At 36.0% G+C, this 60948-nt stretch overlaps 1 protein-coding gene across 2 annotated transcripts; it reads right to left on the reverse strand.

Annotated features, from left to right (window-relative positions):
* Nucleotides 1–5307: 5307 nt before the first annotated feature.
* Nucleotides 5308–59478, reverse strand: LOC111511034 (uncharacterized). 2 transcript variants are annotated; one of them, XM_074182408.1, is made up of 7 exons: nt 58268–59478; nt 28211–28279; nt 24818–24907; nt 23700–24745; nt 12036–12104; nt 9987–10073; nt 5308–5861 (listed from the first exon to the last, which is right to left on the reverse strand). In XM_074182408.1, exons 1-4 carry the CDS (start codon nt 59228–59230, stop codon nt 24677–24679), a joined length of 1191 nt encoding a protein of 396 aa, XP_074038509.1. In that variant the 5' UTR covers nt 59231–59478; the 3' UTR covers nt 5308–5861; nt 9987–10073; nt 12036–12104; nt 23700–24676. The 2 variants fall into 2 exon arrangements, with proteins under 2 accessions (XP_074038509.1, XP_074038507.1); XM_074182406.1 differs by lacking the exon at nt 58268–59478 and adding an exon at nt 54590–55687.
* Nucleotides 59479–60948: the final 1470 nt, after the last annotated feature.

Consider the following 60948-nt stretch of genomic DNA (forward strand, 5'->3'; position numbering starts at 1 on the left):
TCAAACATATATATTGTATAAGTTGAAAATGTCCATATAGGAAGGAACTGCAGTAACGTTAGTTACAAATGAGAGTGGTAAAAAACATAGAAATTTTCTTTTCGCTTTTCATTAATATTTTTTGGATAGTTTATGACTTTTTACATACATATTCAATACATTTAATTGATTAAATCTTGTCCCCACGTGGACATCCGGTCCACTCCGGCCTCTAACCGGCGTGAATGGGGATGGGAGTTATATAAATCCACTGTAAGACTCCGACGTGGACATCCGGTCAACCCCGGCCTCCAACCGGCGTGAATGACAGTGCTGTTTCTCTTTACACTTGTAGACTTTTCACAAAAATGTTTATTTAATGGTGGCACGTTCTACGACGGCAGACATTCACTACACGAAACTGAGTTTCATCTCCAACATGGCGTCCGCGTACCTTCTTTGTGGACGACAGCTGTCAGCGATCTGATCTGATTATTGGTCTCTTACTGACAATCCACTTTTTTATTTTCATTTTGAATAACTCAACAGATATTTTCTTTAGTTTATTTAGTAACAAACTATATATTCTTGGAGTACGGTAATTTGCACTTCGTTGACATATACATTTTTCATTTATGTGAAAGAAAATTGCATCAGCTCTTCTGGTATTGTAAGAATGTTCATGAATTTTATTAGCTTTGACATGAAGTGAACTTTTATCAACAAATATTAGTCTCAAATATTAGATTCATTATAGAGTGCGTCAGAAAAAAATGTCAGTATTTTGCGATTCATCATTTTCAGAACCCATTTCGGCAAAACCTGTAATTGGTTCAAGAAGCAATCATTGATCCCGTCCCAGCCCAAAACCCCACAGGATAGTAAAGACTCTATCAAGAAAGAATAAACAGTTTTCAACCGCGTAATGTTCAAGAAATTCTTCAAATATTTGAATTTGGATAGAAAGTCTCTTATTTTTCCTGATACTTGCATATTCCACTTCATATGTCGATCTACAATTCCTGAATACTTTATTTTGTCACCTTCCTTTATTTGAGAGTCTAGTCATTCATTCAAATGCCCAAGAACTGGTAAACCACAAGCATACGATTTGAAAAGTAGGTAAGTGGTCTTTTCATAGTTTATTATTAAATCGTTCCCTGTTAGCCAATTTGATATGTTGGGAAAGTTCTACTTTCTCTTTGAGTTCTTGCCAGGTTGACGCTTTGTAACCACAGCAGTATCGTCAGCAAAGCTAACGATTTCACAAGTGTCTAGAAATAACATACTGTTTATGTAGATACTGAACAGAAAAGGTCCGAGGACAGTTCCCTGAGGTACTCCATATGATACTGTTTGTGTTTCACTGAGAATTCCATCAATTTCAAGTTTCTGTTCTCTACCCAATAAATAGTTCTCAAGAAGGTTATTAATATTTGAAATAAAATGAATTGATATTTCTCTCTGTCTCAGTATGTTCAGAATTTCATTTAGAACGGAAAGTTGTCTGTGCATTAGAAAAATTTCTGAAAAGGTCTCACCTGATTAGCTAGTTTTTGTGTGAGTTTACTAATGGGATTCCTGAAAACGAATGACAGAATGTCTACTCTTCGAAATAGGAAACTTCATTGGTATTCTACATATCAGTAATTGTTTGAATCGGTGATTTGAATCGATAAGACAACCCTGATGTATAAAACAATTTATATGAATATTCATGAAGAGAGATTAACGTATATCGAGGGCAATGGATCGCTGAATATGAATTATAGATAATTTTTGAGCATTAGTCACAAATGGCTATAATAACATGGTCGTCATATGTGAACTTTTGGATGTTACTAATAAACCGCAAGCCCATAACAAATTTTTTTATTTTTTTATACCTCTTGAAAATGTATTATCTTCATAGTCCTGGAGTGAAAAATTTATTTCAGTTTAATTTGTCGAAAGTTCTTGTATGGCTTCTGTCGCGTCTTCGGATATTCGAAAAAAAAAATCAAAATTAAAACAAGAGTGCATTGTAAGAATTGTGACATAAAGCGAACTCACCGAATTCCTTGCACAGATCCTTGCTTCTGAAAGGGCCCTTTCTTGGAGTGTTCTTCCTCCAGCTTCACTGGATTTTCCAACAAAACGGAAAGTTAAATTGAGTTACCAAACAGTGGGAGATGACACAGAGTCTAAAGCACACACGGCGAAATAAGTAATTAGCAAAAATAGCCATACATGTTTCTTGCACATAGCATGAAATTGTAGATAGGTCTCTGTTGATATGGTTTAGATGGATAAGCATAATTCAATCAAGTCTCGAGCATGCGCCCTTAGGAGTCGCTCCATGCCAACAATAATAATAATAATAATAGTAGAAAATTAAAAGACGCAACATTACCGGCACCCCAGAAAGCATATGATTTAATATGCATTTTCTAATTCGAAACAAAATAACAATTTCCTGAAACAAAAATTATTATTTTCTCATTAGTCAGTGGGTTATGCTTGAAATAGTTATTCACGTTTCACCTACAAGTGTTGGAAGTGGCATTTTATTTTGTGAGTAGGGATTATTGCAAATCGAGCGCCAGCAAGTGGAGCAAACTCACGAGCAAAATAAAATCACTTTTAACAAATGTATCATACAATTTTTTTTGTATAACGTTTCTGCTGATAATAAAAAAATTATAGGGTTCATGGGATTTGAACACACGATCTTTGGATTACAAGGCGTATGTTACAACTACATACGCCAACTCACGCCAATGAACGAGAGGAAGTTTGTAAGATTACCAAATAATTTCCTAAACTATGGCTCCATGTTAAAAGCGCCTTCAACATTACCAAAACCTGTTACTTCAAATGAGGACAATACTGTTGACGTTTTGGCATACTTTTATGCATATCCAGAAGCTTCCATTCGCAGTGCAGAAAAAAATTTAGGTGTATGACATGCTTCAGTACAACGAAATTTGAAAAATCACGGAATGCATCCGTATAAATTTACCAAAGTTCAAGCTCTAAAAGCAGAAGACTTCGAACGTAGAATGCATTTTTGTGAATCCCTTTTGATTCATACACAGGAAGATTGGGAAATTTCGTCAAAAATAATTTGGAGCGACGAATCAAAATTTACGAGTGATGGTATTTTCAATAGAAGGAATGAACATTTTTGAGCTGATCATAATCCTCATGTTACAAAAGAAATGGGTTTATGAAGACACACTGAATGCAGAGAGATATCTCCAAATATTAAGGACGACTGTAACCGATTTTCTTGAAAATTTGCCTTCAGAGGAATATAGGAATTCGTGGTTTCAACTGGACGGAGCGCCAGCTCATTCCACCCAGGAAGTTTCCAGGAAACTTCACGAACTCTTCGACTATTGTTGGTTTAGGCGTTTAGGGCCGTGGGATTGGCCACCGAGATCACCCGATCTCACGCCAATTGACTTTTTTTATGGGGTCTTCGGAAAGAAAGGGTATACAGTACTCCAGTGTCTACCAAAGAAGAATTGCGACGGCGAATAGTGCGGAGTATTGAAGATCTGGATCGCAGGAAATTGAAAAAGCAACCACAGGTCACGTACAAAAAACATTTTAAAGTGTTTAGAATTTAATGGACAACATTTTCAGCATTTATTGTGAAAATGTGATATTTTGTTTAAATTTTTGTTATTTTGAATCATCCTATTCTGTTATTGTCTGTACTGTCACATGTTTTAGCCCACAAAATCTTACTTTTTACCTAGAAATGACTGATTTTTGGTACAGTTGTTCCCTGGAAACTTTGAGCTAAGGTTAAGGAAATTATTTTGTAACCTTACAAACTTCATTTCGTTCATTGTTGTTAATTCTAGATACATTTGGTTGAATTTTTTACACCTTCTGACAATGATTTGATCACTTTGTTCATGTGTATAATAACTAATTTCATAAGAACTTCGTTTGAATAATCGATATTTGCATTCATTTTGGAAGATGATTCGAAACACCGTCGATAACTCTTTGTAAATTACTTATAAAAGTAACCGAACTGCTATAAGCTTGATAATTTCACTGCTTCCTAAATCCAAATTCTAAAAAAAAAAAAATAATGTTTCTAGAAGAAGCGATTTTATTGAGAAACTTTGACGAATTAGGTATAGGGATATGATATATCATCTTGAAGCATTTTTCACCATCTTTCAATTTACCGAGTAATATACAGAGGTTTTCATTTGAAAAAATGAACTTTTGATTACTTTTATGCACAATGGTAATAATAGTAATTTTAGCACGCCCTGTATGATATGGAGCCGATTTCCTGGTGTTATTTGGATGATTGGAGTTTGTCCAAACCATCATCAAAATATCAACTTTTCATAAATTGAGAGTACTGATGTACTTGATTTTAATTAAGGCTATGTTTTGGACCATATTTAGCACAATTTATTTCGAAAACAGATAGAAATAGGTATAGGAACATTATTGACAAAAAAGTATTAAAATACCAGAGCGATTCCAAAAATGTATTAATATACGTGGAGTTCCATTTAAAAAAATAAAGTTGCTAGGACTTTTTGATGGAAGTGGCAACGCCGCAATGCTGAAAATATTTTAGATCGATAGAACAGGTAAGGAAATGTGAGAGGTGAAATTTTCAGAAAAATCATGCTTTGCGTTTTCCAGAAACGTCTAACCTATCATCGACCGTGAGTCACGTTGTATATAGGTACTCAAAGCTCGTCTTAAAACTCGTCTCGACAAATTTCAATTAAGAGATGATCTTTGGTTTGCTACAGGATATACGTTAAGATCCAATTATAATTTTGTTGTTCCCCATCATAAATTAATGAAATCAGCAAACGGCTCTGTAATAATTCCCATCAAATCATTCAACAAACTACAAATCTTTCTTAAACAGGTATCAAACTTGCATTCCTTCAAAAAAATGGTAAAAAACTGTTACAATACATTTTATTTCCTCCATGCATGCTTCCAGGATGATTTGACAGTATAAATCACTCGATTGGAACAGTTTCTATTGTATTTCTTTTAATGTCTGCTATGATATGAAGTGACTTGAAATCCCTGAAAGAACCAATAGAATCGAAAATAAAAATGAATAGCTGAAAATAACAATCATATCAAACAAAAAAAACCCTGAAATGAAATCACAATAAAATACAAGCAAAACATTGAAAATTTAACAATGAAAAAGAACTAAAAATTTAAAGATTACCTTAGTTACTTCACGACGTTTCGATTGTTAGTGTCCACAATCATCTTCGAGTGGTAGTGAATATGGATGTGGATTAGGAAAGTGAAATCAGAAATTTAGAATGTGCCAAAAATTTTTATTTTTCAAAAGTTTTTCACTCAATAATAAAATGATAGTAGTTTGAAACTCGAATATGGTATGCCTCACTGATTTGCAGCTTCGTGAAGAAGTTGTTTTTTGCATGGGTGCATGGGTGCTAGTGTTCATGAGTTCAAAACCCTACTAAGGCAGTTTTTTCATTTTTTCCAACCACTCAGTAGTCAAACTATTCAAAGATGATTCAAATGACAGAAATAAAAATTATTTTTGAAAATTCTATTCATGCTTCTTGTTACAAAATTCATAGTATAATCCTTTTTCGAAAATATTCCGTAGAATGAATCACTATATGAACAAAGAAAACACATTGGTGTTTTGACTTGATTATTACTTTTTTATATGTGAGTTGAATTCTGTTGAAAAAACAGTTGAAGCTCGGTCGATTATGGAATTATTTTCGGTGTATTCGAAGCAGATCATAATTTTTCAGACGTGCAGACCTCTTGAAGATCATTGTTCAATTCTTAGACCACGCTATACTGAATTGGACAGCTACTAAAATATGCGTCACAATGTTTCCAATCAACTAAAAGAAAAACACAATCTGTTAGTATCAAATGGGGATAGAAGTGATGTAGGTAGCGATACATCAATCAATTCAATGCAGAGTGCAACAGACTATTGGTTGATACTGGAAGTCCAAGCATTCTGGAAATGACCTCTGACTTTACGCATCCAACTTTCAACTACGAACTGCCTTATAAAGTACTGTTTCCGAGTAGAGAGGGCTAGATCCTCCGGGAGAAGGAAATATTAAGATCAGCTAGTTGTTGGATCACAGATGAATTGAAAACACCTTCCGGTTCCGGTGCAGGTGTTTTCAGTCGCAGCCCCCGGCAAAGATATCAATCTGCCTAGGAACCTATGCCACTGTATTTCAAGCGGAAATGTATGCTATTGAATTGTGTACGCAAAGATTGAAAGAATCCAATCTCATACATAAGTCAGTAAAAATATTCTCGGACAATCAAGCGGCGTTGAAAGCTCTTGGCTCCTATCGAGCATTGTTAAAATTGGTATCAATTTGCCAAAAACGACTCTCCTCGATAGAAGGAGCTAACAGATTGTTTCTGGTCTAGATTCCTGGCCATGCTGGCCCGAAAGGCATTGAGGCTGCTGACTCCCTTGCAAAGAAGGGTCTGCAAGCAGCTTAATCAGACCAGAACCTATCATTTGCATCGCATTAGGCTTTGCCAAACAAAAATTGAACACCTGGATGGCAAGGAGATATATGGACTTCTGGCAGAATCTTCCAGGACTGGCTCCACTCCGAAGCGTTTATTCATCCTTGATACCAAGCTGTTGTTGGACTATAGTAGGGATGAACTACAATGTCTAACAGGCCTTCTTACAGGTCTCTGTCATTTGAATCATCATATGCAGAGATTCGGACTGTCGCAAGACAGTGTGTGTCGCCTCTGGAAAATGATGAAACAGCACAGCACATGCTTTGTGCCTGCTCCGGGGCCAAATCAGGTTCTTAGAGTCCAGCAGAGCCGTACTCTGACCATCTGACCTGAAAGACCACTCACCATACAAACTAATCGGCTTCGTTTAGAAGCTGGGTTTATTTGGTCGAGTGTGAATAGGTATGAGCCATAATGAAGACTTTGGACCTAACCTAACCTAACCTACCTTACTGAAGAGTTATATAGAATTGGCACATATGCGAGCTGGCAATATGCAATGGAACCAGGTGAGTTCCCAACTGTTCATGGCACACCAGTTTACTTGCAGATTGAAACAGTATTGTCTTGTATTTCATCAGGAATGCTTTGATTTCATCTGATTCTTTTTCAGTGGAATCTGTAGTGAAGGACAGAGAATGGATCTCATTCGCCGACGAAGTCGAATATTGGGCATTGAAAGCCTTGTTCATTGTTTACAATTTATTCATCAAACATGTTGCGTTGTCTGGAACACTATAAATTTCACCTCTATGCTGATGACACTCAACTCTATCACAGCTTTCTCCCTCAAGGTGTAGAAAACGCATGTACGCTCATTAACAATGATCTCGAGTCATTTGTTGAGTTGGCAAGAGATCACTCTCTACTACTAAATGCCACTAAATCGAATATCATCCTTTTCGGATCAAAAGGAATCGCCAGAAAACAAGTGAATCTCTTAAAATCACGATTGATAATGTTCCTTTACAACCCACAAACGAATGCAAAAATCTTGGAGTTATAATCGACTCTGACTTGAGGTTTGAGAAACATTTAAGCAAACAAATACAACTGGCATATTCTTCGTTGAAACTCTTTTGTGGACACAGACACATACTCACGAAGCAGACGAAAACAACTCTCTGTGGTGCACTGGTTTTATCGCGTTTCAACAACTCGGATTCTTTATATGGGCCACGTTTAACCAAACAGTAGGTATGCTCAGAAAATACAGAAAGTACAAAATCCGTGTCTACGGCTCATTCACGGAATTAGGAAATATCAAAGAATATCCTATAAGTTACGGGATAAGGGGTGGATCACAATGGAAAATAGACGAATATTGAATGCTGCTAATTTATATAAAAAAATTATACAAACCAAAACGACGCCTTATCTGTACAGAAAAATCATTTTTCGTACTGATGTCCACAATCTGAACATGAGATTCAAGGGTACTGTTACCCCACCTAGCTTTAAAACTGAATTTTTCAAGCGATCTTTTAGCTATAATATATGCCAAGTGATCAACCTGTTACCAAAAGAAATGAGAAATTCAGAACTTTCTGTTTTACGGAAAAGATTAAAACTCCTTCTGTTCGACAGCTTACTTTAAGCATAAACTGTCCAACTCTAAAGATTTTTCTTCATTATGAGACCAGAATAAGTAATGGACGTCTTCTCCAGCATCCTAATAGATATTTAAACAATACCAATTTTTTATGTATTACTTTCTTTTTGTTTTAGCTCAAGTAGAATCTTTTTTAGGTTGGAAAAACAACTCAGTAGCACTTGTGCTAACTGAATTGAACTTCGCATTTTGTTCGTGTCAGCAACTAGATCTGTAATTTATTTATATATTTGTATGTAACTACAGCTGGGAAACAATAAAGACGATTATTATTATCATTATTATTATTATGATTTTTTTTCTCCGTAGTGTGCACTGGTCAGGCCCTATCCCCCGAAGCCCTGATACATTCGAAAGGGCGCGCCAGCATAATCAACCAATGACCACTCCACACACCGTGGGGTAAGTGATCATTGGGTCCGAGAATCATGTGCCCTGCGCAAGCGCAGTGAGCCAAGAATGACAGCCTTCTGCAAGCCGGTATGATTTTAGGATTCGAGAGTAGAGAAGACATCATTCCACCAAGGACTCCAATGATCTGAACATCCATCTTGACAGAGTGATCTGAATATAGTCTGCGGAGTTCGAAGAGAAAAATCTCGATATTTTATCCGTTTTTCCTCCTCTTTTCTGACGATATTCATCTCGCCAGGAGCTGAAAACTCCACGACAAATATCGTCTTGGTCTGACGGTTGAGAAGGACTACATCAGGTTTATTAGCTTGTATGAGCCTGAGGGTGGGGAACGAATAGTTCCAATAGATTCGGCACTTCTCGTTCCCCACAACGGATTCAATATCCCCCGGAGCGTTGGGCAACACCGGTGTCTCGTCAATACCGTAAGAGTGCTGTAGATGGTAGTATAGCACTCTCAGGGCCGCGTTATGTCAATGGATATAGGCCGAGACCGCATATGCTGGACATGCTGATAGCAAGTGCATTAGGGTCTCGGGCGCCTCGCGGCAGGCCCTGCACCCTGTGTCAGGAACCTCTATACCCATCACGCATCTGCGGTAGACTAAGGTATTGAAGACACCATCCTGGCAAGACATGATGAACCCCTCAGTTTCCGACTTCAGCCCACTCGACCTGAGAAAAGCGATGGTCAGGCGCTTTGATAAGCCAAGGTCTCCAATGTTATTAAAGAAGACTCCATGCATTGGCTTATCCCTGTGTCTCCGCAGAAGTAAGGTGATCGGCTTTTATCCGAGCTTTTTGCTGAACAGGTTCCAACTCGGTGACCATGCAGAGGAGAGGATCCGAACTCCTGACGACTTTACAGGCTGTATCTAGCACCATTCTGTCATGTAGACACTCCAAACTCAAAAGTCCACGGCCTCCCTGTTGTCGGGGAAGTACAACCGTGGAACGGACGATTTGGGATGCAAACTCCTATTGAGATGCATCATTTTTCGGTTCTTTACGTCGAGTTGATACAGCTCCTCACGAGTCCACTTCACTACTCCAAACGGGTAGAGTAAGAATGAAACGGCAAGCATATTCCTTGCAGCAACTTTGTTCTTCCCCGACGGTTCCGATGACCTGATCTGTCGAACAATGGTGTCCAACAATGCATTCTTAGTATAGTCTGGCACTTCTAATGATATCTACAACAGGATGGAACGGGGCTGTCTGAAGTTGGACCCCGAATGCTTTGTTGAATATTTTAGGCTATGGTTTTGATTCGTTGCCTCGCATTTCAAGCTGTGAACAGGGTCGAAGCTATTATGGCTTTTGTTTGCGAAAGGTAGATCTGGGTGGAGGAACTTCATTGTAAGACAACAGTGATGAGATTTATACAAATATACTTTGATACTTTTGCTGAGTTGTAATTGAGTAGCCTTATACTTACTGATGGAAGAACCGTCAAAGAAAGGTTGAGAACCTCCGTGCGGCATTCTGATTTCAAAAGTAGGAGTGTAGACACTAGCATTTCCACCTACGAAAATTATTAAATTACGAATAGCTGTATGTGTGGAAATTTCAAATCTCATTTGTCTCAAAAACAGTTCATGAATCAATCATAGTTATTTTTCATTTCGAATTTTTTTTGACAGATATGTGTATAGTTGCGTCATTTGATATTTTTTTGCATTAAACTTTCAAACGAAATGGGATAACGGAATGGAAGTACAGTACATTTCTTTAATGTCCTCTCCTTTTATTTTTTGAACGAGTCAACTCAAAAAAATTTAAATTTGGGATAATGGAATTAATATTTTATTTTGAAGAGAAATCGACAGACGTTTAAGAAGTTGTCAAAAAATGTCAGTATGACAATGAACATTATTGTTAAGTTAGAATATTCCCATTTAGTTTTCGGTTTTACTAGTAGAAAGGTACCACGTCAACAATCTCTAAAATTATCATTTCTCGTCCATTGGAAAAAAAAATTGAAGCGATTTTTATTTACGGTGCGATGGGTAACTTTCACGAGACCGGAAGGATTTTCAATGAACGTTTTCCGAATCGTCCTATCTGTAGAAAATATTTGAAAGGTCTTGTATCCAAATTCACAACTATCGGTAGTGTACATAACAAAAAGCCCCCAGGTCATCCGTCCATTCCGGAAGAACAGCAAGTGCAAATAATTGGTGAGATGGTAGTAAATCCTAAACAGTCTACTTATTCCGTTGCAAATGTTTGTGAGGTGTCTCCTTCTACTGTGTGGATACTTTTGAAGAGGAATAGGTATCATACATATGAAATTAAAATGGTACATCAATTAACTGAAGATGACCCTGATTGAAGAAGAGAATTCTGCTAAATCATGACGGAAACCATTGCAAGGCATCCTACGTACCCATCTCCATAATATTTGTTTAGGTGACGAATGTACATTTTTTTTTAAACGGCAATGTTCACAAAGACAAAATTGCCGTTATTGGAGTGACACCAACACTCACGTTTTCCGGGAAACACATACCCAATATCCAGAAAAAATTAACATTTGAGCAGGAATATTGGAAAACCATATTGTAGGACCTCTATTCATTGATCAAATTTCAACAGAGGAACTGTATTTGAATATGCTGGAAACTACTATTGACCCTCTCATCACTGAACTCGTCGAAGCAAATCCTAATGAATTCGATATGGATATTGAATTTCACCAAGATAGAGCACCACCACATTACTCCAGATAAGTAAGAAACTATTTGGATACTAGTTTTCCCTGTCTTTGAATTCGTCGTCGAAGTCCTACAGAATGGCCAGTCCGCTCGCCAGATTTGACACATTTGGACTTTTTTATGTGGCTATTTGAAGCAGAAGGTGTACGAAACTGAACCTGCTTCAATATTGGATATACGGTAGAGAATAATAAATATTTGTAGAGATATTGACGTTACTGTGTTCGAAAATGTTCGGCGTGAAATATCGGATAGGCTGTTCATATGTCAAGAAGTTCAAGGCAACCATTTCGAACATCTTCTGAACTGTCCTCAAGCTTATTACCTCATATTATGTGGTTGAATGCCAATGTACTCAGGCAATTATTAAAAGTTCCGCCATTTTGTAGTAGTTGAAGATATTGAAATTATATTCCAGGGTTGTGAAGCATTTGTCAGGAGCTTCAAAAAGACGTGTCCCTAGATCCCCCTTTCCATTCAATTTTTTTCCCAGATGGCGCCCAGTCGCCATCTTGAAAGTTTCATTTGTCAATTTCACTTCAGAATAAAGTATTCATGCATTAATTTCATTATTTAAATTTTTTGAGTTGACCTGTTCAAACAATATAGGAGGGGGACATTAAAGTAATGAACTGTATATTCTGATCAGAATTAGACTCAAAATAGATTTTGCAATATCACAAAGGAACAATGAATTACTCTCACGGACTTGAGAAAAGCGGTTATCATTTCGTAATGTTGTCAGTGGCTTAGATAAGAATGAAACTCACCTGATCAGCTTCCTCTTGCCTGAGTTTGCCAATGGGATAATTGAATAAAAATGATAGAAATTTTTCATTCTGAAAATTAAAAGATTTTTGTTTAGTAAATTCATCAGAATTGTTGGTCAATGAAGTGCTGTTATATCATGATGAGTCAAGATTCTCGTTCAATAAACGTTGCAAATTGTATCATGATTTTCATATGTCTTTGAAGAAGTAACAGAAAACATTCCAAAAATTTTTGGCAGACAATTGTGACAAAGTATCAATGAGAAATGTTATCACCAATGGAGATATTCTTTATGAAAAGCTAAGCACAATCATTTCAGATTGTAATAATCCAAAACTGCCAAATACAATGATTTTTAGAAACAAGTTCAAACAATATGACCGCTTGTCGTTTCTGTCCCTTCAGACAAGATGGCGTCCATCGATAATGATTATATGATAATAATGAAGAAATGTCTACCCCTGTCTAGGCATCACTTTTCATAGAGTATTCTCATTTACTGTGCTATTTATGATTTCGACAATGAAGTAATGAAGTATATCAATTTCAAGAATGAGGCTTTTTTTCGAGAAAAAAACACAAGCACTACGCAAAAAACCTTGAGGCGTTATAAAAGCGGTGCTTGTGCGAAACTAGAGATTCACGTTGGATTTGAATCACTGCAGATCAAATTCATTTGAAAGAAAGTTTTCAAAACGTTTATTCCACATAAATGTAGTTATCCAAACTGAAGTGTGAAAGTATCTACAGGTGTAACTGAATAAGTGTAAAACATTCAAGGAGGTGATTCCTCATCGAAAAAAGATAGGATCTTTCACATAAAAAAACTTCATTGGAGCATCCCTTGTTAAGATACAGCCCCTTGAAGGGGGTACATAAAATTTTTATAACAATTTTTTTCACAAGCACTGAAAAAGTTACAATATTGAAATCAACCTGACGTTTTGTACTATCAAAAAGACACTTAGCCAGTGATTCATTTGGTTTACCCCATGGTTGTAAGGGGTGGAAAACGCAACCCTTAAAATTTATTTCCAATGTAACTTTTTGTCTAATGATTTGTTTATCATTTAAAAATTCATTTCTGATAGCCTGTTTCATTCTAAACAAAAAATGTCTTCTGGGTTTTTTGCCCAAAATAAACCAGTTCGCAGCAAAAAATTATTTTACGAACAACTACAGAGATACATCGTCATGAATGCGAACTGGATTTATTGATATTCTGTAGTTGGTACCTGCATTGAACGATTAAAGGGTGAAAAACAAAACTTATTCATCAATAACAAAACACACAACATGTAGAAATCATAGTAAATGTTCAATATGTCTACCTTCAGACATTACGTATGCGTCTAGACGTCGGCGCATTGAGCCACGTTTTCGCTCAAATATTCCTGGAGTCTCTGGTTACCCTGCACGCATCGATGATGCGGTTTCTCAAATCCTCTACATGGCAAACAGGAGAGTACGATAAACCAAATGCTGTAAATGATCCCAAATAGAGAAATCGAGAGGATTGAGATCCGAGGATCGAGCGGACCAGTTCTGTGGTCCTTCTCGACCTATCCACTGATTTGCATATGTTTCTGTTAAATGCTGACGTGCTACTTGAGTAAAATGGGCGGGGGCCACATCATGCATGAAAAACATATCCCTTCTGACGCCCAAAGGAACTTCCTCCAGCAGTACTGGATGCACTTTTCTTAGAAAATGAACTTATGCCTCAACATTTAATAGAGCAGGTAGAAAATGAGGCCCAATTGAATCATCTCCTTTTTTTTTTTTTTTTTTTTTTTTTTTTCTGATTGATTCGGCCGTTACTTGATGAAGATCCATAGTAATTTCACAAACTACACTTAAACGATTTGATCTCCACTAACTTAGTGGAGATCAAATCGTTTAAGTGTAGTTTGTGGAATCATCTCCAATAACTCCGAGCCACACGTTAAGAGAAAAACTGTTCTTGATGGTTAGTTTCGACAATAGCGTGAGGGTTTTCATCAGCCCATATGTGGTAATTATGAAAATTAATAATCTTATCCCAAGAAAAACTACATTCGTCTGTGAAGTCTATCGTCTTCAGGAAGTCACAATTTCTTCTAATCATTTCCAGCATCCAATTGCAAAATTCGGAAAGTCTCGTGGTAACAGTGCCTGTACTTGTTGCAGATGGTAAGGGTATAAGAGTTGTTCCTTTGAAATTCGAAATACCGTCATATGATCAACATTTAGCCGGAAAACAATCTTTCTAGTACTGGTAGAAGGTTGTTCTTCAATCAAATTGAGTACTGCTTCGTCAAGCTGTGGTGTTCGTACTTCTCGATGGCGACCACAATCCTGCGTTCTTTTGTCGAATCAACCATATTCTCGTAATAGTTGATAAGGTCGAGCAAATATTCTATGTGAAGGATGCTGCCGTTGAGGATACAGTTCAGCATATCTTCTAGAAGCTGATGCATATCAGCCATTTCCTCATTTGTGTATGCCATTTTAATAACAAGTGAATTATTAAAGTAACAAATTGAGAACAGAACAACAATACACAATTCAATTTCAAAAATTCACAAACTGACAGCGTCATGCCAATTCAATTGTCACTATCGCTAACATCGACCTAATAGATAGATCAGTTTTGTATTTTCGCATTTATGACGATGTATCTCTGTAGTTGTTCGTAAAATAATTTTTTGCTGCGAACTGGTTTATTTTGGGCAAAAAACCCAAGAGATATTTTTGTTTAGAATGAAACAGGCTATCGAAAATAAATTTTGAAATGGTAAACAAATGATAACATGATAATAATAATAACAAAACGTCAGGTTAATTTCAATATTGTAACTTTTTTGTGCTTGTGAAAAAAATTGTTACACAAATTTTATGTACCCCCTTCAAGGGGCTGTATCTTAACAAGGGATGCTACAATGAAATTTCTTTTGATGAAAGATCCTATCTTTTTTTCGATGAGGAATCACCTCCTTAGATGTTTTACACTTATTTAGTTACACCCTGTATAAGGAGGGTAATTTTTGTATTGCATTTGTATTTTTGGAATAGTGGCCTACAGTGGTCTTTGAAATCTGCAAACGCAATAGTTCGAACTGCCTTTTATTATAGTTTGAAGACTTTTATTGAATTGGTGGAACTGCCCCACAATATTGTAGCATATGCTATATGGGAGTGAAAGAGTGCGTAAAAGGTATTCAACAGAACATGTTCACCCACTACTTTCCATTATATTTACATACTTTCCCGATATTTCTAGTAGGCTGATGTCCATCTTTCAACACATTGTTTGGTGACAAATGAAATAAAGTTGTTTATTGTCAGATTCATGCTCTCAGAAGATACAATATGGCTCGTGCTGGTTATAATAATCACGATTTCTTTAACTTATTAGTAATTTATGGCAAATGCAATAAGGTGTTAACAAGAACATGTGATGCTTATGCTACAGGGTATCCAGAAAAACCGAAACCATCTCCAAATATCGTTAGATGATGAATCTTCAATCTTACGAACTTTGGATTATTCGAAAAAAAAATTATCAAAATTAAAACGGTGGTTGATAATGGAGATAATGCGATTACAGTGCTTGGGTACTTCACTGCTTTTCCAGAAGCATCTTTGAAAGATGCGGCACGAGATTTGGGATTGAATAAAATGTCCATGCAGAGAATATTAGTAAAACATAAATGGCATCCGTATTCTCATACTGTAGTCCATAGCCTGCAGCTATCCGATTATGAGAAAAAAATTAACGTTGCGGAGTTCTTCATTATAAAAAATCAAGAAAACGACCAATTTTTGAGGAGCGACGAAACAAAATTTACCAAAAATTGGATATTCAACAGGCGGAGTTCTCACTACTGAAGCGATACAAACCCGCATTCAGTTCGGGAACGACAATTTCAAGACCGTTGGAATTTCAATGTTTACTGCGCTGTTGAAGATGACGCAATAGTGACGCTTCACTTCTATGATGAAAATTAAATGATTAATTGAAAACTATCGGAATTGTATTGTTTCTTCGATTTAAAAAACATTAAAATACATCAATCATGAAAATGGCATCACGGTAGCTATGTAATAAACATTCATAGCATCTAGAAAATACCTAACAGACCAACAGGTATTTTTATTTTCAGGTGAACGATACCTAGATATTTAAAAAAATCTCGACACGGATCATTTGGAAAAACTGACGCTCGCTGATCATCGAAAAAATTGGTATCAACATGATAGAGCACCTCCACATAATCATCACATGGTGAAGATTTATTTGGAAGAAACGACCAGTGGTTTGGAACCGATGGTCCTCAATTATGGCCACCGCGATCGACCGATTTAACTCCAATGGATTTTTTTGTTTGGGGTTACATAAAAAACGGGGTGTATTCTAACACGCCAACAACAAAAGAAGATTTTCAGCAGAGAGTTCGTACTGCTTTCAACTCTATTCCACCGGACGTGATGGGACGAGCTGTAGGAGACGTCATACGGAGAAGTGTGAAATGTTTAGAAGTTAGAGGCAATGTATTTGAACATTTGTTGCAATAAAAAAAGCGGTTGACAAAAATGTCACATGTTCTTGGTTAACATTGAAACTAAATTTGAAATTGTTGTTTATTCAAATCATGATTTTGTCTTGAATATGGGATTATTTTTCATGAGATATTCAATGTGAACTAGGCAACAAAGAAATTTTATCGGACAAAATTGGAGGGGTAAAAACGTAAATCCTCGCGTGATAATAATTTCTATTGCGGAATATCACTAAAATTATAAGTTTTGGGTATAGGGAAGTATATCATAACTAGGGCTTATTTTTATAATAGAACTGAACCTTGAGGAAAAAAATTGGGGTTTCCAATTGAAAAAGTTGAGATTTTTAATTTTTCTCATTCACTTATTGGACGCAAATTTTTGCGCACCCTGTGGATTATTCAGTGGTGATGCGTGATCCTTTCAATCTTCAATTATCACTATTCACTAGCTGCATATTTTTAAAAATGTTAATTTACATGAAAATGACGTATGTTCGAGAGGCTACATCTGTCACTGTTTCTAAAACAACTTGAAATACTCGAAAACGGGTCATTTTGGATAAAGGGTATGATACATAAGTTAGAATCTAAATCATGGAAAAAATTAAAAAATGAGGTGAAATACAGGGTGTGCCGTTGAAAATAACAAAGATAACGTCACTTCCGGTGAAACTCGAAACGTCACCTCAACGAAAATATTTAATTTGAATTTTCCATTAGTTCTCCATCCATCCTATCAATTTTCAGAATCGCCCTACTTCCAGTTTTCTATACATATAGATCGCGTTAACTCGTCAAGATATCATCCTATATGCATCCATAGATGACAGACTAAATTTCGTGACTTCAAGAGCTCAAATTCACGGATCATTAGAGATGAAACAAATATCTAGCCAAGGGAAATTTCGGAAATGATCTTGAAGATTCTCCCACTCAGCAGGTCTGTAATACAAAACTTTGCGCGGCTTAGATTGTAACCCAACATTCATCGGTAATCCACTTAAAACTGAAACGAGTTTGTGGTCAGAAAATCCCAATGGAGACCTTACGGTGACTGTGTGCATTTTCGGATTGGTTGTTAGATCCAGAAGACTGGCATATTCTCTATAATTTCGGAATTGACTCTTTACGATGATGTGTATGTCATACGAAAGCGTTACTCTCAGACAGAAACTGGAAAATGAAGCTTTTTTCAAAACAACTGGGTCCATATGAACATCAAATTACACAACTGAAAAAATACTTCTGAAACAACTACTTTTTCACGGTGAGAAAAGTTAACAGTCACGCATCAATAGAGATGCAGAAATGTCAAGTTTTTTTGACATTTGTACAAAAAATCATTTCGACTCGATATGTTCCAAAATTGTTATGGAGTAACTCCACTCCACGGTAGTGCGTGTATGTGATCAACAATCGTAGACAAAGCATCAAATTGGGAAATCAATTATCTGTAGCTAGAAATGTAATCTTGGGAGTACCTCAGGGCTCAGTTCTGGGACCACTTTTTTTCACACTTTATACTAACCAATTTCATAAACATGTTGAACATTGTAAAAAACACATGTATGCTGATGACATACAACTATACCTCCCTCTTGAAGTTGACGACTTGAACAACGCTGCTAGAAAGTTGAACAATGACTTAGAAACCATATCAAATGTTGCCGAACTGCATTCCCTTGTGCTCAATCCAAAAAAATCAGTAGCACTAGTATTTGGAAGCAATGCTCATGTAGCATCAGTTAAAAATAACTTGAAACTGTATCTGAATAATGAAGTAATTAGATTTGAAAGTAATGCAAAAAATCTTGGTTTAATGTTAGATGAGTCTTTAAGATTTAGAGAACATATCAATCGAAATATTCAGAGAGCCTATGGTGCACTACGATTACTATATCCTCACAAAATGTACCTCAATGTACCTATAAAGAAAATGTTTTGCGAGTCTCTAGTTTTAGCACAATTCAATTATTGTTTTCCGGTCTACGGACCTTGTCTTGACTACGATACCTGGTCCAGAGTACAACGTGTTCAAAACTCTTGTATTCGTTATATATATGGAATTAGGAAGTATGAACATGTGTCCCACAAGCTTGCGGAACTGAACTGGTTTAACATGAAAGATAGGTTCAAATTTCATTCATTATGTTTATTTCATAAAATTATATCATACAGAAATCCGCCTTATTTATATCGTAAAATAACATTCAGGACAGACGTACACAACATGAATTTGAGAAACAAAAATGTAATCACATGTCCACAACACAAGACCGCAATTTTCCAGAGAAGTTTTTCATATTCAATTTTTCATCTTTATAATTCTATTCCCGATTCGCTAAAACACCATAGTAATTTATATAAATTCAAAAGAGCTTAAAAGTTTCCTGCAAGTTAACACATTCTGATGCAGTTCCGTTTTGTATACCCTTTTTTTTTTCTATAATCTGTGTTTCACAAGTAGTCATTTTTCGTTATCTCTCATACAACTTTCTTTTTTTCCACTTGGTTATTGGTGGTGAATATTCAGGTGACCCAACAAATGTCAAATGTCAAATGCCAAAAAATTGTGACATAAAAATTTAGGTTTTAGGATTAGTTAGGTTAGTTTTCAAGTTATAATATGCTTATTTAAAATAGCAAGGGTTGAGTGGTAGAGCACCCTCGGGTGAACTCCCCCTTGGGATTTTTGTGTAACAAGATGAATATCATGCATTTTATTTTTCATTGGAAATAAAGACATTATTATTATTATTATCATTATTATTATATGATCCCCCAAAGAAATGTTATTCCTTACCACTTTATTCACCTCTTCAGTCTTTTTTGCCATCAGAGTCATGGAATGATACGCCGGAATTTTCAGAAACAAATACTGATATAATTTTTCTGAATTACTCCATATCTCACCAAACGTGAGGACAAATGTATCAGTGATAACATAACATGAGAGAACTATTATGAAAATTGGAATATAGGGATACAAAAACTTTGACAAATATATACCATTTCGTTGAATGGCTATGTATAGTCTTATATGTTTTGTAATTTTCTCATGAATTTCGACATCTTGGTACTGATAATCGTAAAATATAGCGGTGTTTGAATAGTAAAAACTTCGATACTCCGGAGGTATCAACATCAACAGCGTGTTTTTCACACAGAACTGGTCAAGTAGATAAAGCATTTTGGGTAGTTCAGAGAGCATTGAAAGCTCATAAGCAAGCGACAATATGAAATGTGCAGATGAGACTTTCGCTATATTCAAATAAAAGTTCTGGATGTCAGTGTACCAAACTCTGAAGAAAATATTCGTTAGCGTGAAACAGCAGGCGTAACAATTGAAAAGACGTCGTTTCAAGGCCAGAGACCTATATTCCTTTGACCATGATCTCGATTGTATTCTGAAAAAATCTTTCTGTCTTAGAATACTTAGATACCCGTTGAACGATTTGACATATATTGGTATCGACATCAATCTCCAAAACCAGCAATAAATTGCGCTAAGATAGAGAAACGAATCACTGGCTAGTTCTAGACACTCATTTGTAGACGTGCAGTTTGTTTTCTTCGAGGTTATAGCCGTTAACACCACGGCATTTATGGAAAGTGCTATCCATTGAAGGCAATATAACACTTTTCTTATTTCGACCTGAGCAATATTTTTTTGTTGATTATGCGAGCATTTGTACCCTATAGGTGTAAGTACAGTCCCAGTGATTGCTTTCATGTAACAAACCAGACAATCATTTTTGTTTCTACTCATTTTGAACTGATACTGAAATATCGAAGCTTGCCTTGTTAGAATAACTTGCTGCTGCTCGATTCCACGGCTCATCATCATCAAAATCCTTAATCGAACGAATTATCTGAGTAATGATCGTATGCTAATAAGCATCATAATCATTACAATTTTTTTGTGACAATCACCGTCTGTCCAGTTATAACTGAGCACCTTGTGATGATTGATGAGACGATCATATTGTTATACATCATTTTTCTTTCCTATTCTATTCATTTATCAAAACAGAGAACGATTTTCAAAATATGTGATGGAATTGATTAACTTGATGAAAATCCATAACGTATTCAAGTTACATTTCATTTGTTTGAAGGTGGTTGACAATATTTCTTGATGCATTTCATTAGTTCGGACTTGCATTGTCTAATATAATATAAAATGATATGGAATCCCTGAAAGAATCTATAAAATTAAAAAGATTTGCTAGAAAACTCACGATTATAATAATCGTCTTCGGGTGGTAACTGTCATCACCCGAAGACGATCGTGGATACTAACAAACGAAACTTCATGTAGTAACTTGGTTTGAAATCTTTCAATTTTGATTTTCATTTCTTATTAATTGTTAATCCATACTCCTTTTCATTTTATCACATTTCATTATATTGTTTCCATTATACAGTGCATTTAATGTCCCCCCTTTCATTTTTTGAACGGGTCAACTCAAAAAATTGAATTCTGAGACGATAAAATTAATACTTTATTTTGAAGTGAAATCGACGTTTGAAACTTTCAAGATGGCGACTGGGCGCCATCTGGGAAAAAATCAAATGGAAAGGGGGGTCTTGTGACATATCATTTTGAAGCTCCTGACGAATACTTCATAATCCTAGAATATGAAGTCAATATCTTCACCTACTACAAAATGGCGAAACATTTAATAATTTCCCAACTAACACATCAATATCGATATTTCTAGAAATATTCCTTTTTATTTGCCATATGGCAATTCCAACAACCCAATAAGGTTTCTTGAGTTATTTTTTATTTATAAAAGCGACAAAAAATGTCAGTAAGACAATGAACATCAGTTAGACTATTCTCATTTATGGGAAAAAAAGTTTTTGGTTTTCTACTACTCCATCTTGATACAAAAAACAAGGATGAGGTAATCTTCCAAGGAAAGGAAGTAATCAATTCTAAATTAAGTAACTCTATACATAGATGTGTAGATCATGCGAAAAAGTAACTTTCAGACACAAACTGAAAGAAAGTCCCCCAGAAGCAGATACTTTCATATAAACATTGAATTACACAAAAGAAAACATTTTTTTCGAAACAAATACTTCTATATGAACACTGAATTATACAGAAGATACTTTTCTCTACTCAGTTTGTATTTCAAACATTCGTTGTGGAATACAAATCAGACAACATTCACATGAATTCTACTTTAAATGAATGGTAATAAATTGCACTTACATGGAACACTGTCACCCTCACTGGTATACACCAATGTTTCGCCCAAGGCTCTTCAGTACCAAATTGGATGATATTATAGAAAATACACACAGTTCATTCATGAATTACGATTTTTTAATGTCACGGAATAGTTTTCGATATCACGTCAACAATCTTTAAAATGGTCAATTCTCGTCCATTGGAAGAAAAAATTGAAGCGATTTTTATTTACGGTGCAACGCGTAACTTTCACGGGATCGAAAGGATTTTCAATGAACGTTTATCGAATCGTCCTATCTGTAGAAAATATTTGAAGGAACTTGTATCCAAATTTACAACTACCGGTAGTGTACATAACAAAAAGCCCCGAGGTTATCCGTCCATTCCGGAAGAACGGCAAGTGCAGATGATTGGTGGGATGGTAGTAAATCCTGAACAGTCTACTCATTTCATCGCGTGGAGAATTTTGAAGACGAATAGGTATCATCTATACAACACTAAAATGGTACATCAATTAACTGAAGATGACTCTGATCAAAGAACAGAATTCTGCGAAATCATGACAAAAACCATCACAAGGCGTCCTACCTGTCTCCACAATATTTGTTTCAGTGACGAATGTACATTTTTTCAACGACAATATTAACAGACAAAATTGCCGTTATTGGAGTGACATCAACCCTTACGTTTTCCGGGAAGCACATACCCAATATTCAGAAAAAAATAACGTTTCGGCAAGAATATTGGAAAACCATATTGTACGACCTCTATTTATTGATCAAAATTCAACGGGGTAACTGTATTTGAATATGTTGGAAACTACTGTTGACCCTCTCAACACTGAAATCATCGAAGCGAATCCTAATGAATTCGATATAGATATTGTATTCCAACAAGATGGAGCACCATCACTTTACTCCAGACAATTAGGAAACTATTTGGATACTACTTTTCCCGGTCGTTGGATTGGCAGTCGAAGTCCTACAGAATAGCCAGCCCGCTCGCCAGATTTGATATCTTTGGATTTTTTTATGGGGCGTTTTGAAGCAAAAGGTGAACGAAACTGAACCTGCTTCAATATTGGATATATGGCAGAGAACAATAAATATTTGTAAAGATATCGACGTTTCTGTGTTAGAAAATGTTCGGCGTGAAATATTGGATGGACTATTCGTATGTCAAGAAGTTCAAAGCAATCATTTGAAGCATCTTCTGAACTGACCTCAAGCTTATTACCTCATATTATGTGGTTAAATGTAAATGTATTCAGGCAATTATCAAAAGTCGCCATTTTGTAGTAGTTGAAGTTATTGACATTATATTCTAGGATTGAAAAGCATTTCTCAGGAGCTTCAAAAAGATGTGTCACAAGACCCCCCTTTCTATTTAACTTTTTTCCCAGATGGCGCCCAGTCGCCATCTTGGAAGTTTCATCTGTCAATTTCACTTCAAAATAAAGTATTTACGCATTAATTTCATTATCTCAAATTTCAATTTTTTGAGTTGACCCGTTCAAGAAATGGGCTGTTTCGTTATATTAGAATAAAATGATAAGCTGGAATACAGGGTCATTCCTATTCAATGTGTCATTGATAATCCCCAAAAAAATACTAAATTGAAATCATTCTCAAGTCCTGATGTAAACCATTAGAAATTCTCATTTCCGCAAACTTTGGTCCTGCTAAAGGTCGGGTGAAGGCATTAGCTTGTTGTTCACATGTTGGAATATATTTTAGTATGATTGTCTTTTCGTCTTTTCGCCAATCGCTCTCATGAAAGTTTCATCTGTCAATTTCACTTCAAAATGAAGTATTCATGCAATTATCTCATTAACTCAAATTTAAATTTTTTCAGTTGACCCGTTCAAAAAGTAAAAGGGGGGGACATTAAAGAAATGCACTTAATATACTCACCATATTTTTCATGTGTTCAACACTCTTCAGAAATGCAAACAACACCCAAGTATGAGAAGGACGAACAAGCATGAATAACATCAGATCCAGTACTGTTGAAATAGTATACCACGTAGACGATCACAGCATACCGATGGACTACGATGATATGAAGGAAAAAAAAATTCATGCTCTCGTTGTAACTGTAGATGCCCAAGCTGATTTCTGTGTGTGCGATCCTCAGGTGTTCTATTACCTCATCAGCATTTGGATGCTCGCCTTCGCAGAGCTTGATGAGGATGATCCCCATGAAAACTTCTGGTGTTGGGTGCTAAGGAATGTAAATCAACGAGCTCAAGGCTAGTTTTTCGAAGCAAACTAGTGCTCCAGTGCGGAACTGGGCATAGAAGAAGAAAGTTACATTTTGTGTCAATCTGAACAACATTCCCCCTATGGTAAAGGTTGTTCCATATGAAGTAGATAAATGGAGCCATAGCAAAGCTCCTCCTTGCATCAGTACGGCTATTAGAACCAGGAAGATAATTCCATATTGCACTTAAAATACTACTTTTCTTACTGAGTGACAGAACATACCATCTCTGAACACTACTGCCAACTGATTCAGTGTGTCAAGATGTTTTGGTATTCTCAGCAGAACAACTATGGTAGCAAGTCCTGCGTACCATCCATCTTGAAGTGGTGAGAGTGATTCATGGTGAGCTAATATGTCATAGGCCACATCAGTGACCACTTCGTAAGTGAAATAATAATACACTATCACACTGTGTATAAACAAAGGTCAGGATTTGCGAAATACAAATTTGGCATTTTGATGACCCATCATCAATTCCAATAACCCGAATGCGTATGAAATAGGCCCAACTGTTTCGCAGAAACCAATAAGTATATTTTGTGTCATTTGTTGATGGTTGCTTGTTTGAAAGAATTGAAGCAGGTGATACTTTTTTGAAATGATGAGGCATTTTGGAGACCGTCACTCAAGTTTCAGACCAAGCTGCCCGGAACTGTAGAGCTACCAGGACGTACGTAAGAACTGTTCCAGATATCTAGAATTTCAAAGTGAAAGCTTTAATTTTCAAAAATAATGAATACAATTTCGGTCTCCCAATTGTGCTTACCGATGCAAGTAATCTTCTCCCAATAGTGATGGTGTCTGATGCTCTTACTACTGGTTTCTGAAGTATGAGTGTTGCAACTAGCATTTCCACCTGCAAAAATATTCGTGATGAACAAAAAATGAAACGAACACGCATATTCACAAGTTGTTGAAGTTACAGAAATACACATTTCACTGGTGTGGAAAATGAAATTTTCTGAAAAAGGTTCTATTTTGAATATTACTGGGGATTTTTTCCCAACACAAAACCGTTATTTTAACACTTCGACACGTGTTTCGATAACCAAATGATCGTCTTCAAGAGGAAGATAAAACTGTTTGATCTTCCACTAGAATATATGATTATTTGGTGATTGGATGAAATCCGTGTCGAGTTGTTAAAACAATGGTTTGATGTTGACAAAACTCCAGTAATATTCATTACTACAACAAAGGTTCCAAACTTTGCATCACAAGGATCTATTTTGGTCAGAGCTCCTTGAAAACATATACAAGGGGTTTTGAGGATGTTACTCGACACTTCAGAAATCAGGCAAGAAAAAGGGTCTGATTATTCAACATGGTCAATTTTGTAGAGAAACCCAGCAGTTTCTCATTGCTATTTTGGGAGATTTGAAAGTAATGGAGAAACTTTTACAGATGTAGAAAGGGCAAACATCCAAGTTCACCTCGATGAGTTAGTGTATATTTTCCACGATGGAAAACGTTTTAGTAACTTGTAGTATTCAATAATATCGCCAACTTGAAAGTGAGCTGGAAAATTGGACTATTTTTTGGACGCTGAAAATCAACCTACGTTTTTTCTCTTTGGTTCATTCAATTTTCAAACATATTTCATTACAATGTTCAGTTTTATCAAGGTGTGGTATTCCCACACTAGAATACACAATGCCGGAAATTACTTTACGACGACGTCTAGACAGGCGAATTTTGAAACAGCTCAATATCAACAAGGCGTCTGGTCCTGATGAAGTACCCGTCATCGTACTTGGGAGTACGGCAATGAACTCGCACCAGTATTTGGCACACTTTTCAACCTGTCTTACGAGAGAGGGGTTTTTCCTTCTTGTTGGAACATTGCTCTCGTTCACCTTATTCCCATTGACCATTTGTGATACATAGCATATATATGGTGGGTCAATGATTAATTAGAAAGAACAGTACGTTCATTATTTATTGTTTTTCTATATGTTTTTGAACCATTTTATATTTTATTCTCACGTTAGTAAGTTCTCCACATTCATATATTTTTTACAAGATATATAATCTTATTATTGTAGTTGTCCTGACGAAGGTGTGAAATATACCGCAAGCTTGACATATAACAAAGAGTTTTCTTTGTAACAGCCCAGCTATTGACTGCAACCTCACAAATTAAACTGATTTATAGTTAATCCAGTCACATATATAAAAAAAAAACGATAAAATCGCCAGTCAGAACACTAAAACTAAAGCAAAACAGCAAGTGAAAAATTAGAACCATTATATATATATCTTATTATTCTTCTGTGAAAGAATCCTCTAAATATTCCTTATGAGTGTAGCAACATTTGTCCAGTAATAAGTTTTTAACTTTCTCACTGAATAAATTTGCAGAATTCAACCTCTTTATAGAAAGTGGCAGTCTGTTATAGAAATTTATGGTATTATATAATGGAGATTTTTTTTAATGATCACTCTTATGTGAAACGACCCTCAGAGCAGAAGCATGGTGAGTATCACGACCGTGAATGCCCAAGTTCGTTATGTACAAGTCAAGGTTCCTGTGCACAAAAATGACACATTTCATTATATAAATTGGCGGTGCAGTCAACAAGCGTTCTCTTTTGAAAACGGGTCTACAACTTTCTTGGTACCCCAGGTTGAATATCAATCTTATCAGTCGTTTTTGAGGGATGAAAACTCTAGTAAATTCCTTTGCACATCCCCAAGCCATTATGTTGAAACTGATGTGGGAGTATACATTCGCAAAGTAAACATTTAGTAAACCAAACCTATCTAACAAATATTCGAAAGGCTTTTGCATTTCGAGCGATCATCTATATGGCTTTCGGAAACATAGATCAAGAGACGACATCCTCAAATTTGGAATAACGCAATCCAGAAACATGGAGAGCTGTTGGGCTGGATATTTCTAAGGCATTTGACCGTGCGTGGAGGATTTGCTAGCCAAACTTTGATGCTATGGCGTTCACTTCATTTTTCTGTATCTCTTCAGTTTACGGAAAAACCTTCCCTGCAAGTGGCCGTCGATGGATATCTGTCGAATGATCCAACCAGCAGGGATCCACGTTGTCTCCAACTCCTTTTTTATTGTATATCAACGACTTATTGGAAAAAACAAGAATCCAATATATTGATTTGCTGACGACAGTACACTTGTCTTGTCATTCCATTTGAATTCCAGGACATTGGCTATGGATGCACGTCTTCATCGACAGCAGGAACTTGCATATTTCAATGGGGGTTTTCCCAAAAAAAAAAGTCTCCGAACCGGATATAATAATTTCAGGACAGACAATTCCGCTTCCTGCTTTGATGGGTTTGTTGAAATGGGGGTTGAAACCAATATGCCTTGGCACAATCATGTTGCTGGAATTGCAAAGGCTGCTTCTCGAAAGCTTGGAACAATAACTTTACTTAGCGCCCTAGGAGCAAAGTAATATGCATCTATATAGAAAATTGCTAATATCTCGAAAACTATCACCTCGAGCGTTGTTTAGGAAGTGTACCTCTTTTACTTGGAAAAGGTGTGGAAACTAGGGTTTTTTTTCATGAAAAGTAACAAAAGTTTACTCTAAAACATTAGGCGATTTGAAATAAATATGATTTTCCACGTCAAAAAAACCCGGGTACCTATGGTATCAAATTAAGTGCAAATAACTTATTTTTTGCAGGAGTTATTTTTGAAGAACGAAAAAAACTTCGATTCCAACACCCTGTGTCTTCGAAACGAAGCATTTCCGGACACAAATTTATATAGTCTCAGTTTTATTGTTTCAGAAATACAAATATTTCAACATACTTACTTATGTAACACCCTCTAGACATGAAAGATAATATATTGGAAGTAGATTCACAAAAATGTATGTTTCAAATGAACTGTTCACTCTGTATTAATAACATTGATGAATGTAGTCACAGTTTTGTATCTCCAAACTGGAGCAGGTCTTCAGTTAGATGGATTTTCGAAAAATACTCGTTTTGTGGAAACGAAAATGTTTCAAAAAAGTGATCAAATTCAATCAATCAATCAACCCCAATGAAGAAAGAAAAAAAAAACCAATGCTCATTCAAAATTTTTTTGTTCAATTCACTGCTTGTTTTCTGATCATGGAAAATATATTAACCAGGCAAAATTAAATTGATTATCATGGGAACGGAATATGCTTACCTGTGCAGCTTCTTGTCGAGTCAGCTTGCTGATCGGATATTTGAACAGAAATGATAAAACGTCTTCATTCTAGAACAAAGAAAAAACATTGGAAGGAACACAATAGGTTTATATTGATTATATTATCGTTATATATACATACAATTAATCTATCACTTTTGATATACGTTTTCATTTGGGATTATTGAGTGATGATCAGTGGTACACTACCAGCAATACCAATTACTTAAAATGTCATGAATATTACATCATGATCGCACCATGAGTGGATATGTATTTACCTATCATGAATATGACAACGAATATTTGTAATGGTTACCTTTCCTTTACCCCAGTATATTCTTTTACTGTCAATGTTAAAAACGAAGCTGATATTATGATATCAGCTGCGCATTTCTCAGAACGTTTTGATGTTGGAGGAGTAAACACTTAAAAATACTTAGTTCTCATTGAAAAATGATGATAATCACCATGTCACTTCGAATATAAATTTTTGTAATATCTATACAAAACACATTTCGGACAAAACTTGAGTGAGTAACATTTATTTTCAATGAGTAACGAAGCAGGGTAGTAACGGAACTTCCGAATGTGTTTTAGGCAGAACTTGAATGAAATTCCAAACGGAATTTTGTTTATGAAAGTGACATAATTTCAAACGATATCAATTTACAGTAGATGCTTGAACTGTTAACTGCTACACATGAGTATAAGCTAGGTCCAGAGTGAGTGAGTCTATTCGACTCTACACTGCAACCCGCAAAGGATTATTGTGGCTCTCACCTATTCACACCCGACCAAATAAACCCAACTTTTCAACGAAGTCGATTAGTTTGCAGAAATTGAAGCCAGAGAGAAAATTCCAAAACGGCTGTTAAAAAAATAATTCCATACGATGCTGATTTAATTGGTCACATACAAAAGTGTACATCTATAACAGAGGCAAAAACTCATGAATTTTGAAAAAATATACAATTTGGTACTAGAATTAGTTACTTCAAGGAAGCATTTGAAAACTCTTTTACAGGTCCTCATCAAGAATAGTAAATATTTCCACGCCATCTCTTTCACCAAAAAATGTGATCCAAAAAGTGTTCCAACTAAATGCAACACTATATCTGAATTGAAACTTTTCTTGACTTGATCAGCCTGCTTAATCAGGAGTAACTACATAAACACAAATGGTAATTGTGAAAAGATGTATTCGAAGGTATTTTTAGTTTCTCTGACCACTTCTTGGTCAGTCACAAGGAAGGTGTCTAAAACATCGTGTACTGTAACGAGAACCACAAGAATGGTGTAGTACGGAACTAACATTTTCAGGACACGGTTGATATTTATAATGATGGCCATAAAAAGCCTGGAACTTTTCGAAATTTCGTCATTTACCTTGACATGCCGAGGAATCGACAGTGAAAGAAAGTTTCCGAGAGAAAATTGAAAACATTTCGATGCTGCACTGCAAAACGTGAACTGCATTAGAAGCTGAAAACTCTGGAAATGAATCAGGAAAGAAACCGCGATTTTCGACAAATCTACATAGGGAGACGTATCAGTCATATTTTGTATTTTGTACAAAGCATGAAGCAAAGTATAAATCCAGAGCAACAAATTGAACAGCAACCTCTTCAACCTGAACAGTTTCAGTTCTCTTTCAAAGGAAGGATACTGAATTCGAAAGTAGTTCTCAAATTCTTGGATACTCTTCCAAGCATTGTGAGATGCAACAGTATCAGGTACAGTGAATAACCTCCAAAACCAGACGAAATGATTACAAAGAAAAAATAACCCTTCTCTAACTTGTATGAAACAGTTGGTATCCATTATATTGCAATCTTTCTTCGATTCTAAGATCGTCACAATGAGGATAATACCCATATAGAAACCAGTCACATGAAGGAAGTATTTAGTTTTAATAATTCTGACAGGAGACTTGATCTGTTGGTCCAGTACAGTTCCATATACTACTTTCAATAAACACTTGAGACAATTCCTCTTGTTTTCAATCATCTCGATAGACTGCGTTAAAAAAAAACTTGAAAGAAATACGGGGCTACTGATATTTACCTGTCTTCATTGTTCACCATTACAGAATATTTCCAGTGAATAAATTATGAATGTACTTACTGACGACTATCTGACCGATAATAGTCATAATTTCTGAAATTACACTAGAAATGAAAATCACATTTAGAAAATGACTAACTCATTTGAAGTTTCGTATAATGCAGTCATTTACAGTGCAGACAAAAATAGTCTCAATCTTCTGACTTTGGAACGAGGCAAGATATCAGAGTCGGACAAAATTTGTATAAGAACGAATTATTTTTGGTACTATTCGAAAAATAACTCGTAAAAACGACGCAATGAATTTTTTCAAATGGAAAGGGGAGTCCTGTGATCCTTTCTCCTGAAGGAATCATACAATTACACAACGTATCCCTAATAACGAATATTGGAAATATACAAAAGAAAATAATGAAGACTAGGTTAGATTCCTTCATAAGAAAGTATCACATTTTATCCGAATCACAATGTGGATTCCGGGAAGAGAAATCTACACGAAACGCACTCACACAATCAACAAAACGTATCTACAAAACAATAGATGAAAGTAAGGCATCAATCGGTGTTTTTATTGATTTGTCAAAGGCGTTCGATACTGTTGATCACGGAATTCTGTGAAACACTCTGGAGAATATTGGTATAAGGGGAAACACAATCAAATTATTGAAGTCATATATAACAGATCGCAAACAGATTGTCAGAATGAAAGATAAAAAAAGCAGCGAAAGGAGAATTGAATGTGAGATCCCACAAGGAACGGTTTTGGTACCGATAATATTCTGTTTATACGTAAACGGATTATTCTCAGCAAGGTCCTGTGGGAAAATAAAAAGTTTCGCAGATGACACAGCTATTGTCTATTCCGGAGAAACATGACTTGATGTCAAAAGATAGGCAGAAAATGACCTGGAACTAATATGAAGTTGTTATGATTATAAACAGCTATCACTGAACTTTAAAAAAAACATACTTCTTAACATCCTTCAGCAACAGACCCTTTTTACCATCGTATCAAACCTTAATAATCCAAAATACCTTTCAAATATGTTCAGCTACAGCTAAAGTTTTGGGAGTTATTATAGACCCTCACTCAAGATGAAATTTTCATATAAACTATGTTGTGGAACTCAAAGACATCCTGGATCAGAAGGAGAAAAAAACCATATATTTCAGCGTTTGTTTGAAGGTGGTTGGCAATGTTTCGTGGTGTATTTCATCAGTTCGGACTTCCATTGTCTAATATAATATGAATTGATTTGAAATTCCTGAAAAAATATTAGAAAGATTTACCGAAAATAACAATTTTATTTCAACAAAAAAACTGAAATTACAAAGAATCAACATAAAACCAAACAACAATTAAAAAAATTAAAATTGTAATATTAATAAAAGCTGAAAATTAAGTGACATAACTTGGTTTGAAATCTTTTGATTTTTATTTTTCATTTTTTGTTAATAATAATTTTTAATTTTCAGCTTTTAATATTATTTCAGTTTTTATTTTTTTTTGTTGTTGTTTGGTTTCATGTTATTTCTTTGTCATTTCAGTTTTTTTGTTCAAATAAAATTGTTATTTTCGGTTAATCTTTTCGATATTTTTTCAGGAATTTCAAATCAATTTATATTATATTAGACAATGGAAGTCCGAACTGATAAAATATATATTTTAGCCTTGGTATATTGCATTATTGGATGCATCATTGGACTTGTACCTACTGATCAACCACGGAAAAAAAATAGAAGTCCTAAGAACAGACCATATTAAATACCTGGGAGTCACAATTGATTCACATCTCAGATGGAATGAACATATTAAAGAAATAACTAAATCATTGAGATACTTATGATGCCTTTGGTGTAGTAATGAATATTACTATTCATAGCGGAATATTAAACTGGAAACTAACGCTATTTATGCTATATAGATATCCCATACAGGTAAACCATCCAGGTTAAACATATATTGTAAAATAATTGATAAGACAAAAAAATTGAAATTATGTACAATAGAAAGAATGACTACCCCTCTAATTATATATTTAGAGATTCAAAGCTACTTGATGTACGACAGTTATATATGTATAATATAATATTGTATATCTCTCTCTTCAGCAAATCGGTCATGATTATAATATTCGCACTAAAACAAAAAGTAATGTAGAGCTAAACCTTTATTCTTAGTTTAATATTAAATATTTTTCATCGCCTTGTTTGAATGTAAAATCAATTCTGCATATCAGTTATGCATTGCGCAACTAAAGAATTCCCACGCACAACTTCGGTTTTAGTGGGTTTCTCCATGTTTGTTTGTATTACTTTGTTTACATGTTATTATCTTGTGCTGTTGTATATTTATAAATAAACATTATTATTATTATCATAGAGGGCAATGCTGTTTTTCATCCTTATTTATGCCGAGACCAGCCGTAATTTAAATGGGGTTGAAAATATGTAGCCAGATCTATAGGAGCTGGATAAAAATCTGCCCTAATAACCACCGTCAAGAAATACTCCAAAGAACAAAAGTTTTTTCTATATGAGCTGATAATGACTACAAAATTTTCACAAACATTTTAATTTCTAGACATGTTATGATAACATCGTAGCTTCCTCGGTAGATATGAATATTTACACCCCAAAAGCAAATATAAAGTGGGTCAACAAGATTTCCTCGGTCCATTGCTATCAAAGGAAACAACTTTTTGAACTGTTCAATTTTTTTTTGCAGTCATATCGATGAATACTATCTTCGAAAATTATATTCTCGCATACTGGGTGATTCAGCCGAGCGTGGCCAACTAAATTTATGTTTTTGTAAATACAAAAAATACAAAAGTATTATTATTGATATTATTGGGTTTATCAATGAAACATTAAATATAAATGACCTACATGTACCATGTAGAAACTCAACCGGTCAACTCATGTGCAATGCTATGCACTCGTCCAGATTTGTGTTTGACAATTATTATTTTGAGTAGATATCGAAGTGAAAAGGATCATGAACTTTGGGAATGTATGGAAAGACTATTGAGATACATGAAACGGACAATTGAAATCAAATTAACATATTTTAAATGCGATTATGTCAGTCTGATTGTTGGTTATGTAGATTCTGATAGGGGCAACAACGAAACTGATAGAAAAAGTACGACAGGATACTTGTTCAAGGCATTTGATAATTGTACGATATCGTGGAATACTAGGGAACAAGTTATAGTTGCCGCTTCATCCAGTGAAGCTGAATATATGGCTCTTTTTGAAGCAGTAAGAGATGATATCTGGTTAAAATCACTTCTGAGTAGTATTAATCTTATATTCTTGAGGATAATAACGGTTGCATTTGCTTGGCCAACAACCCGACTGATCATAATAGATCAAAGCAAATTGATTACAAATATCACTTCTCGAGAGAACAGATTGAGCAAAAGACAATCAAAATAAAATATATTCCAACATGTGAACAACAAGCTAATGCCTTCACCCGACCTTTATCAGTACCAAAGTTTGCAGAAATGAGAATTTCTACTGGTTCACATCAGGACTTGAGAATGATTTCAATTTAGTATTTTTTTTGGGTTTATCAATGTAACATTGAATAGGAATGATCCTGTATTCCAGCTTATCATTTTATTATAATATAACAAGACAGCGCCTTTCTTTAATGTCCCCCCTTTTATTTTTTGAACGGGTCAACTGAAAAAATTGAAATTTGAGATAATGAAATTAATGCACTTCATTTTGAAGTAAAATTGACATGACATGTGAATAGCCTTTCCGTGAATATCTCCATAAATCTTTATTATTCTCTGCCGTATATCCAATATTGAAGCAGGTTCATTTTCGTACACCTTTTGCTTTAAATAGCCCCATAAAAAAAGTCCAATCTGGCAAGCAGGCTGGTCATTCTGTAGAACCTTGACGTCCAATCCAACGACAGGGAAAAGTAGTATCCAAATAGTTTCTTACTTGTCTGGAGTGATGTGGTGGTGCTCCATTTTGTTGGAATACAATATCCATATCGAATTCATTAGGATTCGCTTCGACGATTTCAGTGATGAGAGGGTCAACAGTAGTTTCTAGCATATTCAAATACAGTTTCCCTGTTAAATTTTGATCAATAAATAGAGATCCTACAAGATGGTTTCCCAATATTCCTGCCCAAACGTTATTTTTTTTTTGAATATTGGGTATGTGTTTCCCGGAAAACGTGAGGGTGGGTGTCACTCCAATAACCGCAATTTTGTCTGTGAACATTGCCGTTTAAAACAAAAAGTACATTCGTCACTAAAACAAATATTGTAGAGATAGGTAGGATGCCTTGCAATGGTTTCCGTCATGATTTCGCAGAATTCTGTTCTTCGATCAGTTCTTCAGTTAATTGGAGTACCATTTCAATTTTTCATGAAAGATACCTATTTCTCTTCAAAAGTCTCCACACAGTAGAAGGAAACACCTCAAAAACATTCGCGACGGACTAAGTAGACTGTTCAGGATTTACTATCATCTTAGCAATTATTTGCACTGGTTGTTCTTCCGGACGGATGACCTGGGGGCTTTTTGCTATGTACACTGCCGGTAGTTGTGAATTTGGATACAAGTTTCCTCAAATATTTTCTACAGATAGGACAATTCGAAAAATGTTCATTGAAAATCCTTTCGGTCTCGTAAAAGTTACGCGTTGCACCGTAAATAAAAATCGCTTCAATTTTTTTGCCAATGTACGAGAATTAACCATCTTAGATATTTTTGACGTGGTACCTTTCTACCAGTAAAATCGAAAACTAAATGAGAATATTCTAACTGAACAATGATGTTCATTATCGTTCTGACATTTTTTGACGGGTTATTGGAATTGCCGTATGGCAGATAAAAAGGAATTATTTCTAGAAATATCGATAATAATGTGTTCGTCTTCAGGAAATTATTAAATGTTTCACCATTGTGTAGTAGGTGAAGATATGGACTTCATATTCTAGGGTTTTGAAGTATTCGTCAGGAGCTTCAAAATGATGTGTCACAAGACCCTTTTTCCTGTTAATTTTTTTCCATATGGCGCCCAGTCGCCATCTTGAAAGTTTCATCTGACAATTTCACTTCAAAATGAAGTATTCATGCGTTTATTTCATTATCTGGAGGGGTGCATTAAAGAAATGTACTGTATAATGGAAACTTTGCGAATATGACTTATATCTGTACTCGAATGACTAAAATTATTATGATATATATTAGTCAGTTGATTCTGAGCATTCATCTAGCCTGTATAATATAAGTGAGTCGATCTAAACTGGTCGTTTTAATTTGATGCACCATCCTAACAGATATCAGCTCAACTTGTGATTTTTTGGACATAATTCAATGATGAAGTGTTAGAAAAAAGGCAATGAAGAAGTAGAGACAGGTTATTTTTTCAATTAACTTTCTTCGAAAGCAAATCCATAATTATGACGAAGTGTTCAGGCGATGTATTGGATTCACTGAAGCTTCTGGAGACACCCTATTTTATTTTATGAGAGAGAGGACATTGGCAGAGCAAGATCTTCAGATGATGTGGTGCTGCAGGTTTTTTCGGGTTTTCCTGCAGCTGAAAAAGCAAATGCGTCACTGGAACCAATGAAGTCGCCCCGGAGCGCCAATTAATTTTTATTGTTATTTTTATATTATACCACATTCAAATGTTCATTAATTCATTGTTTGAAATGATAAATTGATTCAATTTCTCACCATATAATTCACTTGATCAGCTCGATATAACAACAAAACTTCGATGAAAAGATACGGTACTTTCAGATACAAGTACTCAAAAACCTCTCCCGGTTCAGTCGTGACGTCTGGATTGATTAGGAGAAATGTATCCACAATTGTCGACAGCGTGACAAGAGCCACCATAATCAGGCTATAAAAATTGATCATTTTCAAATACACATTTGTTGTTTGGACGGAGGCCAAATAGAGTCTACATCGCATGGAAATTCTCTCTTCGAGTCTAACATATCGGAACTTGTAGTCGTAAATTAAATCTTTTCCTTGATGATATGTGAATATTTCATTCAGTGGAATCGACAAGAGAAGGGTGTTTCGCAACGAGAACTCAAAGAAATTTTCAAAGATTCGATTGAAATAGCAATGCATCTGAAGCTCAAAAAAAAGACTGTGTATGTAGTATACGACACATATTTTGGATACCTTTATGTAAAAGTTTTCGTTCACAATGTAACAGAATCTGTAACAGGCGTAGAAGATGGTAAAACACCATAGGATCAAATCAAATAACCTACGATGCCAAGTCAAATTCTTCCTTTCTTTTTCGAACGAGTAGAATTGGATTCGGAAGTAGTTTTTGTTTTCTTGAATAACTGACCATCCATTATAGGCGACAACGTTGTTAGGAACTGATAACAGTTTCCAAAACCAGCAAAAGTATCCACATAGGAAAAAGAATGTTTCTTCAACTAGTTTCAAACCTCTGGTATATTTGACATTGCTGTACTCATTATTGAAGATTATGGCCATCGTCAAAACGATGTTTACGGAGAAACCTAACCACTGCAGTCCATATACAAGTTTTCGGACTTTTGTATACACCCTGCTCTTCTCTTTATGCGAGCATATAAACTGTATTGGCGCAAATACAGTTCCACAAACTATTCTTAACAAACACATCAAACAATCATTCTTGTTTTCATTCATTGTGAAACACACTCAGGAATAATCATATTTCGAAATGGTATTACAGTTTTTCATCATCATAAGGAAAATCATTTCCATCGGTGGTGGGAAAGTTAATAAACTCAATGTCCTCCAAGCCTCAATATCCAGAATATGATTATAACAGTGATGATGATGAGTAATTTTTATATTACTCCGTAGAGTTGAACAAAGGAAATCAAAGTTTTTGTGAACTATATTCACATGATTATGCATAGAGAATGAACATATGAAAATGGATCAAAACCGATATCTTGTATTTAGTGATTGGAAAAAATCGTTTGGATCGGTCATTTTGATATCGAAGGGAAAATATTTCAACCATCACTACTGTCTTCTGTGCTAAGCGCGATTCAATCTCAAATGGAACGCAGAATCAAAAGATACCTCTTTTGAAAGGGCAACAATTTGTCTTTATATATTTACTTCCTCTTTTGCCAGGAAAAAAATGTTGGATTTTTTCACTTCTGTGTCTGATTGCCATGTTCATTGCTCTACTTGTTTGTTCAAGGCCACTCTGCTGTCAAAAAATCAATAAACTAGCTAAGCCTGTACTGAAGATGATTATCAAAAAAAACCTAGATTGCTGACTGAACAGTCAATAAAGTATAGAAAAATATTTACTGAAGTGAATCTTTTAAGAGAACTGTCGAGACCGATTTCAAAAATTTGTTACGATTCAACGATTTATCCAATATATTACTCAATAACGATCTGCCCGGTTCTGCACGGGTGCAAGGCTGATACATATAAAAGCGTGCCACCGCTGCTGATCATGAAGTGCTAGAGGGCAAAGCGCGGCATTCATCGTGCTATGTCCCTGCATTTAAATCTGTGATATCTCAGAAAATATCCATTTGAATTACATGCTGTGAAGGGCCATATTGATCTATATTGAATGCACAATGTATTCAAGGAACCTAATTGGATAACGATTATTGCTGTATTGCTTGAAATCGCTTCGTGAAAAAGTAATTGATGAAAAATGGTTATTGTGGGTTATGCCTGAGATTTTGTTTACGACAGCAGGAGGTTATATATTTTAGTGAGCATCTAGAAGTAATTTCGAGTTGGGGTGAAAGTAACCAGGTTCAATTCACTGCCACAAAAACCCAGGCATCGGTTTTCTCCAATAAGATAATTGTCTCCGAACAGGATATATTAATGTCACTTTCTGCATAGATACGTTTGTTGGGGGTGAGAATGGGCACCAATATGCCTTGGCACAATCATGTCGCTGGAATTGCAAAAACTGCTCTTCAAAAGCTTGGAACACTGTTACGAAACAGAATACTGTACCCACCTCAGCAACTTTTGATGCTTCATAAAGCTCAGATCTTCTTTGGGGTATTTTCCTCATGCAAGGAGCTCTGCCCCTAAGCGTACCCTGAAATTACTGGATTCTATTTTGCTCAGCGTTTTGAGGTTCAACTCAATATACCTCGAACTTGGCTGTTTAAGGACTCTTCCATTTGGAGAACTGCGTTTATGTGAAATAAATTCCCTGAGGACGTTCTTCCGAATGGATTCAATCTCCAGCGATTCAAATTCGATGTGAATCACTACTTTCATACAGGCACCGCTCTCTTAGCGCCTTAAGGATTTTCTTGTAGTGCTTGTGGTTTGTTCTCAAAAAAACATTTTCAAGGTGTGGAGTTTAGCCAGCGTTTGCAATATGAGCGCAAAAAATGTGTTTATTTACTACATCACATCTGTAATATTAAAAAAATCAATGCACCCTTTGTCTAAGGATTGCACCATGATAAACAAACATTGCATCAGCCACTACGCAGTTACCCAGGAAATGACTCAGCATATTCAGCACATTTCCAAGGTTTTTCCAGAACATTCGAAGAAACGCATATCTAAATCAGCAGTTCCTGATCCTATAAATATGGGAGAACAAGAGGACGCCACATTCTTGAACAACTTCGCGACTATCCAAGTTCGTCCAAAATGTCTTTATTGTTAATAATTATATCCAATGAAGTTTGTTTTTAAAAATATAAATTCAGTGTGAACCACATAACAAATTGGCGCAGTCGGAAGGATCTTGAGAAACGGTGATATCCAAACAGCGGTAGTCTCCAGACTTTCGACAAGAAGAAGAACGAGCACCAACCCCAGTGGACAGGACGGTCTCTTCAGCAACAAGAAACCCACATAAGTCGTCGCCGTTGCCTATCCGTTGTGAAGAAATCACTTCAGGAAACACGCGTAAGACGTCGAACGCTGCTCATCTTGCTGTAGCCAGAGCTCATGAAGTAGAACTTCATCCCGCCACACCAAACAACCAGAAGCCACAACGAAAAAGAAAACAAGAAGAATAGCATGAGAAACTAGGATAAGGAAAAGCATTGTACCCCATTCCAATTTTGGACAATCGAACAGGGTTACATCACATTCTACCCACAAATAAGAAATTTATAGCAAAAGATGATGATTCAATGCTGTATGCTGCATTTGAAAATTTAAGTTCATGTAAAAAACTTAAACTTCAATTTTGATATATGTCAAAATGTAATTTCTTACCCAATTGATAGTAACGCAATGTGTGAAGCTCAAATTTTAAGAACACTCTCAGAACTCCCTAGAATGTGTTCAATTTCACTTTTATTTGCAAAAGACTATAATGTCTATGAAATCCAAAGTGATACTTGGCTAATTGCATTATCAGACCCCTTAGCTGTAACAATAAATTGCCGAAAACGTGAGGTTGAAACACGAATTATAAAAACTAATTCAATCTTGAAACTCCAAGATAATTGTAATGCTTTTATTGGAAACACAAGAGTGTATTCAAAAATACTTGCAAATGAACAAAATGTAACTTATAAAAGTCATCCAATTTTAAAATCATATCAATGTTGCAAAGATGTACCAGAAAAAGAAAGCTTACCACATTTAAAACCTTTAAAATTGAGCAACATAAATTAGATCAATAGATCAATTAGATCAATATTCAGATCAGTTGGACCAAATTATAAATGAACCATTCGTAAACCGACATGTTTCATGATTTACTATTTTCACAATTGTAATAATTGTAATAATAATAGTACTTTACATATTTTGTAAATGCAGAAAAAGACGTTTTATGCAAATTGGTATAATGCCATCAAGCAATGATGATCAGCCACCTGGACCCAGAAGAACTTTCGCCTCATTACGAAGATTACTCCCAGCTCCAGTAAGAAGACCCAGTATCCACCTAGAGAAACCCATTGAGAAAAAAATTGAGTTAAACTCAAATAAAACATTTGCTTGACTGAAAGTTGCAGCACCGCATCAACTTTCTTTTCAAGGGGGAAGTTCGTTGAAATCTTGAATCACTTTTGTAACTTTCAAAATGTCTCTATTGTAAATAATTATATTCAATAAAGTTTGTTTTTGAAAATATAAATTCAGTTTGAACCACATAACACATCAGAAACCTTCAAAATTATCAGTTTTTCTCTACTATATTATGCACGTTATATACAGATATACCTTCCTCTTGAATCACTCTATCTATTCAAAAACCCCTCCAGTCACAGATCAAAGTTATGGCAAAGAATCATTCATAATAAATGAAAAACATGTATCTCTCCCTCACAACAAGATTGAATTGGGTAAAATTCGGAAAATCTGACTTCCACAAGAGCATTCTGCCGTGGTTCTATTTGGTTATAATCTCCAAAATCTCCAAGAGTACTTCGAGCACGCTACTCAAGATGACTGCCGCTGTTGCAGTTGAAGCGATCGGAGTTTGGAGTAGATTTCTTCAGAACTACACGTATTTCTAGAAATCTACTTTTTTTCATTTAAGGTTTGTCTAGTTGAGTTCAACGCGGAACTTGAGTTCAACTTGCATAGACTTATGGAAGAAATAAGGAAGATAGACGGCGCAAAGCCATTCAAACGACCCCGAAAAGCGGAGCCAAAGGACAAAGCTTACGACGGTTTTACACCGACTGGAAAAGCCGCTAGAAAAAACCGTCGTGCCAGACTACGAACAGTGAAACCCAAGAGGCGGAAGAAGCCATCAGTCACAGATCATTAGCGGCGGTAGCTTTAGCTACAGTGAAGGAATGCAAACGCAAGACCGTACCATGGCGGTGAACCACCCCCATAGTCCTGAAAAATGACATACAGGGGAATGATATACAAATCAAAACTACCAACGATTCTTCGGAGGAAATAGGGTGAACTTTCACATATTCACCCTAATAAAGGAAATATCACTAGATGTTGTGATAAGGGGTAATCCAGTTCGTACATTGTGCCAGAAGATGTTGCCAACGACAAATATAGTTAATGGAATCAGCCCATGAAAATCCATAACGTATTAAGAAACACTTTATTGTGAGATTTTCATTACACAGTTTTACAAAAACACAACAAAGCCAAACTATCGAATGTCATCGGATGGCATCGAAAAGAATAAGAGAGACGCTGCTATTATTCCTAATGAAGGTTCTTTACACCAAGGAAGTAATTCGTAATTCGAACTACAAACATACGTTAACCCCATTGCGACGGCACAGACAAAGCGCCAGAGCAAGAAGATCATATTCCAATGCCAAATTCCGGAATGTGATTCCGGAGTCTCAGTAGCATTACAAGCCTCGAAGACGAGCTGATGGACCTTTCTATTGATTTCATCGTAATTCAAGAAACCAGGCTAAATCTCAGCCTGCAACGTCTCCGCATGCCGGGCTTGAATACCTAGAGGTTATTCGCGCGATCGCAGGACACGCGGAACTTCCGGTAAGAACCGATGTTATGTAGCACGAAGACCAGTAAACGGTACACCAGCTCAGAGAGTCAGTTGCCGTCAGAGTGAGGTTGAGGCGTTGCGAACAGCTGAGGATCTCCTTCGCAGGGAAACCTACAGATAAACAACAAAGCGAATATGTTCCCAAACCACGACCAAACGGTAAACACTGGCAACTGTAACGCAAAATCGCGCTGATGGAACTGTACGTCTAAAAGTGGAGGGACTGACAGCTTGCCAGGCTTCAATAGGAGATAAAAACGAAGGGTTCTCAAACCACATCCCATCCGATGCACAGTAAGAGATGGTCTAGTGGAGTCAGAGATTCCAACGAGGAGGATCATCAGGCGAAGCAAATTCTATCACATTGTCCACACGACAAAAAACTTCCCTCGCATCGAAATGAAGACCGATCTTGAGAACGCCATAACATGGTGTCAACAGGCGATTCTACAATCCATGGAGCGGAATGCACGAGAGGTCTCAGCCACGTGCTTTAATCTACAGGACCAGATAACGCTACAAGTAATGGATCTCATCAGGGTCAAAAGACGCCTCTGGAGAAGATACTAACGGAGGAAAGCTGTGGGGAATGAGTGCTTCGCCATGTAATATTATCGAAAAAATTACTAATGAGGTAAAAGCCAATTATATTTTTCTGAAACTCTGAGAAAAATCCCAAACAGAATGATAGTGTTTCATGTGAATGACATTTTTTGTAACAATTTTCTTATATATCAAGTTGTATAGCGTTTTATGAACGATATTGGTTTCAACTCAAAAATGTATATGAAATGTTTTTTTTTAGTTTGTACGAAAAATTAACTTCTGTGTACAAACTCAATGTCTTCATGAAGAGTATTCCTTTGAAAGTTCTATACAGTATTTGTTCTGAGAAGAAGAAATAGAAAACCAGAAAATGTCTCCTGAAATATTGACATTTTCATTTCAGATCCATTCAGATGTTTGTTCGCCCAATTGATTATCTCCCAAATGATCACTTTATGTTGTTGATAGACACTCCATTGTAATGATGAGTGGCCAAATAGCCCGAAACCGGTCTGCAAGTTTGTTCCAATAATTGAAAATCGATTGCGGCAGTTGTATCGCCAACAGCATATCCAGGAATAACTTCAGTGAAAAATCCTTCACTGACACTTGTCAGATATAATCCAACGCCCTTCGTGGTATTAGCCAGGCAAGAAGTTGTTTTCTGATAGGCGTCAGTCCATCAACCTGAGAAATTTGGGATTGGCCTGAACGAATTGTTTTTTCAGATGATTCAGTAGTGGATATACTGATTGTGCAGATTTGGTCATTCTGTATAAGGTATAATTCTGAGATATTTTGTTTCAAGAAGAGAACTCATGTTCTAGTGACCAAACTACTGTTGTCCAAAGAAATGATCGATTCGAATATTGCCACAACCAACCAAACTGTTCGAATTTGGAGAAATGCTATATCCAAAAAAAATGTTTCGTCCCTTGGTGTGAGACATGAGTAGATATTAATAATGAGTACGGCAATGGTAGCTGGAAAAAACACTGTGAGGCCGAAAGTAATATAGTTCTTATAATAGTGAATGGCGTTTCCACCTTGAGAAACAAAACGACAATGTTGTTTCAGCCTCTCTTGTAGTATTCCCATCGAGCCCGATTGGAAATGTATCATATCATTTTTAATGTCGGAATATATTGCTCCAATGATATGTGAATAAATGGAGTTCACTGGAAATAATACAGCTTGAATTGATACTAGAATTATTGTCGTAACAAAGACCACAACAATGGCAACAGATTCCGAGGACCATTTGTGTTGGTGAACCAGAATACCCTGCATGAACGTACATACCACATAACAGATATATAAGTAGTAGGTTATCATCAGACATCTCAGACGGATCCATTTGCGGTATTTGAGACTCATCAAATCCGTGAAACCCAACAGTTTTATTTTTTCATAAATTTCACACCACAAATCCACTGATGCCAGATTCCATTCACTCTTCCAAAGTGAAAATATGTATCCGACTGTACCATAGAAGCAGAATATTTCATCTGAGATAAGAAGAAGATAATGTGCACTTGAAAGATTGGCCAGGTAGTATATATTCCACAACATTGCGAAAACATTGAAAGATATTGTTGAATAAAATAGACAACCCCAACTTCTGTCGCTGGTAATGAAAGCTCTTTTTGAATAATATTTTCCTCTAACATGTTCACAATATGCTCTGTAAGGAGTCAACCACCTCATATGAGGTACCGCATGTCTGCGAATACAGAAAATGCAATTTTACATTTCCTTAATTTCGAATAGGTGGACAAAAAGTCGATTACTCGTTCGGCAGTCATCTTCTCGGATATAAGTGAGGAACCATATTAGAGTATTTCTGTGTGAATGTGTTACGTGCAAGAATTCATCTTTTCAGTGATTGAACATATTCCAGATTATGGTCTAGGTATTCCGTTAATTGCTAGTATTCTAATAGACATATCTTTCATTAGATTTGATATTAGGACAATGAATGTTGTAGGAATGTTTTGGTCTACGTATCTTTGAATGGCTCAAAATCAAAATGTTCTTTATGGACTATTCTCCATATAATTTTAAGGTATCTTTTTTGTGGGAGTGGGACAGTGGGAAGGATTGGGATGGGTATTGAATGGGGTAGAGGGGGTGGCGGGAAAAGACCCCGATACATTTGCGCTCTCAAGAATTCCGCAAGGAAGAGAAAAGCGCCTCCATACAGTCCCCCGATGGGGCAGTGGGAGACGCCCCCGCTGGTGTTGGTGGTTGGCTCTCCACTCAAAAACGCCTTATATCAGCCTCATCTATAGTTTTCCGCTTCCTGCCGAGGCTTACGCGGAAGTTGTCATTCTGTCGCGTTTCGGTACTTCTCAGAGAATCATTCGTCTGTTTGTTGGTAGCAGTTGTCGATAACCCCCTGGAAAAATTTCATTAAAAAACCAGGTAAGAGTATCTCTGCTATCACGTCATCATGTGTGCGTGAATACTCTTATCCAATTTTACCATGAACTAAGCGCGATCGCATTCTCGCCGTTCACGGTATATCTCCAGTTCTTCATAGACTAGCCCGTGCTTACAGCGCTGTCCATGATAGCTTCTAACTGCCGTGACGTCCCTCGTCAGCGGGCTCTTCGGTAAAAAGAACTTGAAGAATTTCTGAGCCAGTCTCCTGATATGGTCGGTGACTGACTCCACTTCTGCCAGATTGTTCAATGAAATGTATCTGTCACTGTTAGTGCAAATACCTTATTCTGCATTCTCTCGAGTTTCAATTAAGGGGACTTCTTGAGACTGCAGAACACAGGACTCGCGTACAACATAGCCGGCCTAATTATTTGTTTATAAATAAGCAACTTGTTGTCAACACTGAGCTTAGAGTTCCGTGCAATGAGCGGATACGTGCATTTTATCGCCCCACCCGCTCGTTGGATCGCCATAGTCAAGTGTTCCTGGAAGTTCAGGCGCTTGTCCAGGATTACTCCCAGATATCTCGCACTCTTCTGCTTGTCAATGCACTTATCCTCAACTCGCAACTTCCTGAAGATCTTCACAAAAATTGTGAATTTCCTCGTGAAGTTTACGAGTTCAGTTTTATCGGGATTTATTTCGATTTTATTTTGTTCGAAATACGGCACGAATAGCCTATCGAGGTGGATCTGAAGCTGCTGCTTTGCCACCTCGCTCGAGAAAGAGTGCGCGTAAATCGCGGTGTCATCCTGTCGGTCGGACCTATGAATACTAGGAACGGAGTGTTAGAGCGCGGGGGGTTTCCACGTTCGCGGCGGGGCGGTTCGCAATATTGGTAAAACGAACTAGTGCTGCACTGTATCGGTCGCGTGTGGAAATAGCCATGATATCGAGGTTATGGTTATGGTCATATGTTTTGAGCTGTGTTGTGACGCATGTTTACCATACAATATTCTTGAAATTCAGAAGATATCATCAATATATCATCACGTTTGAATAGATTTTCTAATGATGATGAAATTGGACCACAATCTGATCTGGATACCATTTTCAACACTATCGAAGATCACTCATATCTGCCAGATACGAGATCACTTAGTCTTTTCTCTTCAAGAATAATCTTATATATTGCAAGGTTTGTTATCAAGCATTTGGTGGCCGGTCGGTTCAACGTGGGTACTTTGTTCACTCACTTAAATCGACCGCCGTGTTGGTCGGTGGTTCAAACCCCAGGCTGAACGATCGATTTTCACTTGATATCGTCCAACCCGTCTCAGGAATCACACGTTATAAGGTAAGACCTCGTTAGTCTTCAGCTCGCACAAGTTTCAACTTCTGAGAATTGTCGTTCATAGGGGTTGCGACAGCTGGTTAACGTAAAAACAGATTTTGAACAGACACATTTAAAAACCGTTTGAAAAACCTATTGATGCCTTCATCTGTGGAATATAACATCGTTCAAATACACGCCACGGTTTCCTTGGATGGAGCACATTCGGAACGTCCAATATTCCATGATTCTGGCGCACGAATCAGGCTGAATTTGACCGATGGTGTAGGTTATGGGTTCATTAATATACCATTAATGAACCCACTCGGGTAACAGCTAAAACTAGCACTTGCTTGGATAACTTTATTGTTAAGGAAAATTTCAAATATGACGTATCGAATCAAGATTTCGATATCTCCGATCATTATGGCCAATTTATTATAATCGAAATAGAAAATATGCATAGAGAAGTTGATAATTTCTCCAGAAGATATCATAGAGTTTTTTCAGAAGAAACCATTCAAACTTTCAGAACATTAATAAAAAATGAATCGTGGGATGATATTTTCATAGAAACATGTCCAAACAAGCCCTACGAGTGTTTTAATACTACTTTTCAATGCTATATTGAATTAGCTTTTCCAGTGATATGTATCAAAAATCCAGGGAGAAAATCTAAAAATATTAACATTCTTTCACCAGAACTCCAATAATTGAAAAGCCAAATGACATTTTATTCGGAATGTGCTAAAGTAAATGAAAACTACACAGAAATGAGCAAAAAAATAACACATACTTACAGAGAGGAATTAAAGTCTACTCACAAACGATATGTAGATGGTCATATAAATGCTTCAAAAAATAAATCGAAATCCATGTGGCAATGATACATATCAAATTAAGTTAAAATTCACCAGAATGGTAGTCGACTCCCAGACAGCGAAGTTGCAAATAATTTCAATATACAATTTTCCAAATATGTGGTCCAACAAAATACAAACTTCCATTATATAGTTGATAACATACAGGTTTGTCAGTTTTTTATCATCCTCTAACAGAGTATGATGTTATTGAGTTGATTAGAAGCTTGAAAAATTCCATTTCAAGTAGCCATGAAATATCAAACAATCTTCTTGAAAAATCTGTTTTTGAATTGTGTGGTCCTATAAAACACATCATAAACCTCTCCACTGAACATGGAGTATTTCCTGAATTCTTGAAAATGGCAATTGTCTCGCCTGTGCATAAAAAAGGAGACAAAAACCTGTACGAAAATTACAGGCCAATTAGTCTGCTCTCAAGTATTTCCAAGGTTTTTGAGTTGAATATTGAAAATCAGTTATTGTTTGTTTTCGCAAATAATAAACTTCTTTCCCCAAATCAACACGGATTTACTAAAAGTAAAAGCAGAGAGACAGCACTTTACCAATTTAACGACCATATAATAAATGCACTCGATGACAAATTAAGTATTTGTGGTTTGTTCATATACTTTTCAAAAGTCTTTGATTATGTGAACCACGATCTGCTACTACCGAAATTGCAAAGATATGGTGTAAGGGGTGTTGCCTTGAATTTGATGAGGTCTTATTTAGAAAACAGAGCGTTAGCAATTTGGCAAATATCAAACATAGGGTACCTCAGGGTTCCATTCTTGGGCCTTCACTATTCCTGATATATGCAAATGATTTGATGAGTTATTTTCATGATATGACGACAGTTCAAGTAATAGCATAGGCGGACGACACAAACTTTATCATCAAAGCACAAGATGCATCAAATTCAGTAGATCATACCCGAATTGTGTATGGAAAGGTGCAAACATGGGCAAAAAATAATCACCTTGAACTCAACATATCTAAAACCACGCTGATGAAATTCACAATGAGCAATGTTCAAGAATTTTTTTTTATATATAAAAACGAAGATCGACAAATCGAATCTTGTGCAACCACCAAAATGCTAGGTCTAACTCTTGATTATAAACTTACTTGGAGTCCTCACATAGATACTCTCTGTAATGAACTAATAAAAAACTGTTATGCTCTCAGGTTTATGGCTAATTTCTGTAGTGAAAAAGTCTTATTAAGTTTGTACTATGCGACTATAAACTGCCATTTAAGATACGGAATCTTGATTTGGGGTACAAGCTCTTCTGCTGAAAGAGTGTTTATTCTTCAAAAAAAAGCCGTCAGAATAGAGTGGAGAGACTCATGTAGAAACGTTTTCAAAAACCATGGAATACTTACAGTTGCCGGTTTGTATATCTTTGAGTTATGTAGTTATGTTAACATGAACGAACGTATATTTTCAATCCAGCAACATAGTTATATTGCCCGTTATAGAGATTTTCTGATGCCCAACACTAACAGAACGACCTTATCCCAAAAAAGTTTCCTTTATCTCGGCCCGAAATTCTTTAATAAGCTGGATGACTCAGTTAAAAACTCACCTACGTTGAAAAGCTTCAAGTATAGATTGAAAAAAATTATACTTGAAAAAAATTGCAACTCACTTGATGACTACTAAGCATTTTCCCACGAATGTATGTAAAATATGTATATATGTAGTGTAATAGTCTGAAGTGAAAACATTCTTTTTATTTACGAGAAACTAATGTGTATTGTTCAACTTTTTATATATTTATTACGTACTAGAAGGGAGTCTGCCCTTTTTTGTTAATGCGTTTTTTTTTACGTTTTTCTTGTTTTTTTTTTTATAAAATGATGTAAAAAATAATTTTATACTTTCAAACATATATAGTGTAATAGTTCAGTGTGAAAACGATCTCTTTATTTACGACGTATTTCTCTGACGTATTTCTTGTTATTGTATGAAGATATTGTGAAAAATAATTTTATACTTTTTAACAGGAAAAATTAATACAACTACTACTACTTTGAGGACCATTGTGAACTGTGACTTATTGGCATACACCTATGACTCAAGGAAATCCCTCAAGAAAAAGTCAAACAGGGCCAAATCGCACGATCTCGGTTGCCAGATCATATCACATCCACGTGAGTGACCATGCCCTCAAGTCGCTGGTGCAGAATATCCAAAGTGGCATGAGCTATGTGGCATGTAGTGCTATCCTCTAGAAAGCACATTTATTGGTGTCCCGATCATCCAACTCAGGCCAAAATAAGATGGTAAATAATCATCGACTAATAGTGCTAGCCGTTGACAGTGATGGACCGATGACGCTGCCATCGCAAAATCCACACCAAACAGTGACTTTTTCAAGATACATTGGACGCTCTTGGATCTTATGTGGATTGATATCGTCCTAAATTCGACAGTTTTGTTTGTTCACGTATCAATTCATTTGGAAATGGGCCTCATTGCTGAAGATGATTTTTTGATGAACATTAGAATCAGTTGGCTCCATTCAGCGAGTTTTCTATGGTCGTTTACCTTCAGTTCCTGGGTCAGTTGAACTTTGTACGGGTGCAGGCCTATTCGAATTCATCCATTGCACGTATTGTTCAATGCTATATCCGACCATATTAATTCAGCAAAACAGACAGAATCAAAGACAACTAATTTGACAGATATAGCTTCTGCGGGATGACCCTTATCAATTGTCAAAGTTTGGAAGTACGGTGACACCTCATCTATAGTATAACAATTTTCAATTGAAGGTAACTCATATATAAATTAAACTTGGAGCTAACGGCAACAATGTTTAACCCTGTGTAGGTCGCGTGTTGTTGTGGATCATAGGGGGTCGCGCGGTATCTCACAGATGTATGAACTTAAAAATGATATTCTACTGTCGTATTGATGAAAACAAAAACAAATATGAGGTACTTTTATCGAATTAGAAAAAGTCAACATAAATTAATAAATTCTTATATAAACATAAAAGCAAACCTTAACCTTGTAATAAAATAAAAACATGATTTAAGGTAGAACACCATATACGTTTAACATAACATGTGATGAATAATGCTTGAATAGAAAAACATAACAAAAATCAGAAATAATCGTTTCAGTCAGAATTTGAACTTTGATTAGTGTCCTCATCGAAACATTTTTGACAGAGCATTGTGGCATGTTCTAAACAAAAATAATCTTCACAATTACGGCATCTGTACTTTGTCAGTCTTCTTGTTTTACTTTTTGAATAGCACGGTCTGCAGGTTTTTCTGATGTTATCTACTTTTTGTGGAGAATGCTTTTTTTTCTGAAACAGGATTATACTCGTTGAGTGCCTGTTGTAGATGTGTGGGAAGACTTTTCATTTGTCCCCTACGTCCAAGACGTTCTGCAACTAAACTGTGAACTAGCATCTTTAGATATTCCCTCCTATTTGCAAAGGCATTTTTATTATCAGCAAAAACTATCATTCCGTTGATGGCTGCAATATTCATCATAGAAAAGAAGATTACCATTGGCCATCTTCTTGTATTTCGTGCACAGTTATATGTGGCACATAAGCTGATCTACAGTATCAACTCCTGATTTTGTGGCATTATAATATGTGATTATTTCAGGTTTATGTTGATCCCCTGTGCCTTCATCAATATTATCGTCAAAATGCAACGATGATAAGAGTAATACATTTTTGTCTTTTTTGGCACATACGATACCAAAGTGGCTGTTTTACTGAATCCAAACATAGATGAATGTAGTACCCTTTCTTTGACGTTTAAAAATATTGGTGGAATCTGCCTTTTGTTTTTTCTTATTGTGCCAACATATGAAAGCTTTTTATTATTTAGTTTTTCTACGAGCTCTAGTTTGGTAAACCAATTGTCTCCGGTGATATTTCTTCCGGTGTCATAGTTAGGTTCAGCAAGGCGCAGTACCAAGTCAATAGGTGTATTACTAACTTCAAAGGGTCCCTCAGGTTGCTTGCCGACATACACTTCTAGGTTGACGGTATAAAATAATTTGGAATCTACTAGAGCAAATATTTTCATTCCATACTTATTGGGTTTTGAGGGAATGTACTGTCTGAAAGAACATCTTCCTCTGAAACCCTCAAGTTTTTCATCTATCGTAACATTTTGGCCGACGGAATTACATGCTTTGCAGTTGTTCACGAAAAGGTTGAACAAATCTCGAATGGGAGCCAACTTGTCAATTTTTTTTCTTTCAACTCTTGTACGTTTATTGTCGAATCTACAACATCTGTACAAAAGTTTGAACCTTCTAAGAGACATAGTTGTTCTGAACAACTCAACACCCATGCCGTCTGTTGACCATAAATCTTCTAAAGACTGTCTGCCACTTCTCAAAATATCTGCTAGGTACAAGAGACCAAAGAAAGCTTTCATTTCAATTGAATCAGTCAATTTTATATCTCTTTCACGACTATAATTCGGTTGTATGGTCTGTATACTCAGATTAGTAGAATTCACTATGAGATCTATCATTTCGTCAGAAAAAAGCACTTCCAGGAATCGAGAACAGTTTTTATACCTTTGGCGGACCCAATTACTCCAGGTATTTTTGTAACGATGTTATGCGGCATTCTTTTTTTGACTTTCGTGGGTACGTGTTTTCCCCATTTTGTATTGTCTTTCCCTAAATAGTATCCTGCATAGCAGTCTTCAATGTCCGAATGAAGAATTTCAGTTTCAATTATATATCATCTTCATTCATATGAGTTCTTCATTATCTTGAAACGCAAACTGTGTCAAATATTCAACATCATCAGGGTTTGTGAGATCAAATAATCTCTCAGAATCCATCTTTTCAGACGTCAAATAGTGTCACACAAAAGGTCGCGCAGTATCTGTCAGATGTAAATACAACAAGAGGTTAGGAATCAGCTGTTTACAAGTCACACTGCAGAGACCTACTAACGTTAGCCACATGAATGCATAGAAGAAACACATATAGCAAGAAGCACAGTTTAAAATTCGGCGAATTACAGATATGATTTGAAAACACATGCGTCATACATCTGAGAGATCGAGCGCGACCTACGCAGGGTTAATGTTAGAACTAAATTCATACCGGTGTCATTTTTATTGTATACGCATCGCAATTGTGAATAATTGAAAAGTAAAACGATTCCATATCGATAGGATATACGAGCAAATAGGTGAACCAGTTCGTTAAATACTTTGAAACATCGGTAAACTGATCGACACTTCGCAGGTCTATTATATTGGCGTCCTTAAAATGTCATAACTAGTCATTAGGTTTCTTCATTATCAAGCGTCCTTATCTGCATAGGCGTAGTGGGTTCTGTTTCTTGTGAAGGTGACTATGTTTTGTATTTATTGAATATTTTTTATTATATTTATTGAATAGACTGTTATATTTATTAACTTTAAACTATAGATTTAAACTTTAGATTTTCATCACATTCACACTTCATTGTGAGATAATTAGTTGACCTAGTCATTAAACTCAGGTATAAATGTACGTTAAACTCAGGTATAACTGCCATTAATTAGTTTCTAGAAAATTATTAGTTTCTAGGTAGATAGTAATATTTCAAAAAGTATATATAAATCACAATGTATGTAGAATTGAGTTTTTAGTGAACACGCTTGAAAAAGCTACTGTGCAGCGAAACACGTGTTGCGGATTTATTAATCTGTTCTAGTGAAAATCTCACAATAAACTGTTTTTCAAAGTACATCAACTTCAAAATAGTTATTGAGGTGAGTAAACAACTGACAAATACCTGAATAATATTATTTTTATAGTAATAAGATGGATGCCGTAGCAGGTCCAAGTAATGTACAAAGAAAGCGGAAGTTTATGTCGTTAGAAGAAAGACAAATTGTCTGTAGAGTGTACGAAAATTAAAAAAATACGCTCCGTACAGGGAAAGCTGTATCCCAGTGTTAATTTTTAACGGGAATATCCGTGTCGAAAATTGAACGCATTGTACGTGAAAAAAAGGTGACTGGGATTGTGCAAGCTCCAAAAGTACATTGTCGTGATAAAAAAAATTGAATTGGACGGGTTCCAGAAAAATTTTGTACGCTATACCATTCATTCTTTCTTTTTTGAGAATGAAGCGCCAACCCTCGAATCCATTGGGACACAGGTAATGGATAATGATCTCATTGCAAAAATGAGTAAAGAGAAGTTAAGGAAAATAATTAAAGAAGATTTAAAATTTATATATGCCAAACAACCCCATGAATTTGTCTTAATAGAAAGAGAAGATATAGTCTCATGGCTCACACAAAGATTTATTATCTGGACAAAACGAGGGTGAATGCTGGTCATACAGGATCTGAGATCTGGCAAGATACTACTGTAACTAGTTATCGTCAAGCATTTGTGAACGGTTTATCAACAGGGTTATGCGGACCAACGGGTAAAGGGCAACGACTAATTGTCGCCCATTTAGGTAGCAAGAGTGGCTTTTTAGACGATAGTGCACTAATTTTTTTATTCAAAAAAACGGGGGATTATCACAAAGACATGGACGCCCAACGCTTTGAAGGATGGTTTGAATCCCTCCTTTCACGAGTCGAGCCAAATTCAGTAATAGTAAGGGATAACGCTTCTTATCACAGCCGATTAGTAGAACAGCTGCCATCTATGACCACCAGAAAGGCAGACATACAGAGTTGGTTAGGACAAAAAGGAATTCCATTTTACGAGGACATGGTTAAGGCCGAGCTTATCAGTGTCATCAAATAGCATCGTGACAGATATCGCCAGCATGTGGTGGAGGCATCACCATTTTGAGACTTCCTCCTCGCCATTGCGAGTTAAACCCGATATAATTAATCTGGGCTCAAATTAAGGGTTACGTAGCTCGTGAAAAAACGTGACATATGAAATTTCTGATGTCCAACGTTTATTAGAACTCGCAATGGAACGGATACGGAAAGAAGATTGGGCTAATGTTGTAGCCCATGTGATCAAGGAAGAAGAGAAAATGCGGAGATTGGACGGGATGGTAGACACTGTTTTCGACCAAATAATAATAGATTTAAGTGTGACTGGGGATTCCTCTTCGGACGAGTCAATGGATTCTGAAACTTCATAAGCATAACATAAGTAATTATTTCTTTGCTTTGTAGTTCACTTTCTATATAAAAGGAACATAACAATTACTTTGTGAATTTTTCTGTTTTTTTTGAAGTACTGTTTTAGGCATAATGAGACAATGTAATCAGTTTTTCCATTGACACCAGGTATAACACCTACTATAACGATTTTCACGTAGTTACTTATGTGTTTAAATAAATAAAAATATTATTTTGGTACGCCTCTGCAGAGTTGGTAAGAGGATTATCCGTTGGTCACTTCAAGTGCGACGTTGCTAATGAATCACCGTCAATTGAAAATTGTTATAGTATAGTAAGGAAATTATGATGTCATTTGCCCTGATTTATTGAGAGGAACTGAATTCAGATGATGATTAGTTCGAGAAAATATATGTATTTTTCGTCAGTGTGAGAAAGCGAAGCATAAATCCAGTCGATGAGAAGGAATTAAGCCTAGTTTTCAACCTCAAAACTTAATATCAGTCATGGGTCGTCCAGATTTTGACAATACAGAAGGATTCTATGGTTGAAGCTATTGCTTATTGTGATTTTTTCTCAAGGACCACATATACGTATTGAACTCATAATAGCAAAGAATCACTTACCAAATTATTCTTGTCCAGTGAGAGCGCCAGTTCAAAAATTCCCAGAATCAAGAAAACTGTACGGAGTTGAAGAAATTTGATATCCAGAAAATATTTCTCATCCCTTGGTGTAACCCATAAGTAAATATTGATGATGAGTACAGCTACAACAGCTGGAAAAAGTACTGTAAGGCCTGCAGATAAGTGATTGTTGTAATATTGAATGGCGCTTCCACCTTGAAAAATGAATCGATTATGCTGCTTCAGCCTCTTCTCTAGTACCTCGGCTGAGTGTGATTGAAAGAAAGATATATCGTCTATCACGTCATTGTATATTGCTTTAAGAAGATAAAAAAAGATCGAGTTCACTGCTACGAAAATGGCATGTATTGAAAATTGGATGATTGTTGTTGATAGTAACATGAGAACAGTAACAGAATCTAGAGAGTATCCATATTGGTATATCTGAAAACCGTGCATCAAAGTGAAAACTACACAACTAACACACAAGAAGTAGATCAGGATCAAACATCTCAAACGAATCCTTCGGCGATATCTGAGACTCATCAAGTCCGTGAAGCCTAAGAATTTTCGATCTTCGAAAATTTTACACCACATGTTGATTGATGCCAAGTACCATTCGCTCTTCCAGATTGCACAAATATGAGCAATAGTCCCATAAAAGCAATAAATCACGTGGGTAACCAAAAGCAGTGAGTGGTCAGTGGAGGAAGTAATGACATAGTATAGAATCCACAGCATTGTGAAAGTTGTGAAAATTGTCGTTGAGTAAAATAACCAGTCCCAACTCCTATCGATCCCCATGTAAGGTTTTTCTGAATATAACTCTCCTCTAGCGTGTTCGCAATGTGATCGATAGGGACTGATCCACTTGAGATGAGGTACTGCGTATCTCAAAATGCACGGCATGCAGTTTTCTATTTCTTTGACATGGAATTGATTTACGAAAAAATCCATGAAACGCTTCGTCATCACTGGCGAGAAAGGAACATATTGACAAGTTTTCCAATCGATATTTGTTCCATGCGGAATTTATGATGTTTGAGATTAGTTATTTTCGATTATCGTGTAGGTTTCTCGTTGATAACTGATATAATGGTCAAGCTATCAAGTATATTTGAAAGCCTAATGATATATTTATTTAGGAACTAGCTGACTTCTTGCCAACTGAATCAATAGATCATTGTCTTATTTGCTGAGTCATATTGTATTTGTGAAGAACGGAATCGGACCATAACACCACGGCTGGTATTGCCAGATCAATATCATGCTAAGCAGTAGATTTGATGTCTGAAAAACAGTAGAAAATATATTTTATGAGTACGCTTTACAAATCAAGGTTATTTCCACTAGTTAAAGTCATTTAAAAATTATTGTAGAAAGTGAATTGGATCATCAGTAGATTTTATCTCCCACCAAACAGTAGAATTGTAGCTCCTGAACTGAAACAGAAGATCAACTGCAAATCAGTAAACCTTGCAACACTGAACAATGTGTTTTTTCGTGCGATTTCTCCTTCGCCTTCAGTGGATTGATTCGTAATATTCCGTACTTCAATAACATTACTACTTTGTTGTGAAAGGTTTGATCTTCTTGCTGGCGGTATTCTGAATATTACCGCGATGGATATTGTTGTAGAAGGTCTTCCAAGAGGGACTTACGAACTTTGATAATTGATATCGGCCATCTTGTTGAAGCTCAATCTGTCAAATTAGTTGTCATTTATTCAGTCTGTTTCGCCAAATCACCATGAACGAAAATAGCATTCAACAACACCTGCAAATAATAATTTTCCCACCGCGAGGATTATTCACAATATGGTGTGATTTCCATCAAAAATCATCTTCAGCGATGAGGCCCATTACTGGATTAATGGGTACGTGAACAAACAGAATTGTAGAATTTGGGATGATACCAGTCCATATGAGATCCAAGTGCGTCCAATGAATCCCAAAAAGTTACTGTTTGGTGTGTCCATATTATTGGTACATATTCCTTTGAGAACGATATTGGCCAGGTCATCACTGTCAACGGCGAGCACTATAGGTCGATTATTACCAACTTGTCTGATTGATGACTTGTTTATTTTGTGGAAATTCATGATCATTTTGATGAAATGAATAAGAACACTCTTGGCTAATTTCCACTATTCATTTAATTTTCACGACTCGTTTTGGGTTTAAACCCATTATTAAGTATAATACTAACATGTGCAATCTGAAAGCTAGGTTATGCAGGGAGTTTTTAAGTTTTTAAAAACAATAAATTGATGGATGTAGCCGTTACTACGTGGTAGGAGATCATAATGAATGAATGAATGAGTTTATTGTATGAGTTTGAGAATGTCCATATAGGACGAAACTGCAGTAACGTTAGTTACAAATAAAACTGGTAAAAAACATAGAAATTTTCATTTCTCTCATTAAATGAACAAGGTTGACAACTATAAAATTCAACACTGAAGATTACAGAGGTTGTTTTTCTCGCAATTCAGTTATTAACTTCCACAACAATCACGTTTGGGCTGAAAACAATCCACACGCCTTGATAGAAAATAATTTTCAAGAACAGTTTTCTTTCAATATTTGGGTTGGAATTGTCGGTGACCATCTCATTGGGCCTCATTTCATTCCACCTAGACTTAATGGAGAAGGATACCAAAGGTTTTTAGAATTTGTTTCACCTGGACTTCTAGAAGAAATTCCAGTCATGGGAAGATTCCGTATGTGTTACATGCACGATGGTGCTTCACCACACTTTAGTGCAGTGGCACAGCAATTTTTGGATGAAAATTATTATAATCGCTGGATTGGGAGAGCAGGCCCACACCCATGGCCACCTCGCTCACCCGAAATGAATCCCTTAGAATATTTTCTCTGGGGACAACTTGAAGCGTTGGTATACAAAACTGCTATTCAAAATGAAGAGGATTTACGGAATAAAATCATTAATTCATGTGACATAATAAAAAATACACCAGGTATTTTCAGAAGAGTGCGAAATTCAATGATGCGGCGGCTAGACGGTCGTATTGAAGCCGAAGGAGGCCATTTCCAACACTTAATTTAGTGCAATTCGTTAGTTAGTTAGATGTTAATGTTCTTTAACATTTGTTGTTATTGTTACATAATTAGTAATGAAAAATTGTAAAAATAATAATTTCCAAAAGAAACATTTAATTCCCCATATTATTCCTTGTGAGGTCCAGGGATATGCAATTAGGTCGACTTTTTTTTTGTTAAAAACTAACCAAGATACGAAAAAAATTCAAGAGACAAAAAAGTTGTATTCCTAATTGCTCAATCCAAAGAGATGATGAAAATCGCACAAAAGTCAGTGGCGTACATTTTTAAGTCAAAAATATTCGTTCAAAATCCGCTCGAGACGCCACTGGACTCAATACATTGAATCACGTTCAGGCTAAATTAGCTCCCTAATGTTATAAATAGCATTGTCAAATTATAACAAAATTTGGTGATGGATATTTAAGATATTCACGAATAACTTTTTTTTAGTTTCATTTCAATACCCTGTATCTTGAGAACGAAGGATTTGCGGACCCATGTTTATATGAACATTCCGTCTTAAAATTACCTAAAGAATCGTCTGTTGAATTTATGGTACATACTTAATAAACAACCCGTATATCTAAATTACCTGAAATGTCTATAGACTCACCATTTGCTGAAGATCTACTTCTGTTACATTCACAAACAACATCACAATTAATAACCCTGTACGCCACTGCAAGGACCTAATTTCTAGTAGATGTTTCACACTCCAGGGTGTTATGAAAATGTAAATATTAATTATAAGTATTGCAACTGAGGTTATCAGGAAAATCAGGAAAGTGGGATTGAGGTATTCGTTCAAATACCTGTACATCAGAGCCATTTTTTTGCACATTCTTGCATGGGCGTTGATGTTTCGTCCTTGGGGCAGGGCGAGTTTACTGGATTCAACTTCATCGCTCAAATCGACTTGTACTTTTTTATAAATTGCTCTCAGTATGAAATGATTCAGAGAAGACTGTAGTATGAGAGATGAGTTAACAGTTATTTGGATGATGGAACTTCCTAACACTATCATTTTAGAAAAGGACTGGAAATTGAATCCATAATTTTGGATAAGCATGTAGAAGTGATGTATTATAATGGCGTACGAGATATATATTGCAACAACTACCAGACGAAATCTCAAACGGAACTGTTTTCGGTCATTTGGAGACACCAAGGGCCCGTTTCCGAATGTTGACCATTCCGAGCTGATATCACACGTGATGTTGGTAGCTGCCAAATAAAATCTCGAGTTCATCCAAATAACGATGTAGAAGGAAACTCCGTAGAATCCTGTTAGTTCGTCTGTCACAAGCAGCAAACATGTAACTGAATCTTCAGAACAAATCCTCGACATATAATATAAATTCCACAGTAGTGCTAGCGTGGTTAGGGGAATGATGATATAAATCCACCAGTAGCCTTTCAGTTTTTTGAATTGCGGTTTTTCTGAGTAGGTTTTCTCCGAGTGCTCGCAGTATCCTTTGTAAGGCATGAGCCAAGGAGCAAATTCTACGCATGGTCGGAGAATGCAAACTATACAGTTTTCAACTTCTCGAACTTTCAAGCACTCGCAAGGAAACATGTTTTTATTATGAGCTCGCAACTAATTCCTACATCAAATTACTGGCATGTCGTAGGTTTCGTGTGGTTGATATTTTTTCGTTCATCACATCAATTTACAGTCCAATTGTTCGTGTGTTTGGCTGTAGATAATAACATATAACTTAATTGATAATTTCTGAAGGAGCATTCTAATTGTGTTATCATCGTTAATAATCAACTATGATGGAATTGAAACAACTTTATTTGCTATTTTGTAAACGCTCCATCGCATGCAATTTACGTTGTTTGTTTTTGATATAGTTATAAAACTTCTGAGACGGGGTGGAATTTCAAATATTGGGGTGAATGACTACTTTCTTTCTTTCCGGTGTCACATACTGAAATACAGTTTGGAAACTCACACGGCAGTATAGGTTCGTGGCTTCATTGAAGAAATCTTGAAAATTTTATCTGTGACATCCTAGGAAATATAGATCATAGATCAACGTTTCATCGATTGATTGTGACAAGCAGTTCGATGCTAGTTCATAAAACGAGATTGAAAATTTAATTCTGCAAGAATGGGGTCTCCCAATAGGGATTTACAGACTTTGACAATTGAAAACGGCTATCTTGTTGGAACTACATCTGTCAAATTAGTTGTCATTCATTCAGTCTGTTTCGTAAGAAGCTTTCAATTCATTATTCCACAAATTATTTATTCCCATGTTACCTGAAAATTTCGATAAAGAGATAGGTCATAATAATGGTTTCCCTGCTTATCTAATCAATATAATCAACACAGAACACAGAACTAAATTTCTTAATCGTACTTGAACCTCTACCAATAACTCCAATAAATATTGTCCTATTCCCTATTTACGTAAAGTATCATATGATATTTCAAATATTCCCAGACGTTACTGTGATGATATTAATGTTTTATTTTATACTGTGAATCTTATTTCCAAATTGTTAGTCAGTACTAAAGATGAAGTACCTACACATCTCCCATAAATCAGGCGTTCACAGAATTTCGTGTTCACCACCAAACGGATCTGCTCAGTATGTCGGACAAAGTGGTAGGAAAATTAAAACAAGAGTTCTTGAACATGTTGAATCAATTGACAATTTCAGAAACCTAAACTTAGACGATTATTACACTAGAAATGTATTCTCTAACCGCATTCTTAATTACAACCACAGTTTTGATATTGATTCTGATTCAGATATTCTACACGCCTGCCAAAAACAAAACTTCATCTGATTCATTTGGAATTTTCTGAACGTATTTTGCTATTAATAACCCCAATGTCATATCTCTTAATGAACAAGTACAGTTTGATTGCCGAATGTTTTCCAATTCTCCGAATTTCAACTAAATTCCCTCATTTTTGTAACAAGATGGCACGTATGGATGGCATGTGATGTTTGCACAGAACACGAGTCGATTTGTATGTGGTGTTTCTCCTCTTGTTGTGTTCTGTTAGTGGAACTCTAGTCATTGTTCCATGTCATCTCGATTTTATCTCTTGATTGATATAATTTCTCAGCTTGAGAAATGGTTCTTATGGAGATTCTGTGAAACATGTTCTTCCTTACGAATCAGTAGATAGTTGTCCTGAAAATCTAGAGAAGAAAATTGGATTGGATAATTTAGGAAACACTTGCTACATGAATAGCATTTTACAAGTGTTGTTCATGACGAAGAATTTCAAGAACGAAGTTTTAATGATGAACGAGAACGGGAATGTTTCC

Source organism: Leptinotarsa decemlineata, unplaced genomic scaffold, assembly GCF_025532065.1.
Source record: "Leptinotarsa decemlineata unplaced genomic scaffold, Ldec_3_MD MMD2_P_RNA_scaffold_2, whole genome shotgun sequence".
NCBI lineage: Eukaryota > Metazoa > Arthropoda > Insecta > Coleoptera > Chrysomelidae > Leptinotarsa > Leptinotarsa decemlineata.

Excerpts from the sequence above, each read along its gene's own strand:
- LOC111511034 (XM_074182406.1), bottom strand. The coding sequence starts at position 55,561 with ATGACGAAGCGTTTCATGGATTTTTTCGTAAATCAATTCCATGTCAAA. Across the intron at positions 28,280-54,589 it reads CACTGGACAAGAATAATTTG|AATGAAGACGTTTTATCATT; the intron begins GTAAGTGATTCT and ends TCTTTGTTCTAG. Across the intron at positions 24,746-24,817 it reads GGAGAAGATTACTTGCATCG|ATATCTGGAACAGTTCTTAC; the intron begins GTAAGCACAATT and ends TTGAAATTCTAG.